The sequence below is a fragment of the Perognathus longimembris genome, chromosome 1, assembly GCF_023159225.1.
Source record: "Perognathus longimembris pacificus isolate PPM17 chromosome 1, ASM2315922v1, whole genome shotgun sequence".
NCBI classification, from domain to species: domain Eukaryota; kingdom Metazoa; phylum Chordata; class Mammalia; order Rodentia; family Heteromyidae; genus Perognathus; species Perognathus longimembris.
Window position 1 is genome coordinate 78,478,450 of NC_063161.1, and position 66,243 is coordinate 78,544,692.

Consider the following 66,243-nt stretch of genomic DNA (forward strand, 5'->3'; position numbering starts at 1 on the left):
AGAAAAAAATAAATAAGTAAAGCAAAATGAGGGGGGAGGAGTTCGGCTCCAGTGGTAAAGCACCTCCCTGGAGATTTCAAACTCCAGCACTACCAAAAAGAAAAGTTAATGTTCCCTGGGTAGAGGATTTATTCCCTTTCTGTATGGTCGTCTCCCTGCATCCTTCTTATAAATTGGATTTGGGTTTTAATAGTATTTATTCATTTCCCCGGGGAGCAATTGGAATTTCATCTAGATGATCCAAGGTTTTATGCTTGTAATACAATAGATGTGCTTTATTCTCTCCTGAAACTCTCTGTGGCAAATACCTTTCTTATATTCTGCCGCCTCCCTCAGCATGGAAAAAAATGTTTCTTCTATCCCCTCCTTCCCTCAGCACTAAAGGCAATCTTCGTCCTAGGGTGAGCTCTAATTAGAATGTTTTATGTCTGTCTGGGATGCTGTTTCCCCCCAGGGTCTTTGTGGATGCTGTGTGCACCCCTAACAGTAACCCCCCCCCCCGGGGTGGAACAGGGCCTGATGCTGCCCAGGCTGGGGGTGAAGACAGAGGCAGGGAGCTGCACTGATTTTGGGGGGCTGAGGACCACAGGGTTGTTGGCCTGCTGCTTGGCTGCCGCTTTAAGCCTGCCAGGCCCAGCCGCCTGTGTGCTCAAGGCTTCTGGGGAGCAGGGTGTGAGGACAGCGCCGGCCATGTCACCAGCTCTCATGGTTCTGCTTCTGCAAGCCTGGAGAAGTGGCGGGGCGGGGGGGGGGGGGAGGTAGCCAACCACCTGGGGGGGGGGGACAAAATGCCATTCAGTGTACTGTGTGTGCACCCGTTTTGAAACTAGGCTTCATGTCATTTTTAAAAATCATTAATTTTTTTTTGATGGGCAGTTGTGGCTCACACCTATAATCCTAGCTACTCAGGAGGCTGAGGGCTTGAGGTTCAAAACCAGCCCAGGTAGAAAAGTCCCCATGAGACTCTTATCTCCAATGAACCACTCGGAAAATCAGAAATGGAGCCGTGGCTCAAGTGATAGAGTGCTAGCCTTGAGCATGAAGAGCTCAGGGACAGTGCCCAGGCACTGTTCAAGCCCCACAAATGACAGATATAGCTATCTATCTATCTATATCAATTATTTATCATGCTGCCGTTTAAACTCAAGGCTTTATGCTTACTAGGCAGGTGAGCCATGCTTCTAGCCCTTTTTTTGTTCAATGTACTTTATTGTTGTTTTAGAGGTGATACACAGCGGGGTTACCTTTACATCCACCAGGGAGTAAGTACATTTCCTTTCTCACAGTGTCATCAGGTCCCTCATTCTCCCCCATTCCCTCCCTCCCATCTCAGCCCACAAGTTGCATAGTTCTCTATCATCAGTGTCCAGTGCCTAGTGCTGCACTTTTTCACCCTTTATCTCTGGTTCTGTGGCCTCCCCCCACCCTCCCACAGATGTGCACGTGAATATACCATATATAAAGTAAAAACAAATTAGGAAAAAAAAAGCCCTTTGTTCCCATATCTTTGGAGTTTGTTTCAGTATGTATATTATTTTATATACATATGAAGAGGTGCTTGTATATTGCACCTTTGTGATTCTCTCCTAAGACTATCCTCTTTGGGTCTCACTGTATGTGAGTATCTAGAATCCTGAGTAATTTGTCTTATCCCTGTGCATTTTAGATCTAATTTCTGCATACCTGGGAGAATGAACGCTGTTTGCCTCTCTGATCTTGGCTTATCTTACTTAATATGATTCGTTCTAGTTCCATCCATTTCCCTGAAAATAACGTTTTATTCTTTCTAATGTCTATGTAAGATTCCATTGTGTATAGGTATCACACTGAACATGGATGTGCAGGTGTCTTTATCATATCCTGGCTCATGGTGCTCAAGGTAGATGCCAAGGAATGGCATGGGTTGTAGGGAAGGTCTATGTTTAGTTTTTTGAGGAACCTCCAGAATGCTTTCCAGAGTGGTCGTACTAGTTTACATTCCCATCAGCAGTGCAGTAGGGTTCCTTTTTCCCCACATCTCTGCCAGCATGTGTCGTTAGAATTCAAAATGCTGGCCAATCTACCTGGGGTAAGATGATATCTCAGGGTTGTTTTGCTTTGTATTTCCTTTATGGCCAGAGATGATGAGCATTTCCTCATGTGTTTCTTTTCCATTCTTACCACTTCTTGAAGTCTCTTCTTAGCTCCCTTGCCAATTTAGTAATTGGTGTACTAAATTTGGCAGGGTTAGTTTCTTCAACTCCTTGCATATATTGGATATTAGGCCCTTGTCTGTTGCATTGCTAGTGAAGACCTTTTCCCAATTGGTTGGCTGTCTTTCTAGTTTACAAGCTATGTCCTGAGCTGTGCAGAAACTTTTTATTTTAATGTAGTCTCACCTTTTGAATCTCTCGCCTAACTGTTTGTGCTCCTGGGACTCTATTCAGGAAGTCCCTGCCTATACCTATACATTCTAATGTCTCTTCTGCTCTCTTGCAGTGGTTTCAGAGTTTCGGGTTTGACGTTGAGGTCTTTGATCCACTTTGAGATGTTGGTGCATGGTGGCAAGCAGGGGTCCACTCTTCGTTTTCTGTATATGGCTGCCCAGTTTCCTCAACACCAGCTGTTGAAGAGGTTATGTTTTCCCCCCCATTGTATGCCTTTGGCTCCTTTGTCAAATATCAGATGACTGTAAGTATGTGGTTTTATTTCTGGGTTGGTCTTCTAATCTGTTCCATTGACCTCCATTGACCTTGTGCCAACACCAAGCTGTTTTATCATTGCGGCTCTCTAGTAGCTTTCCTTCAGTCCTTTTTGCTTTCATTATTTTTTTTAGAAAACTCTCACATTTATTCAATTTATGTTATTGTTTTTGTTAATTTGTTTTAAAATAAAGTCTCACATTTATTCTCTGGCTAGCCTAGACAGTAATCCTATTCATGTTCCCCATGTAGCTGGAATATCAGGCGCCACTGAGCCAGGCTGTTGGCTCAGGGGGCGGTTTTGCTCACTCTTGACCATGATCTTCCCAATCTGAACCTCCCCAGGTAGCCGCCATGCCTGACAAATTATTTTTTTCAGACCACAGTTGGCCCCCAAAACTGTCAAGAAACCCACCAATAACTAAGGAAATTCTAGCCGGGAGTTTCACCAGGAATACTGAGCATGAAAATCAGCCAAGGTGAGCCGACTCCACCATTGCAGAATGGAGACAAGACATAGAGCCCAGAGCCCAGACCCATGGAGAGAAAGCCCTTGAGTCTCCAGGTGCCTTCACCTGAGTGAGCATTTTTTTTATCCTGCAACTTGGTAAGATGAGTTGGCATGGCTTTGAATATGTGTCTGCATTGACATTTGAAAGAACGCTAGTGGCTGGTTTTCCTTCTCTTGTTCCCAAATATGTACCATATATTTCTTTTTTCTTTCCTTCGTGTGCGTGTGTGTGTGTGTGTGTGTGTGTGTGTGTGTGTGTATGTGTGTGTGTTGATCCTGGGGCTTGAACTCAGGACTTGGGCACTGTCCCTGAGCTTTTTTTCTCAAAGCTAGCACTCTACCACTTGAGCCACTTCTCGTCTTTTGATGGTTAATTCAAGACAAGTCTCGCAGAGCTGGTGCTGGTGGCTCACACTTGTCATCCTAGCTACTCAGGAGGCTGAGATCTGACGATCGCAGCTCCAAGCCAACTGGGCTGAAAAGTGCCCATGAGATTCTTATCTCCAATTGGCCACTCAAAAATTGGAAGTGGCGGGGCTGGGGATATGGCCTAGTGGCAAGAGTGCCTGCCTCATATACATGAGGCCCTGGGTTCGATTCTCCAGCACCACATATACAGAAAATGGCCAGAAGTGGCGCTGTGGCTCAAGTGGAAGAGTGCTAGCCTTGAGCAAAAAGAAGCCAGGGACAGTGCTCAGGCCCTGAGTTCACGGCCTAGGACTGGCCAAAAAAAAAAAAAAAAAAAATTGGAAGTGGCGCTGTGGCTCAGAGTGGGGGAGCACTAGCCTTGAGCAAAAAGAGCTTAGGGACATGCCTGGGCCCTCAGTTCAAACCCCACAACTACCACCAACAACAAAAAGTATCTCATAGACTTTCCTGCCCAGGCTGGCTTCTTGAGTAGCTAGGATTACAGGCATGAGCCGCAGGTGCCCAGCCCATCATCTAAATATAGAAAGCTAGTTCTATCTCTCTGAGGCCTGACTCACAGATGTGTTGTCTTCTTCTGCTAGCTGCCCCCTGGTGAAACACTAGGACAGCTAGGTATGGTCGTACATGTCTGTACTCTCAGCACTCAGCAGATAGAGGCAAGAGGATCAGGCGATCTAGGCCAACTTGGGATAAAGAGAGAGACTTTATCATTTTTTTTTTCACAAAATGGAGAAAGTCAGTAATAAGGAGGGAGAAAGGGGGACTGAAAGAAATCAGAACTATGACCATTTATGCGAATGAGAATGCCTCCCACAAAAACAGAGGGAAGGACCTGTTTGCGCTCAAGACAGTCGAGGCCTTTGAGGGCCTGGTGGTCACCTCCCAGAGACAGTGTCTGCTGGCCTGAAAGGATCCAGCCAGCAAACAGCACTTCCAGTGAAGGTCCCTCCAATTTTCCCGGGCATAATGTTCCTCATCTGGTATAGAACAGTAGGATTTCATTCATTTAAAGATAAATAAAAGGCTGGGGATGTGGCTTGGTGGTAGAGTGCTAACCTAGCATGCATGAAGCCCGGGTTTGATTCCTCAGTATCACATACACAGAAAAAAGCTGGGAGTGGCACTATGGCTCAAGTGGTAGAAAACTAGCCGTGAGCAAAAAGAAGCTCAGGGACAGCAACCAGGCCCTGAGTTCAAGCCCAAGGACTAGAAAAAAAAAAAGATGAGTAAAACCAGGAGCTGGTGCATTATACCTGTAATCCTAGCTACTCAGGAGGCTGAGATCTGAGGGTGGCAGAGAAATCCACAGGGCTCTTAGCTCCAATTAATCAGTAGAAAGCCAAAAGTGGAACTGGAGCTTAAGTAGTAGAACACTTGGCTTGGAGCAAAAACAAAAACCAAGACAACTCAGGGACTGCACCCAGACCCTGGGTTCAAGCCCCAGTACCCACACTAAATAAATAAATGAACAAGCAAATAAATAAGAAGTTTCCTATCTAGACCAGCACCACCTCAGCCTAGGACAACCTTTGGTCTCTCTTCTCCTTCATTCTTGCTTTTTATCATAGATCTACACCCTTAAACAACCAGACTACAGGCCCTTGCATATTTGTTTAGCAGCATCAAAATGTTGTCTGCCTTGTTCTCCAACATCCCTTCTGTAAAGGTTGACATTCACTCCGAGGTTTTTGTTTGGCTGGAAGTCAGATTTTCTCTTTGTCTTGAGCAAAGAACTCAGTAATAGGGGAATAAAAACCAGAACCCCTTCTGAAGATTTCAAGAGGCAAAGCAACAAGCTGGCAATTTACTCTTGGGGTGTGTGGGTGGCTGTGGGTTTAAATTTAGAAAGGACAAACAGGCTTTGCTGAGAAATTGATAGCTTCTTACTTCTTGAGTATTTGTACCCGATTCCCTTTGTGTGCCAAATGCAAAGATTCTCAAAGCCAAATTCCCTCTTGGTTTATCTAATGCAACCATGCTTTGTATGATCAAAAGATCAGAAATCACTGGGTGCTAGCACTCCTATAATCCTAGCTATTCAGGAGACTGGGGTCTGAGGATCCTAGTTTAAAGTCAGCAAGGCAGGAAAGTTCATGGGACACTTTGTCTCCAATTAACCACCAAAGAGCTGGAAATGGAGCTGTGGCTCAAGTGGTTAAGCTCCAGCCCTGAGTGAAAAAGCTAAGGGACAGGGCTCATGCCGTAAGTTCAAATCCCAGTACTGGCACAAAAACAAAAATCAGAAATCATTTTGAAAGGAACATTCTCCGCTTGACTTTTCTGGGACCAGGTGAGCACTGGGGGTTTCCCAGGGGCATCATGGTGGTTGAGTCGGCTTATCAGGATTCAGACAAGTGAACAGAGGGGCTGGAGTTGGTCCTGCAGGGACGCCAATGCCTGGGGAGGGCTCTCAAGGCTCCACTGCCTTCCTCGAGCACCCAGGAGTCTCTCATTGCTTTAACTAGGACCCTGTGCTCTCCTTAGGGCACTCCAACGGCTTGGGCCTCAGCTGGGCTTGGGAGGGTGGACTCAGGACTTGTCCTGCAGGCCTTCCTGCCACCATCTGGGTCAGGGGTTAGGCCCAGGTCCCTGCACTTAAAAGCACCAGTCTGCAAAACAAGACCCTAGCATTTCTGCAGACCGGGGCTGTGGTTGCACACACTCGACCCTGGCTCGATCCTGGCCCACTCCAACAGGAGAAAAGATGTCCAACATCGCTGGCCGGGAGCTCAGGCCGCTCCACAGGCTCCCCTGCGGCATCCCGGAACCCGAGACGCTCGGGTAATGGGAGCCACACGGACCCAACTCCAGAGAACCGGAACCGGAAGTTCCAGGCCCGGAGGGTGGGCCCTACGGCGGGGCACGCGCAGAAGCGGCTTCCGGCTCGGCGGGGCGTGGGTGGCACGGGCTTGGTGGTCTCGGGTCCTGTGGCCCTGGGTCCGGCGGACGCGGGCTCGGTGAGTGTCCTGTTCAAGTTCCCGCGGGCCTTTTGCGCACTGGGGACCCTTTTGCCTCTGGCGCATACGGCTCCCCCAAACTGAGGATCCAGAACTGAGGGGCGCCGGTGCGGGACTAGGTGCAAGGGGCGTCAGGCCGCTGGCAGGCCGGATGCCCAACCTTCTGGAAGGTTCCAGGCCCAGTCGGTGTGGGCGTGCACACATGTGGCCCAGACTGACTGGCCTGGAACTCTAGATCCTCCTGCCTCTGCCTCTCCGTATCGGGATCATAAGCGTGCGCTCTCACAGCCGCCGGACAACTTGCTTGTGAATGGACCTGGGTGGTGTTTCTGATTTAGAGCCCCCAAGTTTTATCTGACATTGCTTGACTTAACTGGTCTTCATCTACAAACCAAGCCACCACTGAGGAGCCAGACCATGGAAAGCCAACCTCTGGTGGTGTCCAAACAGAAGACAGAAGTGGTGTGCGGGGTCTCCACGCAGGTGGTCTGCACCGCGTTCAGCAGCCACATCCTGGTACTGGTGACTCAGTTCGGGAAGATGGGGACCTTGGTCTCCCTGGAGCCCAGCAGCGTGGCCAGCGATATCAGCAAGCCGCTGCTCACCACCAAAGTCCTCCTCGGGCCCGACGAGGTAAAGAGGTGGGGAAGGGATATGGGAGGCAGGGAGGCCTCCCTTCTGTGGTCATGACTCTCACATGAGAGCTGATGGGCACGGAGGACACACAGGAAGGCATCAGGGGCCTGAACGCAACATGCTCATACTCCCTGTGTTTATGCCTGCAGCGGGGGATGCCTGGCTGAGCTCTGCCCCATACCCACCCAGTGGTTTAATGGCAGTGTGGGAAGCCAGCTGGGTCCCTGGAAAGCCTCAAGCATTAGGGCCAGGGTTGTGGAAGCATCAGGGCCTTGATGGAAGGGGCACAGCCCAAGGGATGGATCACCTGTCGGGTGAGGGGGAGGCCATGAGTTCAAACCCCAGTCCCCCTGGAAAGAGAAAATGGAGTGTCAAAGCAGCATCTCCGCCCCCATTGTTCCTTCAGCCCCTCATTCACGTCTTCGCCAAGAACCTGGTAGCATTTGTGTCTCAAGAAGCAGGAAACAAAGCCGTCCTCCTGGCCATGGCCGTGAAAGACAAGAGCATGGAGGGGCTGAAGGCCTTGAAGGAGGTGATCCGGGAGTGCCAGGTGTGGTGACCAGAGTGGAGCCAGGGGGGACAGCTCACTGCTCTACACGTCATGGAGACTCCCTCCTGCGGGCGCTGGCACAGTCTGAAGCAGGAGCAGCCTTTGGCCCTTGGAGCAAGAAGAAACAGTGCTGCCTGGGCAGGTGTTGGCTGCACGGTACCTGTCCGGTGGGTGGCAGTGATGGCTGCACCCAGGGTGTTGGACACAAGCACAGAGCAGTGGCTTTCACAGCTGCATGTACTCCGTGGAAAGCTAAAGTCCACTCGTGACTCATGGCTCTGTGTGCAGTAGCACTTGGGAATTTTTTTTAATATAAAATAAATACAGTTTCTAAAATCCTTCCCTGACCTTAGTAACCCTGAGAAGTGGCCATGGGGGGGGGGGGGGGATGGCTGCAAAACCAAAGTCCAGCCGCCGGGACAGGATGAGTCCCAGCATAGGTCTTGCCTGCCGCCTGTGTGGGTGAGTCCCAGCATGGGTTCTGCCTGTGGCACTGGAACTGTCACTGCTATCTCCTGTGCAGGGACACTGGTCAGGCCTCGGGAGCCATGTTCTGTGGAGGGGAGGCTGCATGCACAGAAGGAGCAGCGTGCAGAAGATTGGGCTCGGCGTAAGCAGCACCACAGGGGCCTTGCTGAGGCACGACTGGATGTGAGTCCGTGCCGAGGGGCAGGTGGCAGAGGGCTTTCATGTTGAGACTGGTGGTCTATCCTGAGCTTGGCAGGGAGCTGGAAAGGTTCTGAGTCAAGTTAAGTCTGCCATTTTTGTTGTACTAGAATTTGAACTCAGGGCCTTGTCTTTGACACTCTACCACTTGAGTCACACTGCAGCCCCCCCCCCCTTTTTTTGGCCAGTCCTGGAGCTTGGACTCAGGGCCTGAGCACTGTTCTTGGCTTCTTTTTGCTCAAGGCTAGCACTCTACCACTTGAGGCACAGCACCACTTGTGGAGTTGAGCCCAGGGCTTCGTGCATGCTAGACAAGCTCCCTACCACTAAGTCACATTCCCAGCCTGGTTCTTTTTTCAATAGGGTCTCACAGTTATACTTAGGCTGCCTCAGGCCATGATTTCCCTCTGGGTCTCCCACATAGCTGAGTTGGTAGACATGCACTACCTGTTTTGTTGACTAAAATGAGGTCTTGCTAAGAGTTTTGCCCTGGCTGGCCTCAAACCTCAGTCCTGATCTCCGCTGCCCCCAGAGCTGGAATTACAGGTGTGCATAACTGAACCTGACGTGAACCTGCAGTTTAGAAATACTCCCCATCATTGTCAGCAAGGTCTGGCTGGAGCCAGGATCAGATGTGTCTCCTCAGCCCATGGGGGGAACCAGGCCCCCAGAGCAGCAGCCTGGCCCTCCCACCTGCCTCATCCAGTGACACTCCCCCTTCCCTATAGAACCCCCAGGGTTCACCTGCCACAGGACTCGGACCCCAGGAGGAGCAGGGTGCATAGCTCTCCCAGAGGAGGTGGTGGTGAGGATGGCCCTGGGACTGGAGGCCACCACCAGGGACGGCTCAGATGAATGCCTTACGGAGAGACTGGGCGAGCCCTGTCTGTCCCCTGTCAGCCTGTAATTATCCACCATCATCTGACGATCAGGATTTTGTCTGCGAAGCCACAGCTCCCCTGCCTTACCAGATGAGGAAGCTGAGTCTGGACTAGAGTCCAAGCCCCAGCTCAGGTGTTGAGCGTCGGTTTTCCAGTGTGGTTCTGCATGGATGCTGTGACTCAGCCAGCTCCCACGCACACTAGTGACCTGCTTGGCCTTCACCACTGCCACTCTTCACATCTGGGTTTTCACATGGGGAAGCTGAGACTCCCAGAGGTCACACAGACCTGGGATTGGGGCTCAGTCAGCAGCCTATCTCCACTGGTCCTGTGCCTGGGCCCTCCCTGCCTTTCACTGCCTTCTTCAAGCCAGGGCCAACTACAGCAAGCTTGCAGGTCCCACTGGTGACACACTCAGTTCAGGCCCTGGTTCCGGTCCAACCCTTCCTTTGGGGACTTCTAAGCCAGATCTGGCAGGCCTGGGCCACCTCCCTGGGTCCCCGGTAAAAGGCAGGTTGCTGCAGTTAAGGCCCAGGGAAATGGAGGTGTGGCCCACAGATGCCCCAAGGCAAGTGGTAGCCCAGGACAGCATGGGCAGCTTTGCCCTGTGTTATTGGCCCCAAAGCCCTGAGGCCGCCAACCTGCAAGGTGGCACTGAAACTGACCTGCGATTGAACCCAGGCTCTCACTAATTTACATCTACCCAAAGCTGTAAAATAAAATAATAGCTGTAAAAATAAAATGAGACTGCCCGGGTGCTGGGGCTCACACCTGTAATCCCAGCTACTCAGGAGGCTGAGATCTGATTATTGCAGTTCAAAGCCAGCCCAGGCAGGAAAGTTTTTTTCTTTTCTTTTTTTGTTGGAGGGGCTTAAACTCAGGACCTGGGCACTGTCCCTGAGCTCTTTTGCTCAAGGCTAGTGCTCTACCACTTTGAGCCACAGTACCACGTGTGGTTTTCTGGTAGTTAATTGGAGGTAAGTCTCATGAACTCACCTGCCTGGGCTGGCTTTGAACCCTGCATGATTCTCAGATCTCAGCACCCTGAATAGCTAGGATTATAGATGTGAGCCACCAGCACCTGGCTGTGAGACTCATCTCCAGTTAACCAGCAAAAAGCCCGAAGTAGAGCTGTGACTCAAGTGGTAGAACTCTAGCCTTGAGCAACAAAGTTCCAAGACAGCATCCAGACCCTGAGTGGAAGCCCTAGGACCAACACACACACACACACACACACACACACCACACACACACACACACACACACACACACACACCCTGAGACTGAAGCCAGGTAGCAGTGCTCACACATCTAGTTCTAGCCCCTCAAGAGATCAAGAGGATTGAAATTCAAGGCCAGCCTAGGAAGAAATGTCTTATGAGAGTCTTATCTCCAATGAACCAGCAAGATGCTGGGCTGGAGATGTGGGTTCAAGTAGAACACCAGCCAAGTAAGTGAGCAAGGCCCTGAGTTCAAAGCCTGGTGCCAACCCCAGCATGCTGCTGTCTGGGAAGGGGCTGTGGGAAAGATAGGGCAGCCAGGACAAAGGGGGGGAGCACTTTACAGACCCTGCCCTACCATCTGCCCACCTTTGCCCTCCCCCAGCACTCCACAGCTACTGAGAAAACTGAGGCACTGGGTATTACACCTGGGGTACTTGCCACAGGCCCGCCCCTCCACCTGCTTCCTGAGCGACACCCTGCCGTGGCACCCCACAGCCCCAAGGCCTGGTGCCTGAGCACCAGAGACATTGGCACAGTCACAGATGCCCTGCGGCCAGAGCTGGGCAGTGACCCTGCCCTAAGTCTCCCCCAGGGAGGAAGCAGGCAAAGAAGGAAGAGGAGCCTCGTGGACAGAGGCAAGGCTGGAGGACCCCTCCAGTGCATGTGTGATTGGGTCCAGGGCCGGATGCTGAACCCCTCACCCTGGACTACAATCCATCCTGACCTATGTCACTCTCAGGCAGGAGCCAGAGGGGCTGGAAGGTGGCTTAGCCGTAGAGTGCTTGCCTAGCATGCATGAAGCCCTGGTTTCTATTCCTCCATACCACATAAATGAAGAGCCATAAATGGCGCTGTGGCTCACATGGTGGAGCAGTAGCCTTGAGCAAAGAAGCTCGGGGACAGTGCCCAGGCCCCGAGTTCAAGCCCAAGGACTGGCAAAATAAAGAAAAGAAAAAAAAAGACAGGAGCCAGAGGCCCTGGGGGCCGGGCAGGGGCCTTGGTGGGAGGGGCTCCTGGCTGAGCTGGGGCGTGGCTTGGGGCTTGGTGGGAGGAGTTCCTGGCTGAGCCGGGCGAGGCCAGCACTCTGATGCCAGCATTCTGCAGCAAGTGTCTGAGGGACCCAGGCTGTCCCTAGTTGTGTTGAAGAGGGCCGTGAGGGCTTAGGGCAAACCGTGGTGGCCCCTCTCACAGGCCCAAAGGCTGCAGGACATGTCCTGTCTGGAAAACCAAGCTGCCCACCTGCCCAGCAAGTCCTGCCAGTAGCCTGGAGCCCCTAGGGAGGTGAGCTGGGGTACGGGGGTGTCTGTGGGGGTTTACCTGGGAGCCGTGTCCAGGCTGGGGCCCTGAGACTCCAGTAGGGGGAGAGGTCCAGGATTTTAAAAAAAATTGAAAATCTGAGTATCTAGCCCCTCAGCCCCCAGCTCTCCCCAGAGGGCTTTAGGGTGCCACTGGTCCCCACTGAAGGGCCCAAGCCGAGGCCCGGTGGCACCCATGTCCTAGTAGAAAGTCCCCAGGCCCACACCCAAGGCTGGCAGCATGCTGTGGGCAGAGACAGGCAGAGGCAGGTCCTGGCAGGCTCTCTGTGGAGTTGGAGGGAGGGCCCTCCGGCTGGAAACCAAAGAACACCGTGGTCCCACGTCACCATGAGGACCCCTTGGGCCTGGGGTCACTGGGTACAAACAGCCATCAGCCCAAGGGCTGGAAGCCAGGAGAGACCACCCATACCTCCCCAGGCTATGAGACACCAGGCAGCTGGGCTCTGGTCACAGGGGTCCCTGCTGTCCTGGCACCTGTACAGCAGGTGTCAAGGAGTCCACCCTGTCTCTGCCTTAAATGCACTGATCTTCGCAGCTGCACACGGAGGCTTAGACTGCCTGGGGAAACTGAGGCATGGGTTGGTGTCAAGGGTGTCAAGTCCTGTCCCTGGTGAGGAGTAGGGTCTTGGCCTTGGGATGCCATGCTTCCTGTGGCTATCGCCTCACCTCCCCTAAGAGCAGGGGTTTGGGACCCGAGGCTGGAGCTGGAAGGAGGCCCACAGGGAGGGGGCCAGTGGGTCCTGGGCCTCAAGCACAGAGGCTGGACTCCTCACCTGCACATTCATAATCTGCGCAGCTGTGGGAAGAATGGTGGCTGTAATCCCAGCTATTCAGATTATTATTCAGGCCCTGGGGATCTCAGTTCAGAACCAGTCTGGGCAGGAAAATCTATGTGACTCTTATCTCCACTTAAACACCAAAAAGCCAAAAGTGGAGCTTAGGAACAGTACCTAAGTCATGAGTTCAAGACCCAGGACTGGTACACACACACACACACACACACACACACACACACACACACACACATTCTGAAGGGGGACAAGGCAGCCCACACTTCCTCTCCCAGCTGCCCCACCCTTGTGCCTGTGCTTCTGGCCTGACTCTTTGGCCTTGACCAGCAGGGCGCCCTTGTTGTCTCCTGTCCTGCCACGCCCGGGGTGTGGGCAGTGGCTAGGTCAGGGCTATGGAGTTGTCTGAAGCATAAACCTTATCACCAGTGCTTCTGGCCACTGTGTTGGTCCCTATTTGGGGACAGGGAGCCACTGGGCCTGGTAGCCAGCCAGAATGTCAGGGTGCCAGGCAGGGGCTGTCTGGTCCCCTCTGGGCACAGACAGGACTTGCAGCTTGGCTGAGGAGAGGCAGCTCTTTGGGCTTGGAGCTCCTCTTGGGACCTGGGTGCACTGCAGATGAGGAGGGAGATGGCCAGCTGGGGGAGGTACTGTCAGCCGGCCTGCTGCCAGCAGCAGCCCTGCCCAGGAGCCTCGGGCGTGAGGGGAGCTGCAGGTGGCCCTCTGGGGCTTACTGGGACTCTGATCTCCTGGCCACAGTAAACAGTGGTCAGAGGCCTCGCGCAGGGATGGATCTGGGCAGGCAGGTCTGTCCTGTGGGCCAGATCAAGGTCCCTGCCAGGGAAATCAGGTCCAGCTTGCCCAGTAGCCTCTCCTGAGTGGGTGTGGACTGTAGCACCTGCCTCTGGGAGAGGCCACAAGAGCAGGTGGGGAGAGCCAGCCTCCTCCCTGCCCTCCCTGGGGACGCTCTTGAACCCCTTATCTCCCTGATGGTGCCTGTGTGGCTCAGCCTGGCTCCCGCCCACTCCTGGCTCCAGGGCCTGTACTGGGAGAGCCGGGCAGAGGATCCCCATCTACACCGAGTCCCCATCCCGCTCCCATGGCTCTAGTTTTGATGGGCCACGGTGGGCTGGGGGGAGAAGGGAGGCCAGCCAACCTGGCCATGGGGCTAGAGCAGGGGCTCTCTGCAGAGTCTCAGAAATGACCCCATCAGCTAGAAGGCAGTAGGGCCAAGCCCCGGCTGGGAAAGGGCCCTAGCCTGCACGAGACCTAGCACTGCAAACACAAGCAAACAAACCAAGCACTTGGCTTTAAATGAACAACCAACCTGTCTCTGCCAAAGTAGGCAGCTGCTTGGCCACCTGGTGCCCACAGGTGGGAGCACCTGGGAGCCAGCTGCCAGTCCACAGACAGCAGGGAGGGATAGAGTGTCCCCGGGGAGGGGCCAGCCTGGCTCCACCCCCACCCTCCCTCCACCCCTTGGGAGCTTAGGCGGCCCCTGGCCAGGTGAGGCCTTGGCCGCTCTGCCGGGCCTGGTACAGCCCTCCAGATAACGGCTTTGCTCCACCCCCACACTGGCTGCCAGTGGAGGCCACGTGGCCACGGGAATGACCAGCCAGGCCTTCCCAGAGGCCAGGCCTCCCCAGGCTGAAGTTAGGAGCTTCCTGCCCACAGAGGTAGGCACTGGGCCCTCTGACTGCCAGCTAGAGCCGTGAGAGGACGGACAGGGCATGGGGGAGATAAAGGACGGGCTGGGGGTCAGGGTCAGGGGAGAGGCAGGGAGTGGCCAGGGATGTAGGGCAAGGTGGTGCTGGGCTGGAACGGTGGGTGGGCTGAGCCCCCCTCCTGTCTATTAGAAGTAGAACTGCCTGGCTTCTCTCCCGACCCCTGGCTAGGCAGGCTGGACAGGAGGCCCCCAGCCCTTGCCCAGGGTGGATCCTCTTTGGAAGGTTGTTTTCTTTCAGGGGGCAAGGGAAGGATGGACGAAGGGGTCCCTAGGACCCAAGGACCTGAGGTCTGAGTTGAGGAAGCTGAGCCCCTCTGGGCTGAGGCTGCCTGGGGTCAGGGCAGTGTATGGGGGGGATAGTCAGACCCCAATTTCCCCAGGAGCACAGGTGCCCACCATGAGGGGACGCTCTGCTTAGAGAACTCCAGTGCCTGGGGGCTACCAGGGAAACCTGGCCACCACATCAGGGCAGAGGCTTGGCAGAGGACACAGCCCAGCAGAGTCGGCTCCTAGTGCCCCCACGCAGCTCAGCCCCCACGCGCTCCCACTCCCGCAGTGCATGGGCCCGGCCCTGCCCAGCCCTGCTCTGCCCCTTGGCCTTCCACCCCTCCCCGCTCTGCCCTCCTGTCCTCTCCAGATGAGTAATGCCTCCGGGCTTCTGGGAACAGCTGGAGTGCCCCCGGCATCCTCCACCTGGCCGCAGCCCAGCGCCCCCACAGCCATGCCCACAGTGCCAGCCGGGCCCCAGATGGCCCGCGTGGAGAACGGCTCCCAAGGAGCCCCCCGGCTCTTCCTCACCACCGCGCTGGCCAGAGGCGTCTCGGGAGTCTTCGTGTGGACAGCCCTGGTGCTCACCTGCCACCAGGTAAGTCCCAGCCTGAGCCTCTAGAGGCCCAGTGTCCTGGCTGGGATTGTTGGCTGGCAAATGCCCTCCCTCAGGACCAGGCACCCAGGCCTGGCTGGAGCAGAGGAGAGGCACCCAGGGCCTCAGCAGTGGCCACTGCCTGGGGCCGGGGAGACGGGGCCTGTGGGAGCCCGGCCTGCAGGAGGCAGGGTACCAGCTGAGCACCCCTGGGCATGAGGTCAGCGATGGGGACCCATTTCACAGACAAGATCACTGAGGCCAGAGAGACCACCCCCCCCCCACCCCCAGTTCTTTCTCAGGCTCATGTGGAAGGGCTTCTCCCCCCATGCGTGCAGCCTGCCAAAAAAAGGTTGGGAAGGACTTGGACTTTGATCTTTGGGGAGCTTCAAGCTGGAAACAGAAGGAGTTAGGGGGAGCAGGGAGCTGGGGGGGGGGCTGGAGGGCAGGGAGCTGGGCAGCGGGGTTGGCAAGTGGGCACAGTGCCTCCAAGGGGGCTGCCCTTCCTCATCTCCTCACATGGGAACCGGGACATCCTGAGCACCCTAGCCACACAAGGCCCCCCAGACTGAGCAGTCAACAGCTGGGGGAACGGGACAGAGCCCCAGGCCAGGAAGGGCCAGTATAGGGGTGGGCTAGCCTGGGTGACTGAGCTCAGAAGCTGGGCTTGGAGGCTGGGGCCCTGAGCTTTTTCCGGGATACACAGAGGCACTTACAGGTGTTCCCAGCAGGCTGTGGTGGGCGTGGCTCTCACACAGGGCTTGAAGGTCAAGGATGAAGACAGGGCTGGCCGTGGGAGGGGGGGATGGGAGCAAGGGAGGGGGTCTGTGTGTGGTGGGTGTGGCCCTTGTACAGGCCTAGGGGGGGTGGCGGGGCAGAAGGGAAAGAGTGCTGGGAGCAGGGGGTCTGTGGTTCCTCTGGTATGGCCCTGGAACCGGAGCAGGTGTGGATGGACTGATGGGCCCAGGGCAGGAGCCACTGGGGACGACCAGGCAAGTGTCCGGGACAGGCAGCCAGAGCAGTCAACCCCCTGTGAGCCATGCATGTCTAGATAGGACTTCAACAGGCAGGATGCAAGGGGGACCCAGACAGCCCACATCCTGGGGCCCATAGAGCAAGTAGAGCTATAGACAGAGGCAGCATGAGGCCAGCCTTTCTCCCCAAGCAGTGGAGTGTGTGTGTGTGTGTGTGTGTGTGTGTGTGTGTGTGTGTGTGTGTGTGTGTCTGGCATTGTGGGGGTCTTGAGACCTCCTATGCCCAAGCTAAGGCCCCACCTAGTATGAGGAGACCCTCAGACCAGCCACCCCTTGAGAGCCTGACCTCTGAGAAAGGGGGTTTGACACCTAGCTTTTCTTCTTCTCCTCCTCCTCCTCCTCCTCCTCCTCCTCCTCCTCCTCCTCCTCCTCCTTCCCCTCTTCCCCCTCCTCCTCCTCCCCCTCTTCCCCCTCCTCCCCCTCCCCCTCCTCTTCCTCCCCTTCCTCCTCCCCTCCCCCTCTTCCTCCCCCTCCCCCTCCTCCTCCTCCTTCTCCTCCTCTTCTTTTTTTCTAGTCCAGGGGCTTGGGCTCAAGTCCTGAGCACTGTCCCTGCCTTCTTTTTACTCAAGGCTAGCACTCTACCACTTGAGCCACAGCCCCACTTCCAGCTTTTTCTGTGTATGTGGTACTGAGGAATCGAACACAGGGCTTCATGCATGCTAGGGAAGCACTCTGCCACTAAGCTACATTCCCAGCCCCTTGCTTTAGTATTGAGAAAGTGGAGGCTGGAGGAGGCAGCAGCTTGGCAAGGTCATCCACCAGGTAGTGCCAGCCCCAGAGAGGTCTCCCATAGCACCAGCAGGAGAGGGTGTGCCTGATAAGAGCCTGGCACTGAAGCCAGTGGGCCCAGTCCCCCCCCCCCCCCCCCGTGCCTGGCCACACACACCTATGCCTGCCCTCCACTGCCTCCCCCAGGCCATGCCCCCTCCAGGAAGCCCTGCCCCTGCACCTTGGACCCAGGACCATGCATCCTGCTTGCTCCTGCCCCTGTTCCTGTTCTGCCATGTTCTTGTAGAAAATTTGGAAAATCTGGGAAGGTTTAAAGCTTATAATCACAGTATTTCACAAATCACTTTTACTAGGCATTTGAAATGCATTGAGTACCCTGCTTAGTTTATCATCCTGATTGTTGTTGTTGATTGTGGGATTTGAACTCAGGGCCTGAGCGGTGTCCCTGAGCTCTTGTGTTCGAGGCTAGCACTCTACCACTTTGAGCCACAGCTCCACTCCTGGTTTTCTGGTGGGTAATTGGAGATAAGAGTCTCATGGACTTTCCTACCCAGGCTGGCTTTGAACCACGATCCTCAGATCTCAGGCCCTGAGTAGCTGGGATGATAGGCCACTAGTGCCTGGCTCTATCCTGGTTCTCAGGTATCATTCTTAAGAACATGTGTCATGGGGGGTGAATTTTTATTTGGGTCAGTTGTGGGGCTTGAACTCAAGGCCTGGGTGCTGTCCCTGAGCCTCTTTGTGCTCAAGGCTAGCACTCTACCACTTGAGCCACAGCGCCACTTCCAGTTTTTGAGTGGTTAATTGGAGATAAGAGTCTTACAGGGACTTTTCTGCATGGGCTGGCTTAGAACCTTGATCCTTGGATCTCAGCCTCCTGATTAGCTAGGATTACAGGCGTGAGCCATGGTCGCTGAGCTTAGGGGTGAGATTTTTTTTTTTTTTTGGCCAGTCCTGGGCCTTGGACTCAGGGCCTGAGCACTGTCCCTGGCTTCTTCCTGCTCAAGGCTAGCACTCTGCCACTTGAGCCACAGCGCCACTTCTGGCCGTTTTCTGTATATGTGGTGCTGGGGAATCGAACCTAGGGCCTCGTGTATCCGAGGCAGGCACTCTTGCCACTAGGCTATATCCCCAGCCCAGGGTGAGATTTTTTAAGTATCCTTTCACTGTCCACAGTGTAACAGGCAGTCCCAGGTCGAGGTCCTAGCAGTCATTTCCTATGCATTGCTATGATGAAGGTCTTTTTTTTTTTTAATTTCTGATTATCTAGTTCCTAGGAGTGAGTAAGAGTTTCTGAAGCCTTTCTCTGTTGACAGCCAGATTTCTCTTCGTGGATCTGCATGGACAAGGGCTGGGACACGCCCCTGCCTTGTCCCCAGTGTGACACTTAGCAGGACTCAGGAGTCTGGTGGAATGAATGACTGAGTGTATTCACTGCAGAAGTGCTGGCCAAGAACACTGTCTCAGGCCCAAGGGAACTTTGCAAGTTACAATGTGTTATATGCCTGAAAGTTACTGAAAGAATAGATCTTAGACAGGGCACTGGTGGCTCAAGCCTAACCCCAGCTACTCACAGCTACTTCAAAGGCGGAGATCAGGAGGGTCATGTTTGGTGGCCAAGCCTGGCAAAAAAGCTATGGAGACCCCATCTCAATCAGCAGCTTGGTACCACTGGCTATGCACCTGTCATCTCAGTGATGGTGGAAAACGGAACTCGGAAGAGTGTCAGGCAGCCCAGCCCAGTGCAAAAACTTTTAGATCCAAAACAAAAAATAATTAGAAAAGATTAGGGGCTGGGTACTGGTGGCTCATGCCTGTCATCCTAGCTACTCAGGAGGCTGAGATCTGAGAACCATGGTTCAAAGTCACCACCAGAAAACTGGAAGTGGCACTGTAGTTCCAAGTGGAAGAGCGCAGCATTGAGCAAAAGAGGCTCAGGATGGGCTGGGGATATGGCCTAGTGGTAAAGTGCTCACCTCATATACAAAAGAGGCTCAGGCACAGTACCAAGGCCCTGAGTTCAAGCCTTAGGACTGGAGCGTGCGCGCGCGCACACACACACACACGCGCTTAGAGTCATGTCTCAAGTAGTAGAACCCCTTTCCTGTTCAAGAAAAAATAAATTTTAGAGCTGGGAACCTGTGGCTCACATCTGTAATTCTGGCTACTCAGGAAGTCTAAGCTGAAGTCTAAGCATTAAGGTTCAAAACCAGCCAGGACAGACAGATAGATTGGAGAGACTCTGATCTCCAATAAACCAACAAAAAGCTGGAAGTGGAGCTGTGGAGCAAGTGGTAGAGCACCAGCTCTTGTATGAAAAGGCCAAATGAGAGTTCGAGGTCCTGAGTCCAATCCCTAATGCTAGCAAACACACACACACACACACACACACACACACACACACACATTTTAAACCAGGTACAGTGGTTCCTGTCTATAAACCCAGCACTCAAGAGATTGAGGCAGGAGGCTCAAGAGTTCAAGGGTAGCTTGGCTGCATAGTGAGACTCTGTCTCAAAACAGCAGCTACAAAACATACAATTTAAGTTTATCACAAAAGCTGGCAAGCATTTTTGGCACTGTAATTTCACTTGAGTTAGCCCTCTGCATATGTCTACAAAACATTGGATGGGGGCTGGGAATATGGCCTAGTGGCAAGAGTGCTTGCCTCGTATACATAAAGCCCTGGGTTCGATTCCCCAGCACCATATATATAGAAAATAGCCAGAAGTGGTGCTGTGGCTCAAGTGGCAGAGAGCTAGCCTTGAGCAAAAAGAAGCCAGGGACAATGCTCAGGCCCTGAGTCCAAAGCCCAGGACTGGCAAAAAAAATAAAAATAAATAATAATAATAACACACATTAGGTTGAACTTTATAACTGTATAACATGAGTGGTTATTTAGGAGTAAGTTTTTCTTTTTCTTTGTGTTTTTTTTTTTCTTGTTGTTGTTGTTGTGGGTGGTGGTGGTGGTGGTCTTGGGGCTTGAACTCTGGGCCTGTGCACTGTCCCTGAGCTCTTCAGCTCAAGGCTAGCGTTCTACCACTTAAGCTATAGAACCACTTCCAGTTTTCTGGTTAATTAGAGATAAGAGTCTCAGGACTTTCCTGCTCTGGCCGGCTTGGGACTTTGATCCTCAGAACTCAGCCTCCTGAGTAGCTAGGATGAGAGACGTGAGCCACAGCACCAGGCTACTGTGGTTATTTTTTATATAGGGCCTTGATTTTTGTCCAGGTCAGCTTGGGCTACAGTTTTCCTATTTACACTTTCTACTATAGCTGGTATGACAGGCATGTGTCCCCACAGCCAATGGTTGAGATGGAGTCTCACCAGCTTTTTGCCCAGGCTGGGCCTCAAATCACAATCCACCCAATCGCCATCTCTAGAATAGCCAGACTTACATGTGTAAACTGCAGCGCCAGACTACAAATGTGCTTATATAAGTTAAGTGTATATGTAACTTTATGTATATGTTCATCTATATGATTGCAACAGAAAAATATTTATTTTTGTCATTGTAGTGAGCGTGTTCACTGCAGAAAACTAAGAGATAGCTGGGCATGGTGTCACACACCTGTAATCCCAGCCTTCAGGAGACTGAGGCAGAACGATGGAGAATTTGCAGCCAGCTGGGGCTATATGTTTAGACCCTGTCAAGGAAAGATAGAAGGAAAGGAGGGAGGGAGGAAAGGAGGGAGGGAGGGAGGGAGGGAGTAAGGAAAAGAGGGAGGGAAGAGGAAGGGAAGGAGGAAGGAAGGAAGGAAGGAGCAGAGGGAGGGAGGGAGAGAGAGAGGAAGCAGAGAACTAGGAAATATAGGAGAATCTGAAGCCATGGTAGAGGCCAGAAGTGCCACTCACTGCCACTTTCTTCCTGGCACCTGGGCTGGCAAAAGGTAGCAGGGGTGGTGGGCCAGTGGCTCCACCCAAACCTTCTGTGCTGGTTGCCTAGATCTACCTGCACCTGCGCTCCTACACTGTGCCCCATGAGCAGCGCTATATCATCCGCCTGCTACTCATCGTGCCCATCTATGCCTTCGACTCCTGGCTCAGCCTCCTCCTCCTGGGAGACCACCAGTACTATGTCTACTTTGACTCCGTGCGAGACTGCTATGAAGGTGCTGCCTCGCGTCTGGGCTAGGCTGGACTAGGAGAGTAGAGGGGCAGGGTAGGGGGTCCTGGAGGCTGCACACCTAGGCCTGCTCCCCTGGCTGGCCCCAGGGCACCTGGCCCTGCCAGCCCTGCAGGGGGTGGGGGCTTCCCAGAGGGAACCAGGGTGAGCTAGGAGGCTTGAGGGTCTCTGAGCTATAGCTGTGAGCTGGCCCCTCCTGGGCCTCAGCTTGAACCCCCATGACAGACATGGGCACCCCGGGTGCTGGCACGCGGCTCATGCCAGCCTCTCTGCTGCCCTGCAGCCTTTGTGATTTACAGCTTCCTCAGCCTCTGCTTCCAGTACCTAGGGGGCGAGAGTGCCATCATGGCTGAGATCCGTGGCAAGTCTATCAAGTAAGCCCCGCCCCTGACTCCGCCTCACCGCGCCACGCCCACTGAGGCCCCGCCCCCTCCGGGCCCCTCAGCCACTCCCTCCCCCAGGTCCAGCTGCTTCTATGGGACCTGCTGCCTCCGGGGCCTGTCCTACTCCATTGGCTTCCTGCGCTTCTGCAAGCAGGTGAGGGGCCTTGCCCACCTGTGTGCCCGCCGCTCCGGCATGGCCAGGCTGGTTGCCAGCCCTGCCCACTGCTTCCCCACCGTTCCCCGCTGTCCCCAGGCGACGCTGCAGTTCTGCATCGTGAAACCTATCATGGCTATGACCACCATCATCCTCCAGGCATTTGGCAAATACCACGATGGCGACTTCAAGTAAGGCGAGGGGGGGCAGGGGGAGCAGGCCATTGCAGACAGGGTTCAGCATGGCCTTGTCCTCCTGGGGGCCAGGAAGGGCAGGTTGTGGATGGCTTCCTGACAGAGGGAGGCCGGCAGTGCTGGTGAGAGAGAGACCATGCACAGTGTCTGGAAGCCCCCCAGGACCTGCTTCCTCAGTGTGTCCCAGGCCCTGAGTAGAGGACTGACCCACCCAGAGGGGACAGAGCAGGCTGGTGACATGCCTTTGGGGGGGGACAAGGACCACTCTGACCAACAGTTCCTCTGGCCCAGTGTCCACAGCGGCTACCTGTATGTGACTCTGGTCTACAACACTTCCGTCAGCCTGGCCCTCTATGCCCTGTTCCTTTTCTACTTCGCCACCAAGGAGCTCCTGCAGCCCTTTGAGCCGGTCCTCAAGTTTCTCACCATCAAAGCGGTCATCTTTCTCTCCTTCTGGCAGGGTGTGTGGTCCTCGTGGGGATGGGACCTGGGTTCTAATTGTGCCTCAGTTTCCCCAGTGGCAGGGCCTAGCCACAGGGGCACAGGGAGGCCTGTCGACAGGTAGAGGGATGGGGGGGGCAGGGGCAGTGGAGGACATGCAGCAGCTGCGGGAGCCCTGGTCCCTGCGAGGCTTGGAGCCGGAATGGCAGGGTAGACTGGTGGTACCTGGCCTTTGCTCCTCCCAGCCTCAGTCCTGGGAGAAAATGCTGGCCATGGTGAGAGCTGTGGTCTGTGCCTGAGTGGTTTTTGCCCATTCCCAGGGCTGCTGCTGGCCATCCTGGAGAGGTGTGGGGTCATCCCCGAGGTCCAAGCCATCGACGGCACAAGGGTGGGGGCGGGCACGCTGGCCGCGGGCTACCAGAACTTCCTCATCTGCATTGAGATGGTCTTTGCCTCCATTGCCCTGCGCTATGCCTTCACCTGCCAGGTGTACTCCGAGAAGAAAGAGCACTCGCCAGGTAAGCCAGGCCTGCCAGCCAGGCCACCCAGATGCACCCTGGAGTGGGCATCTAAGCCAGGGGCAGGCAGGGGTCTCCAACTGTGAAGGGCTCTGTGGCTGGATGGAGATGATGCCTGGGGGGTGAGGAGGGGCAGAGCTGGCATCCTTAATCCCACCCCGACCCCCAGCTCTCTAACCTCTCCCCCTGCCCCAGCCAACTATCCCAGAGCCAGACATGCATCACCCCAGGAAAGAAGCCAGGTGCCAGTGGCTCATGCCTGTAATCCTAGCCACCCAGGAGGATCAGGGTTCAAAGCCAGCCTGGGCAGAAAAACCCATGAGATTCTCATCTCTAATTAACCAGCAAAAAGCTGGAAATGTGTGGCTCAAGTGGTAGAGCACAACCTTGAGTGAAAAAGCCAAGTGAGAGTGCAACGCCCTGAGTTCAAGTCCTAGTACCAGCACACAAAAGAGGAGAGAGAGAGAGAGAGAGAGAGAGAGAGAGAGAGATTTGCAAGAGGCCCTGGTGAGAGCTGAAGGCCAGGGCTATGTTTGAGGAGCTGGGCTGGGGGTTCAGAGACCAACCCTGCTAGCCAGGATCATGGTGTATAGATATCTGAGGACCCCAGCCCTGGCCAAGGTGGACTTTGGAGACAAAGTGTGTGGTCTGGGGCTGGCTGGGGTCCCCAGATGGAGCTGCCTGGGGTTCCTGGATGGAGCATGCGCGCTGGGGCTGGCCGGGGTACTCAGAGCCCCTGCCCACTGCTGCTCCATCCCCAGGCCCCCCGGCACCCATGCAGAGCATCTCCAGTGGCCTCAAGGAGACAATCAGCCCACAGGACATTGTGCAGGACGCCATCCACAACTTCTCCCCGGCCTACCAGCAGTACACACAGCAGGCCACACAAGAGGCCCCAGCGCCCAGCCACCCCTCACCTGGCACCCTCCCTGGTCTGGCCAGTGGCTCTGGAGGGGGCAGGAAAAGTCGAAATGTGGAGAAACGCATGCTAATCCCCTCAGAGGACCTGTAGCGTGTCTCAGGGTCTCTGTGCCTGGCTGGGGGCTTAGTCTGCCTGAGCCTCTGGGCAGGACAGGGTCCCCTACCCACAACTCTTACTGGAGGTCCAGCCTGCAAGGCCATAGGCACCTTTTCATGCTGTGTCCAGCCAGGGGTCAGGGTGCCTGTGGGCCACCGCACGGGAGGAGTCACCTGACTACCCTGGACAAGCCTTAGGACCCACTTGGGACCTGGCCGCAGACCTCAGGAGGTCACTGAAAGGCTGAACATGAATGTGGCCACGGGGTCACACACACGGCACAGTAGAGGATGGCCAGGTCTCAGGTTTGGGACTTCCAGGAGAAATGGGAACCCAGCCTGGCGACAGAGGGACCCTGTGCCGTGTACTGGGGGTGTGCTGAGCCTGGCTGAGGACATCCTGGATGCATAGAGAAGGCTCCCCTGTCCCCCCCATTCCAGCCACAGGAGGCCTGGCAAGGTCCCAGCCACGTCCATCTGCACAGAACCACTGTGGGATGGCCTTCCAAGCGCACGAACACCCCCTGTGAGCTCTCCTTATTTATAGATAAACACCTTGAATTTTCTCCTTCCTTTTTTTTTTTTGTCCTTTGTGGGGCTTGAACTCAGGACCTAGGCACTGTCCCTGAGCTATTCTGCTAAAGGCCAGCAATCTAACACTTTGAGCTGCTGACCCACTTCCAATTTTCTGGTGGCTAATTGGAGATCAGTATGTCATGGACTTTCCTTCCTGGGCTGGCTTCTAACAGATCTCAACCTCCTGAGTAGCTAGGATTACAGGCGTGAGCCACTGGCACTTGGCTACCCCTTGGGTTTTCTGTTTGTTTGTGTTTTGTTGGTCACGGGGCTTGAACTCTCTGGGCCTGGACCCTGTCCCTGAGTGGTAGGCTAGTGCTCTGCCATTTTTGAGCCACAGCTCCACTTCCCCCTTGGCTTTTCTAGTGTTTGTTGAGCCTCTCTTCCTGCAGGGCCAGGATGGGAGAGGACAACAAGGCCCAATATGTCGGGGAGGGTCCCAGGACCCTCTGCCTGGGGCAGCCCCCTCCAGTGTTGCTCAAGTCAGGTAGGGAAAACTAAAATTCACCATCAGATGCCACTGGATGCCGTCTGATGTCCAGCTCTGAGACCCCAGGGAGGCCGAAGTAGCTGCTTCTCTCTGGACTCCATCAGCCTGCAGCGGGCAGGTGGGGCACAGTCTAGAATGGCCAGGAGACTGCTTTGCCCTCTTCTTCCCCCTCCTCCTCTTCCTTGTTCCCCTCTTCCTCCTCTGTGCTAAGTGGATACAGACCTGCATCCATGGATTAGAGGAGCTGGGTAGCCTTAGGAACTGGTGCCCTTTGAGAACCTTCTAGCAAAGACCTAGCACTGAGCAGTGTCTCCTTATAGGGGTATCCCAGGCAGAGGGGGCATGTAGGGAAAAGGCCTGGGTCCCACAGCACAGGCAGCAAGAGGCTAGGGTGTGGGGAGCAGGAGCCTGCTGCCCAGTTGGGCACAGTAGATGGGAAGGCCCGCAGGCACCCACCAGTCAGGGAGTCTCAGCTGGGTGGCAGCTGTCCGGCCCCAGGAGCTACCCTGCAGGTGCTGCTCCTCTGCCATCTCTGTCTGGGAGGGACCGGAACAGGGACACAAAGCCAGTGGCTTCTCTGGGGTTCAGCTGTGCAGCTAGATAAGATAGGTCAGGCTCCTCCCTGTGTCCCTCCCCGCCCCTGCCTTACTGTTGCCATCTGTGTGGCAGGCCCGCCCACTGGTCAACAGGGCTGGGAGGGAGACTGGAAAGGAGGCTCTGGGATGTGCTCTGCCCAGGCCTCACTGTAACCACCTGTGAACTCGCCCAGGAGGTCTGTGGCCTCCATACACTGCCTCTACTCAGGGCCAGGATTCTCTTGGTATTTTTGTGCTGATACTGGGGCTTGAACTCAGGGCCTGGGCACACTGTTCCTTAACGTTTTCACCCAAGGCTAGTAGTGCCTTGTCACTTGAGCCACAGCTCCACTTCCAGCTTTCTGGTAGGTAACTGGAGTTGAGTCTCATGGTCTTTTCTGCTTGAGCTGGCTTCAAATTGCAATCCTCAGGTCTCGGCCTCCTGAGTAGCTAGGATGACAGGCCTGAGGCACCAATGCCCACCTTGGCCACTCTGAAACACCCACCTCCCCAGAGATACCACTGGGCTTGGCTGCAGAGAAGCCTGGACTAACTGGGGTCTCCAGCACCTCCATTCCTGGTGACACAAGCTTTTGTGATGGTCCTGGCAGGTCTGACCCACCGTACCAGGGCCATGGTATCCTCCCCAGTCAGCACAGGCTGAGACAAGGCTGGCAGGTTTAGAACCCTCAGAGGCAGATCTGCAATCTTGACCCTCCCTTCTTCCTACCTCTGAGGTTGGCAAGAGGCGTGGCTCGCCACAGAAGGCCAAGCTCAGCCAGCCACTTGGCTGGCCACCGGGTCTGGCTGGGTCCTTGGCTTCCTGGAGTGGCCTCAGGTCACCGTCCAAGGGCTTCATCCTCTGCCCCACACAGACCTGTGCTCCTCTCGAGAGCCAGCAGGCTCAGGCTCAGGCTCATCGCAGCCAACTAAGCTAGGCAAGGGGGCGGGGGGGGGGGGGGCAGGGCCCGCCACCTGTGCTACCGGGGCCTCCACCAGGATAGGTGCGCTGTCTGCACAGGACAGGTGTTCATGTCCCCCCGCAGCGGCTCCACATTCCCAGGGGGCAGGCCTGAGATCTTTTTTTTTTTTTTTGGCATGTTTGTACTTTGGGCTTGAACTCAGGGCATCACATGCAGCTTATTCTGCTCAAGGCTGGCACTCTACCACTTGAACCAAACTACTGGGTTTCTGCTGGTGAACTGCCCTGACTGGCTTTGAATCATGATCCTCACATCTCAGCCTCCGAGTAGCTAGGATTACAAGGATAAGCACTGGTGCCAGCCAAGACCTGAGATCTTGACCCAGCCACTACAGACTGGGCCACAGGGGGAAAATGGGGTTATGAGAGGGAATGCTGGGTGCACCCCACAACCTAGGACGCAGGGCTCCTCACCCAGAGCACCAGCCATGCACAAGCAGCATCTGAAACAGGAAACTCTTTATTGCAAGGGTATAAAAAGTAGTCACAGCGCAACATGTACAGCAATAAATTAGGTGGGGGGGTGGGGGGGAAGCACAGCATATGATCTCAATAATTTATATCGTGGGAAAAAGCAGCACAAAAAAATAATAAATATTGAAATGAAACTACCAAGGCAGAAGCCAGGGAAGCCAGGGCCATCACGGACCGGCCTCCGACACCTCAGAAGCAAAGCTTGACTTCTTTGGGGAGTGGAGGCACCAGACAGAAAAGAAACCCATGCCACAGAGAGGTTCTTGTTTTGTTTTTTGTTTTGTTTTCTTAAATTAAAAAATAAATCCATATATTAAATCGTGACAACAAAATGTCAGTGATCTGAAGTTAAAGCAGAGGGCACCTGTTGGGTGGCCTGGGAGGGGCTGGGCGGGTCGCCCCAGAGGCAGAGGGTAAGGAACCCCATCTTTAGCAAAGCACCAGAGGCTGAGAGCAGTCACCTGCCTGCCGCAGTCCCGTGAGGTGGGGTGCTAAGACCCCAAGACTGGAGAGATCTTCCACCCCAGCAGGCCCACCCGCGGAGCAGGGTCCACAAAGAGCGGCCAGTCTGTGGAAGTCGGGGGGAAGGGGTCCTGTGCCCTACCCCACCCACCGTCTGGCCAACTCCATGCTAGTAGAGAACTACAGTATCAAACTGGAAAACTGTTCTGAAAAATCTATATGATAAAATGTGTATATAATTAGATAGATTCTCTCTTTCTAAATACTTCCCACGGTCCTATTGATATCCAATATGGATTACCTACCATGGCTATGGCACGATGGCATTTCCTAAGCGCCCGTAGGCCCCTGCAAGGGGCTGGGCTGCGGCTTGGCCTGGCCTCCTGCAATCCCCAGGGCCTAGGAGGTGATGAGCCACACAGGGCTGTGCCACAGAGGACTCCAGCGTCATCTCGGACACAAGAGCACATGGCCGCCCCTGGGGGTGTGGGTCCCATGCCCTCATCCTGATGTGGCCAGTCCCTGCCCAGCAGTTTAGCAATCTGTGTGTGGGGGGGGGGGACTCATACTGCTGGTGTGAGGGGACAGGCCTAAGGGGACTGGCCTCTGCCTGCCACACATGCTTTCTGGTTGGCAGCATGAGGGAGGCTCCGTGGGCTGCCACCACCCCTCTATGTCCCAGGACAGCGCAGATGCAAACACCAGCTGACAATCAGAACAAAGGACCTGGGTGACTGCATCCCAGGAGGCAAGTCCTTGAGGCTCTCCTGCCTGTGCCCCCTGACCCTCCCCAATGTACCCCTCTGGCCTCCTCCACAGCCCGGGGCCCTGGACCCCACCTGCCTGCCCTCCTCCTTGCCCATCTCCCCCAGCTGCAGGAACCAAAGTCCTGAACTCGCACGTCCACCTCTAGCACGATTCCCCGGCCTCCTGCGGCTGCTCACCTTCTCCTCCCTCAGAGCAGGGCGAGCAGCTGCCCACTCCACAGCTGTCCCTGCTGAGATGCAGGAGGGCTGGCCGGCTCCTGCACCCCACCAGAGGCCTCGCTGGGTCACAGAACACTGCGAGAATTCACAACATCCACGAAACTCTCTGCACACATACTGGATGCCTCCCCCACCCCCACCCCCCAGCGGCAGGCAGGCTGGTCCTCCGGCACCCCGGTGCTGATGCAGAAGGGCTGTGACTGCAGGCGTGCACTGACACAGGGAGGCACCCCAGGCCCACCTTCCCCTCACCCCCTCTGGAGGCACAGGCCGGGTGCAAGGGGCTAAAGCAGGCCATAGCAACATTGACAGGGAAAGCTGGAAGACCAGAGCTGCCCACAGGCCCCCTGTCCTGTCCCCAGGCAGAGGTGTGTGGTGAGGTGCATGCACCCCAGCCAACCCCGCTGACCCCATCCCCCGCCCCCTGCCGGGCACAGCGGAACAGGGCTGATGGCTGCTGCTTGTGGAAGGACTGGAAGGCTGAGTCCCCGCTCAAGGCCACAGGGGCCTAGCACTAGGGCTGCTCTTCCTGGAAGACCCCATGGGGAAAGGCAGAACCCACCGGGGTGACCACACTTCCTGGAAACACACATTTAGGGGGGAAAGTACGGGTGTGAGAGTGTGTGCACGTGTGTGTATGCGTGCGTGGGGGGGGGGCAGCATGTGGCACCCAGCTCACAAGAGCCTACTTTTCATCCTGCGTCTGCTGTCCCTGTCCTGGGCCCCCGCAGGGTGTGCCATGGCTGGAAGGTCAGAGTCTGTGCCAGGGACATTAGGGCAGGCAGGAGAGCCATGCCGCTGCCCCCACCCGGCCCCCCAGCAGGCACTAGGACGCGGCCGAGAAGGGCACAGAGGCGGAGGAGATCTCGGCCGACTTGACGATGGTAATGACGCTGGTGGTGGCCACCTTGGTGGGCGTGACAGGCCCTCGGGCCACGGTGCGCGCGAAGGTCTGCAGGGCCTCGTACTTGGAGCGCAGGGCGTCCAGCTCCAGGCGCATGCTGCTGTTCTCTCGGGCCAGCTTCTCCACCTCTTGCTGCAGCTCCACCCGCTGGCGCTCCAGCTCCTCCTTCTGTGTCACCCGCTTGATGCGGCAGCTGGCAGCGTAGCCTCGGTTCTTCAGGGTGCGGCGCCGCTGCTTCAGGCGCGTCACCTCCTCCTTGGTGAGTCCCCGCAGGTGCTGGTTCAGCTCCCGCACCGACATGGACACCAGCTCATCGTCACTGAGCACTGGGGCATTCTCACCCGCCTCCTTCTTGACCTGCAGGGGCCGCAGCAGGGCGAGACAAGGAGGGAACCCAGGATCAGCCAGCCACATGGCAGCTTGGGGAAGGAAGGCAGAAAGACCCAGCAGTGCCCCCCACCTGCCCCTGCCCAGGGCTGACTCTAGCTGCTCTGGGTCTCCAAACCTTATTCTGGTAGTACTATGGATTAACCTTCGGAGACCTCCACAGTCTGGAAAGAAAAGCCTCCCTGACTTTTTTATTTTGGTGCCACTACCAGGGCTTGAACAGAGAAGCCTGGTGCTGTCTGTCGCTGAGCATTTATGCTCAAGGCTAATGCTCTATCACTTAAGCCACAGCTCCACCTCTAGTTTTTTGCTGGTTAATCAGAGAAAAGAGTCTTGGATACTTTTCCGGCCCAAGCTGGCTTCAAACTGTGATCCTTAGATCTCAGCCTCATGAGTAGCTGGGATTACAAGTGCGAGCCAGAGCCACCAGTGCCCGGCTGGTCTGTATCACTTAAGCCACATCCGCCCCAGCCCTTTAGTTTTTATTTTGCTTTTGAGCCAGGGTCTCACAATCACTTTATCTAGGCTGGCCTTGAGATCAATTTCTTCTTGCTGTCCACCTCCTGAGTAGCTGGGATTATAGGCGTGAACCACCACACCCAGTGGCTGTGACCTTCTTTGAACAGTTCCCGTAAGGAGAGCAGTGGTTGTGTCACTGCTAGTCATCACTGTGGAGGTCACAGGCCATAGTGCAGGAGCCTCCAGAGCCCCAGGCCTGGCACAGCCTTTCCAGGCAAACCATGGGAATGCATAGCACCCCCACCCCCACCTACCACCTGGGGGCAAAGCTAGGGTGCCTCCCAGGAGCTGATGGGAGAGCTGGCTCACGGTCACCCCTTGACCATGGGGGGGCTGAGGGCACCTAGGAAGGAGAAGGGGCCTGGCCAACCCCAGAGCAGGATCACCCTGCTGTCACAGGGCCATCGTGTGCACCTCTGGCTCTGCAGGAGCAGGGTCTGCAGCTGCCCGCCCTCCCACCCAGTGTCACATGGCCTAGGTCTTCCAGGCCACCATCCCTTGTCTGTTTTCCCCTTCTCCTGCTGGACGTCCCCCCATTCGATGGCCCTCCACCCATTCCTGCGGACAAGCCCTTCTATTCCCCAGGGGAGAAAAGGGCCTCCTGGATTAAGCAGGATCTCTCCGCCAGCCTGAGGCGGGACACCGCCCCCACCCCCCAGCCTCTCCCCACGGTACCTTCAATGCCTTGTTTGGCTTGGGATTAGTCGTCATAACCCGGGCACAGTCACCAGGACAGAAGCACTTGGAAATGGCAGCTGGAGAGAGAGAGGAACACGGGAGAGGCAGGGGTCAGACCCAGGCAGGCTCCGCATAGCACCCTGCCTGTCTGTGGGGTGCTCCAAGGGCCACGAGTGTTCAAACAGCAGGGTCCCAGAGCCCCCAACATGGTAGAGGACGGTCCTCAAGTCCAGCCTCAGCCCTCAGAGCAGCCAACACCAGCCCCCCATCCTCAGCAGCTGCCTCCAGCCACCACCCCAGAGTGTGCGGGCCTCTCTGGCACTGGGGATGAACTTGAGCTGTTAGCAATGCTGGCTTCCTGTCTTCACTCTTCACTCCCCTCCTGAACCCAGACAAGACTTTTGCACCCGAGAGGCCCCAGGTGCTGAGTGTCCTGGAGACCAAAGTGACCACAAAGCTTTCTCCCCTTTCAAGACCAAAGGCGTGTAACCAGCCACTGGATGGCGTCCCAGACTCAGCCTGGCTCCCTGGGGAGACCGGAAGTCCCTGTCCTTGCCCCCAAGGTGGGCTGGGGCAGAGGACCGGCCACCCCACCTGGCAGCTTAAGGGTCACCTACCTCAGTGAAGGAGGCTGCAGCTGTGGCATGACCACCCACCCAGGCTGCCCCAGAGCTTCGGGTGGACGGCAAGTTCAAAGGCTGTGGCCCAGAGGTGGGGAGGTGGGAGGCTGCTCCCAGACCTAATCAGCAGACTGGCTGGAGCTGTCCTGTTCCTGTCCCCGCCAGCCAGCCCCCTAGCCCGCCCGCCCTTCTCGGTTTCCAGTCTGCATTGTGTCACACATTCTAATCATTCATGAAAAACCCAGCCAAAGCATCCCAAGCATGATTCCCCTCTGATAGTTGCCATGGCGACCTTGGGAAGTAGCCAACCCCGGGTGGTCGCCATGGAAACGGAGAAGCCCAAAAGCAATCATGACTTCAGGTCAGGCTTGTGCGGAAGACATCACCCATCACGAGGTTGTCAGTAAACAAACTCATTCACTTGCCTGAGGAAGGGGTGGGGGCAGGAAGTGCGCTGAAGGCCTCTGAGAGGGCACCTCTCCACTCCCACACCCCGAACCCCAGACCCTGATTAGGTGAGCAGTGCAGAGGAGCCTCAGAGAAAACAGGGCAAGGAAACAAGGGCACCGAGGGCATATTTAGCAAATGGCAGGCAGCCTCCCCCACCTGGGCCCTTGGGCCTGAATCCATCCCCCCTGTAGGCTTGCCCCTTATGGGGACCAATCTCCTTGGCCCCCCTCCACCCTCTACTGCCAGAAAGCCAATGCGAGGCAGGGTCTCAACTGCTTCCAGGGGTGCTGACAGTAGTCAGGGCCAGAAGGCTGTGGGGCTAGCTAGGGCTTGGGGTGGTGAGGCCCTGTGGAGGGCTCCTCCTATATCCTCACCAACCACCAGGGGGGGCCCCCATCACGTGGAGGCCCCAGCTGGGTTACAGGGACATGGCACAAGCCACCTTGTGAGCGAGTGACCCACAGGAGCCAGGCGCCTGGGAGCCATGAGAAAGTTTTCCGAGTGAGGGAGGAGGGGCCGGGGCCTTCGCTCAGCCTCGGCGTCAGTGGCATAGCTATGGGGTGAGTCACGCAGGCTGTTTACAGAGCCGGCACATTCCCACACAGGGGCACCCCTCCCGCGCATGGGCTTGGCGGAAAAGGGAGGAGCTGGGGAAGGGGCCTCTGGCCAGGCCTGAGGTGCAGGGATGTGCTGAGCTGGTTGCGCTGGGGGTATAGGGGTGGCCAGGATGGGTACACAACACCCAGGTGACCCCAAGAGGGTCAGTATGGGCCAGCACAAGGTCACCGTGGGCAGTATGCAAGCCCCTCCCCCAGCTCAGACCTGCCACACCCACTGCACAGTGGGCTTCCCGGCACAGGGGCACCAGAAGAGCAGCCACAGGCTCCCTGCCGGGGGATCATGGTGGGGGACCTCAGCTGGGAGATCCTTCCTCAGTCCTCCAGCCCATCCCAGGATGAGGTGAGGACTCTGCGGATGTGGACAGCGGCCACCCTCCCTAAGTGGCCTGTGACACCCCTGACAACACTCTGAGATGAGTGAGGGAAGCCTCCACCTCTAGAGGTCATGCCCTCAGGAAAAAAAGGGGTTCAGTGAGAAAGCCCCAGGGACATGCCAGCTCCCAAAAGTCCCAGAGCACAGGGAGCCTGCCAGGTGAAAGACCAGCTTGCCCCCTACCACCACCCGTGCCTCCTCCAGCACAGCCTGTAGAACCACCGGCCAAGCCCCACAACCCACAGCACTGTATCTACACCTTCCACTTGGGGGCAGAAGCCCGGCTCTGTGGGGGAAGACTGGACCCTTCTTCGGGGTAACCTGACAGGCCTGGCTAGGGCCTGGGCAGTCTGCCAGAGAGGCAGGGGAGACCTAGATGGACTGCAGGTAATGGGCTGAGGGCGCACAAAATCCATCCACACCAGGCTGGCGTAAGTTGCTTTACACATCAAAGACAAGGAGAGGGACAGCTAGCTTTGGGGAGAGGTCCAGAGGAGAGTTTTGGGGTTATTCTGCTTAGCTTGCTTACTCACAGCTTGTGCTTTACAAATTGCCTGTCCAGTATTTTCTGAATTGGAAGTCACAACGACTTTTCTGCTTGGGCTGGCTTTGAATCTCAAACCTCTAGACCTCATCTCCCAAGGAACTAGGATTACAGTCAAGAGCCACTGGTGCCTAGCCACAGGAGAATGTTGTAGGTATGAGAGAGTTTGTAGCCAAGGGCTGGTGGTGTGCGCCTGTAATCCTAGCTACTCAGGAGATTGAGATCTGAAGACCAACGTTTGAAGCCAGCTGGGGCAGGAAAGTCTGTGCGACTCTTATCTCCAGTGTACCACCAAAAAGCCCACAGTGGAGTAGTGACGCGTGTGTCAGTCTTGGGTAAAAGGGCTGAGGGACAGGACTGGGAATATGACTAGCGGTAGAATATTTGCCTTACATACATGAAGCCCTGGGTTCGATTCCTTAGCACCGCATGTACAGAAAAAGCCGGAAGTGGTGCTGTGGGTCAAGTGATAGAGTGCTAGCCTTGAGCAAAAGCAGCTCAGGGACAGTGGCCAGGCCCTGATTTCAAGGCCCAGAACCGGCAAAAATAATAATAATAAAAGCTAAGGCCCTGAGTTTGAGCCCCCAGGACTGGTACAATTAAAAGAAAGGAAAAAGAGTTTGTAAAACGAGAGGCTGTTGGAAGGGAGGGTCCTGGAAGCTACAGGCACAGCTGGAAGGACCCTTTCCTGAGTCCGGTACAGGGGTGGGAGGCCACATGGGCAGCAGGTGGATAAGCACTACACCACAGGAAGTCCCAGGGAAGTCCAAGCACATCCTAGAGAGGCAACTGGCCACAAGGCGGCACCTTGCGTGGAAACGCTTTCTTTTTTTTTTCTTTTTTTTGTGCTTGTCCTAGGGCTTGGGCTCAGGACCTGGGCACTGTCCCTGGGCCTCTTCAGCTCTAAGGCTAGCACTCTACCACTCTGAGCCATAGTGTAACTTCTGGGTTTCTGGTGGTTCACTAGAGTCTCACAGACTTTCCTGCCTGGGCTGGCTTTGAACTGCGACACTCAATCTCAGCCTCCTGAGTAGGTGGGATGACAGGTGTGCGCCACTGCACCCGGCCCGTGGACATACTTCTTGGTGACTACTGTACCTGAAATGGTTAGAAAGTTGGAAATGCCGGGCTGGGGATATGGCCTAGTGGCAAGAGTGCTTGACTCGTATACATGAAGCCCTGGGTTCAATTCCCCAGCACCACATATATAGAAAATGGCCAGAAGTGGCACTGTGGCTCAAGTGGCAGAGTGCTAGCCTTGAGCAAAGAGAAGCCAGGGACAGTGCTCAGGCCCTGAGTCCAAGGCCCAGGACTGGCAAAAAAAGAAAAGTTGGAAATGCCATGGCCAGGTGGCAATCTGAACAGAAGGCACTGGCAGGGTTGGTCTACCTCACCTCCTCTGCAGGAAAGAGAGGCAGCCACAGCTTCAGGTGACACCCATGCCACAGCACCAGAGCTGGGGTGGCCAGCCTGTTAACCCCAGTAAGAACCAAGGCAGAGGGCCCTGGTTCCATCAAAGGCAGGGAGGTTTGCTATAGAGGATGGGGAATCAGCTGGGGGTGGAACAGCAAGTAGCCCACCCACAGCCCAGAAACAAGCCTTTCAGGGTACAGGCAAGACAGGACCACTGTCTCCTATCCCAAGGGTTCATGGCCTGCCGGCTGCCCTCACCACCCTCTCCCCCAGCAGCCCTCTCCCCTCAAAGCTCTGGCTCAGGAAGAGGAGGGCCCATACCAACCAGAGAGGGTATTCTCCAAAAAGAAAGCAGAGTGGCCAACAGCCGCAGGCCCAGCAGTCCTAGGGTGGACCTCTTAGGAGGAAAGGAGGCCACACGGAGGTCCAATGCTCAGTGGCATGGAGACTAGCCTGGACCACCGTCCTCATCCTCTGCCAAGCCCGGCTGCTGAGCTGGGGACAGGGAGGGTCTCCAGAATGCCTTCATTCTTCAGGGGTGACCGTGGCTGCAGCCTCATGTCCCTGCCTCCCTACAGCCCCCAGCCCTTCTAACAAACCTAACGTGGGGTACGCCCTTCTAGTTCTGTTCTCCACAGGTCTCCAGATGTGGTAGAAAGATGGAGGAGCAGGATGAAGACAGGAAGAGTAGACATGTTCTCTCTGAGAGGAGCAGGTTCAAGGGAGGCAGTGAGATAAGCCTGTAATCCCAGCTACTTAGTAGAGGGCAGAAAAAGGAGGATTGAGATCTGAGGCTAGCTGGGACAAAAATGTGAGACCCTGTTTGAAAAATAACTAACACAGAAGGGGCTGGGGTATAGCTCAAATGGTAGAGCACCTGAGTTCAAAAACCCCAGTACCAGAGAAACAAAGAAGGAGAAAGAGATGAGAGAAAGACACACACAGAGACAGAGACAGAGAGAAAGAAGCAGGTAGGCGGGCAGGCAGGCAGCAATGCATACACTTTGATGGGGAGAGACTTGAAGCTTGGGTAGAGACATGGCTACCTGCACTTGTCAACTAACTGCAGCCTTGGATGGGCAGTAACACACACAGATGGGCAAATGACAGTTCCTCCCACTAAGACCCAGGAAGGTCTCCGCCACCCTCCCACCTGGGATAGGACAAGGCCCCTCAGTATGCAATATGTGTCCCAGCCTACAGCCTGGCCCTGGCTGGCAGCCCTCTACAACCGTCTGCCTCGCCTGGAGGACGTCTGGTCACCTTGCATTTGCAGCCCGAGGAAGTTGTGTCATCCCAGCGACATCCCGAGGTGACTGACTCAGTCAGGACGGTGCACAGAACACCTGCGTGGCAGCTGTGCCCCCCTGCCCCCCTCCAGCTTGCTGATGGCCCACCAGCTCCTGGCCAGGGCTCTGTTCTGTCTCCAGGTGTCCTGGGGCCTCAGCTGCTCTCAATCTCTGGGTATACTTGAGAGCCCAGACCCGTCAGTCCCTTCTCTGCTCTGCTTCTCCATCATGGAGAACAGCCACCCCCACCCATAATCACTTAGCCCTCGTCTCTCCTCCTAGCCCACGACATGACCCCACGTGCGTCTGCCCTCCCGCCAGTCCCCACAGCCTGGCACCAGCTCAGGCCCAGCTTCTGTCCACATTATGGCTTTGACTCAACAGGATCCCAGTTCTGGCCCCACAGGCAGGCAGAGGTCTTGGGGGTCCCTCCTGAATCCCCCATTCCCTAGTCCAATCACCACCTCAGGCTGCTTCCTCTGGACCTTTATGCCCTCCAGCTGCATTGAGCACAGGGTCCCCACCCCTTCAACTCCCCCCTAGCTGCCCTGTTTGGGGTAGCCAATTACCTTGGACCAAAACTTAGTTTTAGAACTTTCTATCAGAGCTCCCGGTAAGCAATGGAGGATGTTCTACCTAAGATTCAAGGTATAGAGAAAGGCCTGCTGTGAAAGAGCTGGGCTTGGGCACAGAAGGAGCACTAGAGAGAGGGTGGCCACCCCCCAACTTGTCCCTCCTTCCCACAAACAAACAAAAAACCTGCCAGATGGCCACATGGAAGAACAGTCAGGTGCCCAACCAGGCACTAACCCTAAACCTGACCTCAGAGCAGGCAGGCTGTACCCCTGGCCATCCCAGTGCCTTCAGAACACTGGATGGTGCTGTGGGCATTGCTTCTACCTGCTTAGAAATGCTACAACTTCCAGATAATACTTTCAGTTTCCTGAAACTGTACGAAAGAGGAAATACACAGAGCCTGTGACTTATAAAAGCAAAAGTAAATTCTGGAGCAATGCATCTTCCATTAGCAAAGGGGAGGGGAGGAGAAGGGAGGAGAGGGAAGGGGAGGGGAAAGGAGTGTGAGTCACTGTTTACTGCTCAGATCCGCCACACACAATTCTCCCAGCTGGCAGCATTTCCATTTCCCGTGTGGACTGGACCTGAAATCCAGAATTTCCACTCCAGAAACCTTTAGACTTAGATACAGCCAGGGCAGAAACAGGCATAACTTCTTCTGGGTCTAGACAGCAAGCAGCTTCACCCGAGACTGTAAACAAACCCTCCTCTGGCCCTCTCAGAGTGAAAGCCACTTGGGTGGACAAAGAATAATCCAGAAAACTGTTGCTCAACGGCAGTCTTGGCAAGAGCTGGAGAAAAACCCCAACCCTGGAAAAGACTGTCCTCCTGAGCACCCACTGTCCAACCCTCGTGTTTAGCAGTCACCTGGAAAGCACAAAGCCCTGAGCCCGCAACCTGTCTCTCCAAGGCCCGGCTCAGTTCAAGTAAAAAAGGCAAATGGGATCCAGAGAAGATGGTCGTGTTTCTTGCTTTAATATATACGGGCTGATTTTGGAACAAGGAGAGGTGTAGTTTTAAAGGGAGAGTCCCATTACCAAGGTCAGACTCAGACATTCCGGCACCGATAGCTAAGGGGCAAAGTTCTCATAGTTGGTGTTAGCTGGGCACAGTGCAACAGGCCCCACCCACTTGCACAGCCCACCCACGCCTTTCCTGACCCCACCCACTTGCTTCCACACGCACACCTTTTTAAAAAGATCAGGCCTGTAATCCTAGCTATTCAGGAGACTGAGATCTAAGGGCAGTGGTTCAAAGCCAGCCCCAGAAGAAACATCTGTAAGACTCTTATCACCAATGAACCAGCAAAAACAAGAAAGCCCAAAGTGGAGCTGTGGCTCAAGTGATAAGAGTGCCAGCCTTAAGTGAAAAAAGCTAAGGAACAGTGCTTAGGCCTAGAATTTAAGCCCTACTACCAGCACAAAAATAAATAAAAATAAGCAAATAAATGGTTAGGTTTGGCAAGGCCAGGCCATGTTACTAAGCCAACTTTCACTGTGAGTATGTCCTGAGACCTCATAAGGACAATGAAAGGGGTCCTAAAGCCCAAGCCGGTGAATAAAGGGGAAGTATGGAGCTCATGCTGTGGCATAAAGTGGGTTTGGGGGTCTGAGTGCTTTCTGAAGCCAAGCACCTGGCAAAATGAAGGGCGAGTCCTTTATTGGTCAAATGGTGAGTAAATTGTCAGGGACCTGGTTCCAAGAGCCTGTGAAAGGTAGTCACAGCCTAAACTGAACTCAGGATCCAAAAGCAAAGGGCTGCCAAACGCGGGCTGTTCCGTGAACCAGGCAAGTTCTGCCTGGCCAGCGGGACTGCCCATCTCCGGGCACCGGTGAGGATGGGGGTGGGGGTGGGGGGACAACTAGCTCTTCCTGAAGGAGACCTAAGCCAGGTTTGGACAACCTGTAGTTTACCAGATTACTTTCAGGTCCCTCCCACCTACTCACCCACCCCCAGGTCCGCAGAAGGTGTGCAGAACCACAGCCCAACACACCTGTTTGCTAACCCAACAGGAGCACCTGAGAACCGGGCACATAAAGAACTGAAAGAGAGCACAGCTAGTGTCCACCCTAAGGAGAGTGACGGGGAAGACGACGGGCTCTCGGGACTGTCCCCCCACGGGCTTCTACGCCACGGCCTTCCTTCAAGCACCCCCGGCAAGGCAGCCGACTGGAAAGTGACACGGGTCACAGAGGCCTCCGGGAGCCCGGGCTGAACGGTCTCCCGGGCGGCGCGGCACGGTGGCTCCGGCTTCACCCTGCGCGGAGCGGAAGCGCGGCTAGGTGATCGCGGCCGGCGCTTCTGCACGTGGCGGGCCGCGCGGAGGCCTGGGCCGGGCCTCGGCTCTGGGGTCCCGCGATCGCCCCGGTGGCACGTGCGCGAGGGTCAGGCCGCGTCCGCGAGGGGGACCTGGAGGCCGTCGGGGCGGGCCGTCCGGAAGGTATGCGATCGCGAGTGTCGGCCGGGTCCCCGGAGGCCGTGACTCAGCGGCCAGGCTGCCCGCTCCGCCCCGTGCCCGCGACCCGGTCCCGGTCCCAGTCCCGGCCTCGTCCCGTTCCCCGCGGCCCGGCCGCCGCCCCTCCTCACCTGGCGGGCGTCGCGCGGGGCCGGGGCGCGACGGCTCCTCGCGGGCTCCCGCTTTCCTCGCGCGCTCCTCCTCGGGTGCTTCCCCTCGGCCGCCGCCTCCGCCTCGAGCTCCGGTTCGACTTCACCAAGAACAACAAGTCCCCGCCGCCCGCCGCCCGCCTGCCGCCGGCTCCTCAACACTGACACCGCTTCCGGGATCGCGCGTCGGTGCGCGTCACCGCCCCGCCCGCCGCGTAGGCACCGCCCCGACAAGGCCCCGCCCCTCTCCGGGGCCCCGCCCCCTTGGCGGGCCCACAGTGTCGCTCGCTCAAACCACTCCCACCTAAACCGGTCCCGCCCTGGGTCCCGCCCCTAAACGGAGCCACGCCCTCGGCGAACCCCTCGTGGGGCTCGTCGACCAAGATGCCCCGCCCACCCATTAAGGCCACGCCCCGTAGACCACGCCCCCTCCGTACTGGCTTCCTTCCGCCAGGTCTGAGTAGGTGTCCTCAGGGCCCGCAAGAGGGGACTGCACGCCGCCCTGGCTGGGGGCGGGGTGGCAGGCCGGAGCACGGGGCTTCCGGGAATACTGCAAACGCCGTCTAGACTCCAGGTCCTTTTCTGTGCTTCCGGGACCCTCTGCCGGTCCTGCGGGTGCGTCCGCGGAGCCGATCCCGGGGACTTGGCCGTGAGTGCAAACTTGCACCAGGCCATGCTCGGACGTTAGCTCTGTGTTACAGCGAGTCAAGGGGCGCGGGGGGGGGGGGGGGGCGGGGGAGGGGAGGCCTGGGCTCTGCGAGCCGGCGAACCCCCCAAGAGAAGGAAGGGATGCTTAGCATCCTCTGTTGACCTCACCTGCCGTTCGAATTCCCATTTTCGACCAAGTAACAGGTCGAGAACTATTTCTCACTCTCTTTCTCCTTCGTGAGGAGCCAGGGGTAGCCCAGATGCAACCCCAGAGATGGCCAGCCCAGGACAGGGCCAGGGGGTCTGGGCCCAGAAGGCCCGTGACCCATCCCCTTCCCCAGGTGGGGACCCATCTCTGGTGGCCTTATCTTCCTGCCACAGAGAAAGGGCAGAACCCGAGCCTCCCCTCTGAACCCTCACAGGCAAGCCCCAGACGTATTTTAGGGTTCTCCCTCTGAGAATGATGGGCTAAGAGCTTGAAGAAGAGATGGAGGCACACCTGGTCTCTAGTGACACACACTGAGGCCCCAGCGCCTCCTCTGCTCTCCCCAGTGAATGTGTTTTCGAGTTCACATGCTAAGAAACAGGACCAAGTGCTGAGAAGCAGGCTCAGATGTTGGGTGACAAGCTCAGCAGCACAGTTCAGTATACAGGAAACTCTGTGGCTCCTTCCTGCTCTCACTCCAAAGGACTTCTTACTGGTGGCATGCATCTCCCTGGGACTACCAATGACCTGGTGACACGCCTGTCCTCCCACACAGGACTAGATCTGCCCAGTGGCCTATGGGCAGCTGTTGTCAGGACTCTTTCCCAGATGTCAGGTAGTATTTGGGTTTCTCAACAGACCACTTCTGACTTGATCTCAGATGTGTGTGTGTGTGTGTGTGTGTGTGTGTGTGTGTGTGTGTGTGTGTGTGTACCAGTACTGAGGCTTCCACTCAAGATCTGGGCACTATCCTTCAGCTTTTCCACTTAATGCTGTCCTCTACCACTTGAGCCTCTCCTTCACTTTGGCTTTTTCCTGGTTAATTAGAGATAAGCCTCTCATAGACCTTCCTGTCCCAACTGGCTTTGAACTGTGATCTTCAGATCTCAGCTTCTTGAGTGAGCCACCTATGCCCAGTGGATCACAGACATATTTTTTGTTACAACAACACTTGTCTCATTCTGATTTATTCCTTAGGAGCGGGAAATCTACCAGTAGTAGCTCATGCCTGTAGTCAGTCACAGCTACTCTGGAACTGGAGGTCAGGAGGTTTGAAGTTCCAGGTCAATCTGCATTAAAGAGTTAGCAAGGATTGGGAATGTGGCTTAGCGGTAGAGTGCTTGTCTAGCTTGCATGGAGCCCTGGGTTCCATTCCTCAGCACCACATACACAGAAAAAGCCAGGAGTGGTGCTGTGGCTTAAGAAGTAGAGCACTAGCCTTGAGCAAAAAGAAGCTCAGGGACAGGGCCTAGCCCCAGGACTGGCAAAAAAGAAAAGAAAAGTTAACAAGACCCCCACCTCAACCAATGAACTGAGTGTGGTAGTGGTTGTGTAGGGCAGCAATCTAGGTGAAGCCAGAAGAGGTGGAACAGGAGGCTCAGAACCTGGCATTCTCCTGCCTCTGCCTCATGAGTGCTGGGTCCTAGTGCCTGGTCACCCAGGTTCCACTCCTGAATGGCTGCAGACCTCCCCCTCTCCCCACCATGGTGCCTGGCTGGCTGTGATAAATGCCCCCCTTATTATAGCTTTAGGGCAGTAGCCAGGCTGGTTCCGCCCTGATAAACTGTCCCTGGAAAAGGTCCTGTGACCCACAGGGCCTGAATGCCAGGCAGGATCTGCCCGTCACCATATCTAGTCCTTGGGGGAGGGAAGACACACTGCACCAGGAGGCTGGGCATCCCAGGAGAGGCAGGGTCCCTCCAGCCCGCCCTTCTATCAGAGGAGGGCCCAGGGGCAGACTCAGGTGGTCCTGGCCATGCAGGGGAATGAGAGGCACTTGAGATCAGACACCAGTACTGGGATGCTTGGGGACAGGCAGCAGAGGGCTGGATCTGAACCTGAGGAGAGAGAGGAGAGAGGAGAGGATGAGGAGCAAGGGGAGAGGAAGGAGGCAGGCAGAAGTGAGCTAGCTCTAGCCCTGGAGGAGCCCAGCACTTCTGCCCATTAGAATCTCTTGGAGAGATGGGCACTGAGCTTATGCCTGTCATCCTAACTACTCAGGAGGCTGAGGTCTGAGGATCGAAGTTCAAAGCCAGCTCAGGTAGGAAAGGCCGTGAAACTCTTATCTCCAATTAACCCCCAAACACCGGAAATGGGGCTGTGACTCAAAGTGCTAGAGTGTTAGCCTGGGGCAAAAGGAGTCAGGGACTTCACCCAAGCCTGAGTTCAAGCCCCTCAACTGACAAAAATAAATAAATAAATAAATCTGGAAATTGGGACACTAGCAAAATGAAGCTGGGCTTGAGGGCAACTGGGGATGGACAGGGCCCAGGACTGCCGTTTGCTGTCTGAACATGCATAACTCAGGCTTGGTGCAGGGCTGCAGCGCCTGGTGAGGGCCTGCCCTTGTCCAGCAGGCAGCATGTGGACCGTGCAGGGCCAGGGCGGGGACTGCCTGCTTGCCTGCAGGAGGGGGTTAGAGACTTGCCAGATGGACAACCAGATGGACAGAGGCTTAGGAGACACCATGCAAAGGAATCCAGCATCCAGCTGCTGGCCAGGGCTGTGCCCTCGGGGAAGCGTCCTGGGCCTTGGCTCCTTTCAGGAGTGCAGGTCCGTTGGGTCCCCTGAGCAGGTCCTGCAAGAGTTACAGTGGGAGCCTGTCCAGGCAGGGGTAGAGCTTCTGTGCCTCATCGTGATGGCTTCTGGGTAAAAGAGGGGTCAGGGGTAGGCTCCTGGAGGAGCCAGGACCTCTCACAGCAGAGGGAACAGGGGATCCCCGAAGAGGGAGGAGGTGGGCTTCAGTTTCCACATGCTCACATGACCTTGGATGGCACAGCTTCCATCTCTGAAAACGGGCACAGCATTGGTTTAAAAAGTACCAGGGGGGCTGGGGATATGGCCTAGTGGCGAGAGAGCTTGCCTCGTATACATGAGGCCCTGGGTTCGATTCCCCAGCACCACATACACAGAAAATGGCCAGAAGTGGCACTGTGGCTCAAGTGGCAGAGTGCTAGCCTTGAGCAAGAAGAAGCCAGGGACAGCGCTCAGGCCCTGAGTCCAAGGCCCCAGGACTGGCCAAAAAAAAAAAAAAAAAGTACCAGGGGTTGGGAGTGGGAAAGGGAGCAGGCAGCTGTGGCCCATATCTGTAATCTTAGCTACTCTTAGGAGGCTGAAATCTGGAGAGTTGAGATTCAAAGTCAACTTAGGCAGAAAAGTCCGAAACTTTCTCTCCAATTAGCAAGCAAAAAGTGGGGTTGGAGGCATGGCTCAAGAGATAGGGTGCCAGCCCAGCAAGAGTTTGAAGCACTAGGTTCAAATCCCAGCATTGGTACATAACACCAAAAATAAATAAATAAATAAATTTAATTAAGTAGGAAGAAAGGAAGAGGAGAGACTGATCAAGACGAAGAAGAAGAGCTGGGAATGTAGCCTAGTGGCAAGAGAGCTCGCCTCGTATACATGAAGCCCTGGGTTCGATTCCCCAGCACCACATATATAGAAAACAGCCAGAAGTGGCGCTGTGGCTCAGGTGGCAGAGTGCTAGCCTTGAGCAAAAAGAAGCCAGAGACAGTGCTCAGGCCCTGAGTCCAAGGCCCAGAACTGGCCAAAAGAAAAAAAAAAGGCGAAGAAGAAGAAAAGCACATAGGGACCATGTTTTTAAAATGTGCAGCATTGTGGCCCAGAGAGCTGTCATCATTAGGTCATCATTAGCTGTCATCTTTATTTGTGATTAAGCAACACAGTCACTTCCCATCCAGAGTTTGAGAGCAGTTCCATCAAGATCCTTGCCCAAGCAGGCCATGGTCCTTCATGCCTGCAACCCTAGTTACTCAAGAGGTAGAGATCAGATGGATCGTGGTTTGAGGTCAGCTTAGGCCAAAAAGTTCTCAAGACCTCATCTCAACCAATCAAAAGCTGGGCAGTGTGGCCCACACCTTTCATCCTGTGCTAGCAGCTTAGGAAGCTGTCAGTCCAGATATACTCCAGGACAAAAAAATGAGACACCTCCCCCCACATCTCAAAATAGCAAATGCAAAAAAGGGCTGGAGGTGTGGCTCAATGATAGAGCACCTGCCTAGAAAGTGGAAGGCCCTGAGTCCAAATCTCAATTCCTCAAAGATTTTTAAAAAATGATAATAAAACAAAGATCCTTGAGGAAGCCAGGCTCACTCCTGAGATCTGAGGATCACAGGTGAAAGACTGGGTCGGGACAGGGTGATCCATGAAACTCTTGTCTCCAGTGAACTACTAAAAAGCCAGAAACAGAGCTGTGATATAAGTGGTAAAGCACCAGCTTTGAATGAAAAAGCAAAAGGACAGTGCCCAGACCCAGAATTCAAGTTCCAGTACCAGCACACACACACACACACACACACACACACACACACACACACACACACAATGGTAATGGCACAGTTTTTTGTGCCTCAGTGGCTGGGCTGGGAGAACTTGGATTCATTACTTCAGGGGCTGTGGCCTGATCCTTGTGACAGAATAGGTGGGCCAGTGGTGAGCCCAGCCCCAGAGGCCTGGACACCAGCCAGGTGAGTCCTCTGGGACAGGCTCCTGTGGGCCACATTCCTATAGGACATGAGAAGTCATGGTGTGTTTATGAGAAGCTTTATAGCAGAGGGGTTGGTTCAGGGGTGCCCTGGGATGGCCCTGTACCCATTCCTGGTGCGAGCAGGTGGGAGACTCTCCTGATTCTTTTTTTTTTTTTTTTTTTTTTGCCCAGTCCTGGGCCTTGGACTCAGGGCCTGAGCACTGTCCCTGGCTTCTTTTTGCTCAAGGCTAGCACTCTGCCACTTGAACCACAGCGCCTCTTCTGGCCTTTTCTATATATGTGGTGCTGGGGAATCAAACCCAGGGCTTCATGTATATGAGGCAAGCACTCTACCACTAGTCCCTATTCCCAGCCCACTCTTCAGGTTCTGGCACTCTGCACTCAGCCCTGAAGTTCAGCTTCAGCGTGTTTCCATTTCAGAAAAAATCCTGCTGACCCAGTGCAGCCAGAACCCCAGCTCTGTACCCGACCCGGCTCTTCTCCTTGACTGCCTGGGGTGGCCTCAGTCATGCTGTCCTGACTCCCCACCGGGTCTTCGTGAAAGTTATTAGGGATGACTAGCCTACGTGTGTGCATGTGTGCATGTTTGTGTGCATACACCAGTACTGGGGCTCCAAGTTTGAACTCAGGGTATTACATTCTCACTCAGATTTCTTTTTATTTTTGCCAGTCCTGGGGCTTGAACTCAGGGCCTGAGCAGTGTCCCTGAGCTTCTTTTGCTAGAAGTTAATACTTTACCTCTTGAGCCACAGCTCTACTTCTGGCTTTTTCTGGGTATGTGGTACTGAGGAATTGAACCCAGGGCTTCATGCATGCTAAGCAAGCACTCTACCACTAAGCCACATTCCCAGCCCCTCAGATCCATTCATTCATTCATTCCCCCCCCCCACCGCCTCCTTCTTTCCTTTTTTGTTAGACCTGGGGCTTGAACTCAGGACCTGGGTACTGTCCCTGAACGTTTTTGGTTGTTTGTTTTTTTTTCAGGTAGAAAAGAGTTTATAGGGGGGTGAGCAAACTGCAATGTGTACAAGATGGAGGTGTGCCAAGACAGAGGGGAAGGAAGAAGAGAAAATGAGAGAAAGGGAGAAAGAAAAGAGATGTCCCTGAACCTTTGTGCACAAGGCTACGGTCCTACCATTTTGAACCACAGTTCCACTTCCATTTTTCAGGTGGTTAATTGGAGATAAGTCTCACATCTGGGCCACCGGTGGCTCATGCCTGTAATCCTAGCTGCTCAGGAAGCTGAGATCTGAAGATTGCAGTTCAAAGCCAACCTGAGCAGGAAAGTCCCTGGGACTCTTATCTCCAATGAACCACAAGAAAACTGGAAATGGAGCTGTGGCTCAAAGTGGTAGAGCGCTAGCCTTGAGTTGAAGAGCTCAGGGACAGCACCCAGGCCCAGAGTTCAAGCCCCAGGACCAACGAGAGAGAGAGAGAGAGAGAGAGAGAGAGAGAGAGAGAGAGAGAGAGAGAGAGAGAGAGAGAGAGCAAGAGAGTGAGAGAGAGAGAGAGAGAGAAAGAGAGTGAGCACAAGAGCACTCACAGACTTTCCTGCCTGGGCTGACTTTGAACCATGATCCTCAGATCTCAGCCTTCTGAGTAGCCAGGGTTACAGCTATGAGCAGCCAGGCCTGGCTTGGCTTTTTATTTTTTTAATTTTTAATTTTTACCTTTTTTTATGGCCACCCCACTCAGTTCCTCTCTGGCCCTCCCAGCCTGGGGTGAAGAAGCTGAAGCCCCTGGTGGGGAGGCAGTGTTCCTCACCTCACCTTCTGTCTCCCAGGTGCTGGGGTCTCTTGGGGTCATTGGAATCGGAAGGCCTCAGACCCCCCTTCCCCCCCCCGCAAGGAGCCTCTCTGTCACCGCTGTCCCTCGTGACGGGGACATGGGGACGTGGTGACGGGACTCATTTCCTTGTGAGCCACCCGTGCTATTTTCAGATAATTGTTGGAAAGCGAGTCCCAGCCTCCAGCCAGCACTGCCTCCCCGGCTTCCGCTCGCTGCCCGGGGCTTGGCTGGGGCCGGAGGCTGGCTGCCCAGAGGGAGTCGAGTGTCAGCCGCCCAGTCCGATTTCGCTGGGCATCGGCTGATGGGGACAGGGCAGCCTCCCTCTCCAGCTGACTACGGGGTTTCTGCATGGCAGGCTGTTGGTTCCGGCTTCTACTCCAGTGTTCAGGAATGTTCTTTTTCCTCCTCCTCCTCCTCCTCCTCCTCCTCCTCCTCCTCCTCCTCCTCCTCCTCCTCCTCCTCCTCCTCCTCCTCCCCCTCCTCCCCCTCCTCCTCCCCCTCCTCCTCCTCCTCCCCCCCCCAGGACTGTCCGTGGCTGCTTTTTGCTCAAGGTTAGCACTCTGCCACTTGAGCCACAGCGCCACTTTCAGCTTCTTTCCGTTTATGTGGAACTGTGGAATCGAACCCAGGCCTTCTTGCATGCTAGGCAAGCACTCTACTGCTACGCCACATTCCCAGCCCCGCAGGAATGTTCTTGAGCAGAGAAAACTTCTCACACTGTCCCTGGTGTGCAGGTGGGTGCCTAGCACCCCTGTAGGAACACAGACACGAGTCCCCAAATGGCTGTGACACCCAGGGGGTTTGCACCTGGGGGTGAAGCCCCTTGGGCTGAGGATGCCATTTCTTTTCTTTCTAAATTTAATTTCATGTCTTTGTTTTGTGCCAATCTTGGGACTTGAACTCAGCCTGGGTGCTGTTTCTGAGCTTTTGTGTTTGTGGCTGGTACTCTACCATTTGAGCCACAACTCCACTTCCAGCTTTTTGTGGTTCTTTGGAAATCAGAGTCTCTTAGACTTTCCTGCCTGGGCTGGCTTTGAACAGTGATCCTCAGATCTCAGTCTCCTGAGTAGCTAGGATGACAGGCTGGAGCCACCAGTGCCCAGCTGGGGTCATGATTTATTAGGATTTTTTCTTTCTTTTTTTGCCAGTCCTGGGGCTTGGACTCAGGGCCTGAGCACTGTCCCTGGCTTCTTTTTGCTCAAGGCTAGCACTCTACCACTTGAGCCACAGGGTGGCTTTGGGCTTTTTCTGTTTATGTGGTGCTGAGGAATTGAACCCAGGGCTTTGTGCATGCAAGGCAAGGACTCTTGCCACTAGGCCACCTTCCCAGCCCTGATTTATTAGGTTTCTAAATTTTACAAGCAGAGACTGGGTGGCTCAGGGTCCCGCTCCAGCCCCTATCCACCATCCCCCGTTTCATACCCAGCACAGTAGCTGTCCTCCACAGGCAATAAGTGACAATCCAGGGCTGGGAATATGGCCTAGTGGCAAGAGTGCTTGCCTCGTATACATGAAGCCCTGGGTTCAATTCCTCAGCACCACATATATAGAAAATGGCCGAAGTGGTGCTGTGGCTCAAGTGGCAGAGTGCTAGCCTTGAGCAAAAAGGAGCCAGGGACAGTGCTTAGGCCCTGAGTTCATGGCCCAAGACTGGCAAAAAAAAAATAAAAAATAAATAAAATAAATAAATAAGTGACAATCCAGCGCTCAACTCCGGCCGTCTCTGGGCCTTGTCTGGCACACTGCACTGGGCCCTGAGGGTACCAGACACGGAGCCGGTCAGGTCATGGGGACCAGATGGGCCCGGAGGAGGCCAGGAGGGTGGGCAGGGGCTGTTTCTCTGCAATTAGACTCCATCCCTGGCCCCCTCATCCCTCCCATCTGGTCCCTGGTAGAAGTAATAAAATCCCTAGTTTCTGGGCTGCTTGTTACACAGCAGATGTTGAGGTTGAGTTATAGAAGCCAGAGGTGCATAGCTGTGTGGCTGGGTGAGGTCAGGACAAAGAGAGCCAGAGGATCCATCACATCATTTCAGGATATGCAAAAGGATCAAGCCAGGCATGGTAGCACTCACCAGTCATCCCAACTGGGGATCAGGAAGCATAAAGGGGGAGGAACACGGTCTGCCCCAGGCATAAATTCAAGGCCCTATCTGAAATTTAATGATAGTGAAAAGGGCTGGAGGTGTGGCAGCCCTGCTGACAATGGATGAAGAAAAGGTGGTCTACCTATGTAACGGAGTACTGTTCAGCCATGAAGAAGGAACTGATATCCTTTGAGGAACAGAAGATCATCATGGGGGCTGGGGATATGGCCTAGTGGCAAGAGTGCCTGCCTCATATACATGAGGCCCTGGGTTCGATTCCCCAGCACCACATATACAGAAAACGGCCAGAAGTGGTGCTGTGGCTCAAGCAGCAGAGTGCTAGCCTTGAGCAAAAAGAAGCCAGGGACAGTGCTCAGGCCCTGAGTCCAAGCCCCAGGACTGGCCCAAAAGAAAAAAAAGAAGATCATCATGTAAAATGAAAGAATCGGTCCAACGACCATCACCTTTTCCTTGTAGAAGTTACAAGAAAAGAAAACCAACAAACTCTTGAAAGGAAAAGGGGAGTGAAGTGGGGGCAGAGAAAGAAGCTGGGGAAGGAGGGCCAAGAACTCGATTAAGTCTGGAAATGTCATGAGGGACTCTGCCCGAATAATTTACGCTAGCAAAAATAACTGTTCATCTAAAAAGCGAAACTGAGCAGGGTGCCAGTGGCTCATGCCTATTATATTAGCTACTCAGGAGACTGAGATCTGGGGATAGAGGTTCAAAGCCAGCCTGAGCAGGAAAGTCCATAAGACTCTTGTCTCCAATGAACCACCGGAAAACTGGAAATAGAGCTGTGGCTCAAAGTGGTAGAGCGCTAGCCTTAAGTGAAAGAGCTCAGGGACAGTGCCCAGGCCCCTGAGTTCAAGCCCCAGTTCTCTCCCTGCCCACCCCGAAATCCAAGCAAGAGGGCAAATCCCCGAGTTCAAGCCCCAGTGCCAGCAGCACCAAAACAAACAAGCAATACATAAACAACAAAATGGGATCTGCAGCTAGGACACTGGGACAAGGGATGGAAGCGAGCCCCATCACCCACCCTTTTCCGATGGGCCATGCCCTTTGCCAGCTCTGTCCCTCCTAGAAGAGGCCAGGTGGGTGGCAGGGTGATGCTGGCACAGCGCGGTAGACATAAGGGAGGGCCGGGCCTCTAGAGCAGAGGGTCCCCAAATGGCCCTGTGAGAGGTGGCAGGCATGCTCACTACGCTCCGCCTTCCCCTCCCCCTCCCCCTAGCAGCCCCTGGGCTGGCAGGAGATGGCAGCTGCTTCCTGGCATCAGGCAGTTAGACCACAGCAGCCCCAGGTGCACCCAGCCCCTCTCCCCTCGCCTCTGGACCCTGGAAGGTTCTGGGGGCCCCCTGGGACTGCCTTTCTTGGGCACAGCCTCAGTGGGACCATAGGAGCCCTAGACCAGGGCCTGAGGGGAGAGAGTGGTGTTTGGCCATGCTGGCAGCCCTGGAAGGGGGTCCTGGATGGTGGGCAGCGTGGTTGAACTCAGGGCCTCCTGTTTACTAGGCAGGCGCTCTACTGCTGAGCCATGCCTCCAGCCCCGGCTTCATTTTTGCCAGTCCTACGGCTTGAAATCTGGGTTTGGGTGCTGTTCCTGAGCTCCTTTTGCTTAAGGCTAGTGCTCTACCACTTGAGCCACAGCACCACTTCTGGCTTTATATTTTCTGTGATTAATTGGAGATAAGTCTCATGGACTTCCCTGCCCAGGATAGTTTTGAACTGCGATCCTCATATCTCAACCTCCTGATAGCTGGGATTACAGGAGTGAGCCACTGTGCCAGGCCTCAGCCCTGTTCTTTTTTGCTGGTTATTTTGAGACAATCTCAGTTTCTACCTAGGCACATGTCAGGTCCAGCTCTCGGATGCAATGTATGTGGTGTGTGTGTGTGTGTGTGTGTGTGTGTGTGTGTGTGTGCTGGTTCTGGGGTTTGTCTTAGGGCTTGGGTGCCCTCTCTTAGGTTTTTCACTCAAGGCTGGAGCTCTCTAATTGAACCCCAGCTCCACTTTCAGATTATTCTGGTGGTGACTGAAGATAAGAGTCTCCTGGATTTGGTTCTCAAGGCTAGCTTTGCACTGCAATCTGCAGATCTCAGCCTCTTAAGTAGCTAGAATTCCAGGGGAGGGCCCTAGCCCGAGGTGCAGACCCCCTGAGGGGATGGCAGTAGTGAGCCTGGGTGATGCAGGTGGGGGGGGAAGGGGGTGTGTATGTGTGGGGAGAGTGCAGAGGCGGCAGGTGAGGGATGGGGTGGGAGGTTCATTCAAGACAGGCTGGGAGCAGCCTGTCAGGACATCCTTTCCTGCCTGAGTTCGGTTCCTCTAAGAGTTCAGAAACAAGGGCAGAGGGCAGCCAGCTGCTCAGCTCCATTGGGAGTCGCAGAACGCTCACCCCCCGCATGTGTGCAGGAGCGCAGGCCTTGGGGTCACTCACGAGGAGCTCCAGGTTGGTCCCCACAACAGTGACCACAACAGATTCTAACAGGGCAGCCTGGTAGCTGCGCACACCACCTGCTAGGTCACATTTCACTGCCACAGGTGCCACATCTACATGCCCAGGCCACAGGGGATGCCTTCTGTTTGGCACCAAGGACCATGGCGATGGCAGAACTCGAATCTGGAGCCTGACTGCAGATAGAATGGGAAGATGTGTGGTTGAACGAGAAAAGTCTGGTGAGGATCGGTGAGGACTGGGGGCTACCTGCAGGGCAAAGAGACCCCTGACGTCGCTGGGGCATAAGCCCTGTGTTTGCAGCATGCCAAGAGGGGTTCTGGAGAGAAGGAAGCGACTGCCCCAGGAAAGAAGCCCCAGATGGGGCAAAGGCAGAGACAGTGGAATCTTTTTACTTTCTTACTCCTGTTGATGCTTTGTCTATTAAAGTAGATACACAAGGACTGGGATGTGGCTCAGCGGCAAGGTGCTCACCTAGCAAGTACATCTTGGGTTGGATCCCTAGCACCAAAAAAGGAAAGACAAAGGATTAGGGGTGTGGCTTAGCGGTAGAGTGCTTGCCTAGCATGCATGAAGCCCTGGGTTCCATTCCTCAGCACCACATACACAGAAAAGGCCAGAAGTGGCACTGTGGCTCAAGTGGTAGAGTTCTAGCCTTGTGCAAAAAGCAGCCAGGGACAGGGATTAGGCCCTGAGTTCAAGCCCCAGGACTAGCACAAGAAGAATAAAAAAGAAAAGAAAAATACAGTTAAATAAAATAGCCAGGCACCAGTGACTCACACCTGTAATCCCAGCTACTCAAGAAGCTGAGATCTCGGGCTGGGAATATGGCCTAGTGGCAAGAGTGCCTGCCTCATATACATGAAGCCCTGGGTTCAATTCCCCAGCACCACATATACAGAAAATGGCCAGAAGTGGCGCTGTGACTCAAGTGGCAGAGTGCTAGCCTTGAGCAAAAAGAAGCCAGGGACAGTGCTCAGGCCCTGAGTCCAAGCCCCAGGATTGGCAAAAAAAAAAAAAAAAAAAAAGAAGCTGAGATCTGAGGATCGTGGTTTGAAGTCAGACTGGACAAAAAAATTCCTGTGAGACTTATCTCCAGTTAGCCGCTCAAAAACTTGAAGTGGGGCTGTGGCTCAATGGGTAGAGGGCTAGCCTTGAGCACAAAGAGGCTCAGTGACAGTGCCCAGGTCCTGAGTTCAAGCCTCACAGCTGATAGATAAATAAATAAATAAATAAACAAACAAACAAATAAAATAGATAACCACATAGAGATCGTGTGTGTGTGTGTGTGTGTGTGTGTGTGTGTGTGTGTGTGTATTCAGGCAACTGTGGCTTACTCCTAGGCTGAGAACTGGAGGATCTCAATTCTAAACTTGCCCAGAAAGAATAATCTGGTAGACGCCATTGCTGAAATAATCAGCAACAAAAGCAAGGCTAGAGAAATGGCTTAAGTGGCAGAATGCCAGCCCGGCAACCAAGCAAGTTCAGTGAGCACATGCCTTTCAAATTCTGGAACTGGCAAAAATAAATAAATAAATGGTGGTAGGGTGGGGAGCAACCCAAGTCCCTCACTAGCCTAGGCTACAAAGTGAGTTCCAGGGGATCATGGTCTATTCATTAAGATCCTGTCTCAAATAAAATAGACAAAACAAGGTCCTATGCAAAGTAATCAAATACCTTTTCTTGCCCTGCCCAGGATTTGGACCCCAACACTGACGCCCTAGAAAAGATCTGCCCTTTCCTTCTCGTCCCAGCAGCGGGGCTCCCGGACTAGGCTCCTGGCAACAGGTGCACAGCCCTGTGGGTCCTGGGGCTGAGGCCCAGCTGGGCCGCAAGCACAGGGCTGGTGGCAGAGCCAGGTCCCTGCCCTGGTCTTGTCTAAACCAGCTGCTCGAACCAGGTGTCCATTGCCGGCCAGGCTGTCTAGTGGAGCTAGCACCTGCCACTGATGAGCAGTGGGACAGTAGGCAGGGCTCTGCCGTCCTTGTCACCCTTCCCGGATGCTCCCCGGGCAGTCACTTCGGTCCCAGCCGGGCTGAGCTCAGAGGCGGGGATGCAGGATGCAGTGGCGTCCACCGGGCCTCCGATCGACAGAGGGCGCTGCAGGCACTGCGCGGCACCGCTCCTCCCTCTTTGCCTTTCTTTCCCCGCCTCGCGCCTCGATGTTTTACTTCCGGTTATGACGGAAGTCATTTCTACAGGGAAAGGGGAGCCTAGCTTCCGCTTCCGGGACAGCTGTGGCGGCGGGGCTGTGGGAAGAGAGAGGAGAGAGAGAGAAGAGAGAGTGAGAGAGCTGGGCGGGCTGTGAGTGGCTGGGCCGGGGCACTGGATGTCTGTCTGGCCCCGGCTCGCTGCGTGACCCCGAGTCCGCACCCTCCGAGCTCCGCTCTGCGCGCCTGGCTCCTACCGAGGTGTGAACGAATGAATGAATGAGCGAGGGAGCGCTTTTCTGTCACTTCTTCCTCGGCGACGCGGCGGAGAGCGAGGGCCGTGGGCAACATGAACCGGGCCAAGCCCACCACCGTGCGGAGGCCCAGCGCCGTGGCCAAGCCTTCGGGTGCGTTTCTAACGCGGCGCCGGGGAGCGGTGGGGAGGGAGACAGACCTCCTGCAGGACAGGGGTCACCTGGGCCCTGGACACCGGGACCGAGACCTGCAGGACAAGGGGTAGGGATGGGAGGGGCGGGGGTCACTCCTCTCAGCCGATCATCCGGGAGGCTGCACGGTGTCAGGGCTAAGTGGTCTAGACTCCAGTCCTGGGGTGGCTTGCTGTGTGATATTGGTAACCTTGCCCAAATCTGTGTGTCTTCCTCCCCTATAAAGTCATCAAACTGTGTCAGGAACTTGGGGATTAAGCAGGGTAACCTGTAGATTAGAGTTGGCCTGCCTTGTAGTCAGCTGCTGTTAGCAGCCATCACTATCAATGACATGCCAGTCCTGCTGAGGGGACCTGCTGAGTGGCCTCTGGCCTCACTCTCACTTTCTCTGATCCCTTGCTCAGCCCCATCTAAGGTAAGAGGTTGGAAGCGAGCTCTTCCACTGCAGGCAGGCAGTGTCACACCATGCATATCTTCTGTCTCCTCTGCAGGGCACCCTCCACCGGGGGACTTCATTGCTCTGGGCTCAAAGGGCCAGGCTGGGGAATCGAAGACAGGGTCAGCCCTGCTGAAGCCAGCTGCCCCAGGCCTACCCTCGGAGCGCAAGCGGGAGGCTGGGGCCGCTTTGCCTGGGGCCTCTTCGCTGGGTGGCCTTGCCAAGCGCCCCAAACTGCCTGCTACTCCTCCACTGAGTGCCCTCGGGCGCCTGGCTGAGGCAGCCGTAGCAGAGAAGCGAGCCATCTCTCCCTCCATTAAAGAGCCATCCGTGGTGCCGATTGAAGGTACAGCTGGGCTACAAAGCAGCCCCTTTGTGGGAAAGCAAGATGTTGGGTGAGCAGACGGCTTCAGAGCATCTAAGGGTGCTGTGAGAGGTTGCCTGGGGCCTGGCACCCAGGCTTTGTTGTTTGGGGGACATTTCACATCCCTTGGAGGATGCTATTCACTAGATCCACCTGTAGGGGTTCCTATGGTGTGCCAGTGTCCCCATGGCTAACCAAGCTCTCCTGCCTCGGCCAGTCCTGCCCACAGTGCTGCTGGATGAGGTTGAGGCTGCGGAGCTGGAGGGCAATGACGACAGGATTGAGGGTGTGTTGTGTGGGGCAGTGAAGCAGCTGAAGGTCACCCGGGCCAAGCCTGACAGCACCCTCTACCTGAGCCTGATGTACCTGGCCAAGATCAAGCCCAACATCTTTGCCACAGAGGGCGTCATCGAGGTGAGGCTAGCCCCCAGTGCCACGGCCTCTTACCAGCCACTTCCTTCCCTGTGGCCTCTCAGACCCTCTGGCCACACCTGTGTGTTAGGGTGGCTGTGACAGGCCCATGACACAGGCCCTCCCTGGCAGGCTTTGTGCAGCCTCCTGCGGCGAGACGCCTCCATTAGCTTCAAGGCCAAGGGGAACAGCCTGGTATCTGTGCTGGCCTGCAACCTGCTCATGGCCGCCTACGAGGAGGATGAGAACTGGCCTGAGATCTTTGTCAAGGTGAGTCCCTCATTCTGGGGCTCAGCAGCATTGATGAAGGAAGCAGAGTGCTGTGGAGAGGAGGGAGGGAGGGAGCGAGGTTGGAGCATGAGAAGCAAATGGCTCTGTCTTTCCTGCACTGAGTGGTGATGGGGCCTCTGATGCCCGCCCCACCTGGCACCTGTCAGCTGAGGGGTGTGGGACCGGCCCTGGAACAGGCCTGAGGGTGTGGTTCCCCAGGTGTACATTGAAGACTCCCTGGGGGAGCGGATCTGGGTGGACAGCCAGCACTGCAGGACCTTCGTGGACAACATCCAGACAGCATTCAACACTAGGATGCCCCCCAAGAGCATGCTGCTGCAGGGGGAGGGCGCCCGCAGCGGGGGTGACCTGGGGGCTGGTAAGAGCGGCCTGGCTGGGAGCAAAATGGGGTCTGGCCCACAGAGAGGGAGGGTTGTGGGGTGAGGGCAAGATGGGAGATGGCACCTACAGGCTGTTTGTGGTCCGTGCAGGGAGCAGCCCCCACCCCTCCCTCACAGAGGAAGAGGACAGCCAGACTGAACTGCTGATTGCTGAGGAGAAGCTGAGCCCCGAGCAGGAAGGCCAGCTCATGCCCAGGTAAGTGGGCTGCACAGCCTGGTCTCTGGGTTGGCAGGCAGGGTGGGTGTCTGGAGGACAGCGTCCTCCCTTCTTTCCTTGCCCCCTCTGGCCTAGGTACGATGACCTCACAGAGAGTGTGGAGGAGTATGTGCTGGACATGCTGCGTGACCAGCTCAACCGGCGGCAGCCCATCGACAACGTGTCCCGGAACCTGCTGCGGCTGCTCACCTCCACCTGTGGCTACAAGGAAGTGCGGCTGCTGGCTGTGCAGCGGCTGGAGATGTGGCTGCAGAACCCAAAGGTGGGCCATGTGGGCAGTGGTGGGCTGGGGGCTTCCTGGGGGAGGGGTCCCACCCACCACGCTGTGTGCTCCACAAGTCTCCTTGGCCTCCTGCAGCTGACCAGGCCAGCGCAGGACCTGCTCATGTCTGTGTGCATGAACTGTAACACACACGGCCCGGAGGACATGGATGTCATCTCCCACCTGATCAAGATCCGCCTCAAGCCCAAGGTCCTCCTGAACCACTACATGCTGTGTGTCAGGTGCGGGGCACTACCAGGCTGAGGGCAGGGGCAATGGGAGGCTGGCTGGTGTGGCTCATGCCCCTCCCACATGCCCACCACTCTCACACTCAGGGAGCTGCTGAATGCACACAAGGACAACCTGGGTACCACCATCAAGTTTGTCATTTTCAACGAGCTTTCTAATGCCCGCAACCCCAACAACATGCAGATTCTCTACACCGTGCTGCAGCACAGCTCCGAGCTAGCGCCCAAGGTAGCCCCATGTCTGCTGCCCTGCCTGCCTCTGCCTTGGCCAGAGGGGCAACTGGGACGGCTTGTTACCATGTGTGGATGTACGGGGTGGGGGTGGGGGGGCTGCTGCTGTGTGGGAAAGTGTCTGAATCTCATTTGAGATGGGTTTCAAGTCTGTCCTTGAAGAGCCACCCAATGGCACTGTAATCCTAGCTAGTTAGAGGCTGAGGCTTGGAGGATCCCAATTTAAGGCCAGCCAAGGCCATCTCCAACACAGCCAGCATAAATCAAGGCGGCATTGAGGCTGAAGTGGTAGAGTACCAGCCAAGTAAACGTGAGGATAAGTTCAAACCTGGTTATTTCCTGAATAAAAGAGCTACCTAAGTTCCCCTGCAGTGATCCAGGATGCCTTCCTGGGCAGGAGCCCCCAAGATCCAGCTGGGGGCTCTGTAGCACTGGGCCCTGGCCTGGAGCCCAGAGCTGGCTGTGTGTTGGCCTCCTACTGGGCCTGGTGACCAGCCTCAGTCTCCCTTGTGGCCCAGCATGATGAGAAGAGCACTGGAGTTGGGCTTCGTGCTGCCTGCCGCCCTTTGACGCATGGTGGGGGCGCAGGTGGCTTGTTGCTTCCCAGAGTGTCCTTGTGGTGCCAGTGCCCTGCTCGGCTGAGCTGCTGTGAGGTGGCCATTCCTGTGGGGGCAGTGCGGGTGCTAGGGGCGCTCTCTGGGAACTCTTGTGGGGACAATTTTCTGTGGGGCTGAGCAAGGCCCTACCTAAGGATGTGGTGGCATGCCGGTCCTGGATAGCATCTGACTGATGTCTGTGGCCTCTTTCTGCCCCAGCTGCTGGCCATGGTGTTCCAGGACCTGCTGACTAACAAGGATGACTACCTGCGGGCATCGCGGGCCCTGCTGCGTGAGATCATCAAGCAGACGAAGCACGAGATCAACTTCCAGGCCTTCTGCCTCGGCCTCATGCAAGAGCGCAAGGAGCCTCAGTACCTGGACATGGAGTTCAAGGTGCCCCACTTCCCTGGCTCCCGAGCTGGGAGCACTGGGCTCCACATCCCAGCCCAGGCTGGGTGTGACCTGAGCTGTAGCCAGCAGGGCTTGTGAGCAGGGGAGGGAGCGGCTACTCCGGCTTGAGTTCAGAGTTGGGGTAGGGGAGAGAACGGGGAAGTGGTGGAAGTCTCTTAAGACCCCAAAGCTGCCAGCCTGCGTATAGTCTGCTGTTTGCCTGTCCAGGGCTGGCCATCTTGGCTGGGCCTCCTCAGCCAAGCTGGGGCCCCTGCTTCTTTCCAGTCCACCCTGTGGTGATGTCTGGGCTCAGTCAGGGCCCCGGTCCTTGCACGGCTTCTATGCACATGCGTGTAAGTCAGCGTGGGGTGGGGTGTGGTACGAACCCCACTGTGCTGCTTGCCTGCAGGAGCGGTTTGTGGTCCACGTGACGGACGTGCTGGCGGTGTCCATGATGCTGGGCATCACTGCCCAGGTGAAGGAGGCAGGCATCGCCTGGGACAAAGGAGAGAAAAGGAGTAAGGCTGGGGCTGGTGTGGCCCAATTAGCCAGGCCTGGTGACATCTGACCCCGAGGCTGTCCCTGGGGAGGACGGCAGAGGGGGGAGGAGAAGGCTCAGTCTCAGTGTGGCCACAAGAGGAGGCCAGGCATGCTGCAAGTGGCCATCTTCAGTGATCATCTGCCACTGGGGCTTGCGTGACCCAGCCCAGGTCTCTGCCTGCTACGATGTCTTTGGACAACTGAGGCCTGGGGCCTGCAGCCAGGCCGCCTCCATGGCTGGTGGGAGGAATGGTGGGGCCGTGCTGGGGTCACCCACTCTCCGGGGCTGTGGCCACAGGAGGCCACCGCTGCCACTGACCCTGTCAATCCTCATAGACCTCGAGGTGCTGCGTGCCTTCCAGAACCAGATTGCCGCTATCCAGCGGGATGCGGTCTGGTGGCTTCACACTGTCGTCCCCTCCATCAGCAAGCTGGCGCCCAAGGACTATGTGCACTGGTACAGCTGCCTTCTGCCCATGAGGGCCATGCTGGGGGGAGGGACGTGGTCCCCCAGGGTCAGAGGCCCTTGTGGGCCTTCTGGGGCAGGGGCTGTGGTACCCTCAGCTTTGCTGGCTGCCCCATCCCGTGTTGTCTGTGTTTATGCCTGAGGGCGCTGCCCCCAGCTGACTGCCTGCCCCATCTGTCCGCAGCCTGCACAAAGTGCTCTTCACAGAGCAGCCTGAGACCTACTACAAGTGGGACAACTGGCCACCGGAGAGCGACCGCAAGTGAGCACGCCACAGCCAGCCTGGGGCGCTTCCCATCCATCCTGTTCCCTGCGCCCTTCTGTGCTGGGGTCTGCAGTCACCCACACCAAGCAGCTGCCCAGCCCCTGTGCCCTGCCCACAGCCCCCATCTCCTGCCTCTTCTGTTTCCTGGTTGCTCGCCTCCCCATCCCCCTGCACATCCCAGGCTACCCTTCCCCCCCCCCCCCCAGTCTCACAGCCACATGCGCTGCCCCCTCAGCTACCACTGGAGTTTGAGGCTGCACCCTTCCCAATTCCTCCCTGGAACCCTTCCGCCCAGGCCTGCGGGCACCAAGTGCTGCTCATCCTCACTTGTCTTCTGGGGTGTGCTGGGCAGTCTACCCTGATGACCTCAGGGGTGGCAGGGCCTCACATGCAGGCTTGTGTGGCCTTCAAGCTTCCCTGTGCATTTGACTCTGGGAGCCCGGCCGGGGTGGGGTGGGAGCTGGGCCATGGCTCCTGGGTAGGTGGACCACAGCTTGTGCCACCCAGCTGCTCCTGTGCTTCCCACAGCTTCTTCCTGCGCCTGTGCTCAGAGGTCCCCATCCTAGAGGACACGCTCATGCGCGTTCTGGTCATCGGGCTGTCCCGCGAGCTCCCACTCGGCCCCGCAGACGCCATGGAGCTGGCTGACCACCTGGTGAAACGCGCTGCGGCTGTGCAGGCGGAAGGTAATGGCCCTGCCCCTCAGCAATGCCCTGAAGCAAGGACCGGGACTCTGCCCCCGGATAGCAGCACCCACCCGGGCCTTTGGGGCTTATACTGTGTGCGGAGGCCAGGCCTGGAGTTGATGCAGGAGCCCCAGAGTGTTGACAGCTTGCCGTTTCCACCATGTAGAGAGGCTGGTGCTCTACATTAGACGCACACCTCCATTTGGGGCTTTTTGCTGGTTGTAGATGAATCTCTCAAAGTCTCTCAGATTTGTCTGTTCCAGGCTGGCTACAAATTGTGATCCTTAGATCTCAGCCTCCAGAGTAGCTCTGATTACAGGCATGAGCCATCAGTGCCCAGCTCCAGTACAGTGATCTTAAACTTGGTGTACTTGCTGCCGGTAGGCAGAGGGTTGATGCCCAGAGTGTGGCCGGTTGGCCTGCTGTGGCCCTCTGGCTTTTCCTCTGGCTGCTGTCCAGGGAGGCTCCACTGCCCTTCTCCTGACTGAGTTCCTGGCCTGCACATAGCCCTGTGCAGTGGGCAGGCTCTGGAGCTGTGGCTTTGGCTTTCAGACGTGGAAGTCCTGAAGGTGGAGAGGGTCCAGCTGATTGACGCTGTTCTGAACCTGTGCACCTACCACCACCCTGAGAACATCCAGCTACCACCTGGGTAAGTAGGTGTGCGGCTGTCCTGGGCTCAGCACACGGCCCCAGGTGCAACCTGCCTTCCTGCTGGCACGTCAGTGCTACTTGCTTTCTGCTTTACATAAGAAGATGTTTATGGGGGCTGGGAATATGGCCTAGTGGCAAGAGTGCTTGCCTCCTACACATGAAGCTCTCAGTTCGATTCCCCAGCACCACATATATGGAAAACGGCCAGAAGGGGCGCTGTGGCTCAGGTGGCAGAGTGCTAGCCTTGAGCGGGAAGAAGCCAGGGACAGTGCTCAGGCCCTGAGTCCAAGGCCCAGGACTGGCCAAAAAAAAAAAAAAAAAAGAAGAAGAAGAAGTGGGGCTGGGGATATGGCCTAGTGGCAAGAGTGCTTGCCTCCCATACATGAAGCCCTAGGTTCGATTCCCCAGCACCACATATACAGAAAATGGCCAGAAGTGGTGCTGTGGCTCAAGTGGCAGAGTGCTAGCCTTGAGCAAAAAGAAGCCAGGGACAGTGCTCAGGCCCTGAGTCCAAGGCCCAGGACCGGCCACAAAAAAAAAAAAAGAAGAAGAAGAAGAAGATGTTTATGCTGGTGTTCGCATTATAAATTTAGGTGTTAAATTTCTTTTTAGCCAGTCCTGGGGCTTGAACTCTGGGTCTGGGCTCTGTCTCTGAGCTTGCAGCTTGCTTCTAGGCTAGCACTCTACCACTTGAGCCACAGTGCTACTTCTGGCTTTTAGTTTAAGCTAGGAGTCTTGTGGACTTTCTTGCCAGGCTGGATTCAAACCGTAGTCCTCAGATTTCGGCCTCTTGAGTAGCTAGGATTATAGGTGTGAGCCATGGGTGCCCTGCCTTAATTTCGTTTATTGAGATTAACTACATATATCGCACAGTACACATTTTAACCTTCACAATGAGGAAAATCATTATTGTAACCTAAAAAGCTTATGAGCTCTAAGAACTTTAACAATAAAGCCATTTCTTCTAGCTTGGGTGGCATGTACATTTCTTTCTTGTTGTTTAGTCTCATCTGTTCCCTCTTTCTCTCTCATTCCCTCCTTCCCATCACCACTCTTGAGTTGCTTAGTTCACTTTCATCTGTGTCCAGTGTAGCTGATGCCGGCCTTCGTTTCTTTGTTAGCTTTCTGGCCTGTGCTCTCCTCTCTGTAACTCAGTGTATTTCACTGAAGGCTGTTGGTGCATTACAAGTTTTATCTCCGATCTTCATTCCTCCTAGCAGTTAGACTCTGTCCTCTCTAAGGACTGTCCTTGAATGTGATCCTGACATGTTACAGTTGGGCGCTGATGGGCTCTGGGGTTTCTGGTCTCCTGGCATCCATTGAATTCTCATGGATCACCCATGCTTGCACCCCTTTCATAGATGGGGCAGCTGGGCTGGGCAGGGCAGCGGTGGCCAGGCCGCAGTGCTGCTGGGGAGCCGCGGCCTTGCTCCTCGGGGCCCAGGAGTGCTTCTGCTCATTGCTGCTTGGCTACGGGTCACTAGGAGGGGACATTCCGAGGTGCCACCACCACAGGGCAGAGCGGTGGCTGAGCTGGCCAGCCAGGGGCCTCTGCCCGCACTATGGATGCCCCATCTGTCTTGTAGGTACCAGCCCCCCAGCCTCGCCATCTCCACCCTCTACTGGAAGGCCTGGCCTCTGCTGCTGGTGGTCGCCGCCTTTAACCCTGAGAACATTGGTGAGCCTCCTGCTGCGGTGGGCCTGGCAGTGGAGGAGCACCCACCCATGGGCAGGACCCATCTCTGCTCTCCTTCCCCTAGGCCTGGCCGCCTGGGAGGAGTACCCCACGCTCAAGATGCTCATGGAGATGGTGATGACCAAGTATGTCGGCCTGTTCTGCTGGTACCCGAGGGCATTTGACACAGGGCAGGGGCCCCGAGGCATAGAGCTGAATGCCACCAGAGCTGCCACTGCCTGCCTGGCTGCATCCCTGGGATGTCTGGGCTTGGGGATACATTTCAGGTCCAGACCCATTGAGCTTCTGGCTCTTCTGGGGTTGGGAGAATCAGGGTGTCTGCAAGCAAGCCTGTGGGGAGCCCGTGTCGTTGCAGTGTCTGGGATTAGTGAAAGTCTGGCTGGCCAAGCTCAATGCCGGAGGAGGCGCAGCTGGGCTAGGCTTGCAGCCCTCAGCTGAGGCTGTGCACCGGGCGGTGGCGGCCTTGCGGGTGTTGACCCTGCTGGACTGCGAGCGTTCTCTGGCAGGCTATGCCAGCAGACAGGTCACAAGGTCCTGCCTGCTTGGTCTCCAGCAATTACTCGTACCCCCCGTGCACGCTGACGGATGAGGAGACACGGACAGAGATGATCAACCGGGAGCTGCAGATCTCCCAGCGGGAGAAGCAGGAGATACTGGCCTTCGAAGGCCACCTGGCTGCTGCATCCACCAAGCAGACCATCACCGAAAGCAGCAGCCTCCTGCTGTCACAGCTCACCAGCCTGGACCCCCAGTACGCCCACCCCACCCTTACCCAAGCCCAGGCCTGGGCAGGCCTGACCTGGAGCACCCTCAGTGCCCAGTTCCTGGCATGGCTCGCAGGCCTGAGGGTGCGGGGCTGGCGGCAGCAGCCCAGGGGCTCAGGACGGGAGTTGAGGGGCCGTTGCTGTTGCTCAGGGAGTATTGTGCTGTGACTTTCTGATACCTTGTCCCCTGTGACCTGCAGAGGCCCCCCCCGGAGGCCGCCTCCCCACATCCTGGATCAGGTGAAGGGCCTCAACCAGTCCCTGCGCCTCGGACACCTGCTATGTCGCAGCCGCAACCCCGACTTCCTGCTGAACATCATCCAGCGCCAGGTGTGTGTGGGGGGGGGCGGGATGGCTTGGGGCATTGCAGCCAGTGGGCAGCACCAACACGCAGCTGAGACACATCATGACCCAGGGCAGGGCTCTGAGAGCAGGGGCTCAGGCCTGCCAGCCTCAGCGGATCCTCTGCCTTTCCACCCAGGCCTCCTCGCAGTCCATGCCCTGGCTGGCCGACCTGGTGCAATCCAGCGAGGGATCCCTGGACGTGCTGCCCGTGCAGTGCCTGTGCGAGTTCCTGCTGCACGACGCTGCTGATGACACGGCTTCTGGGGAGGAAGAGGACGAGGGGGAGAGCCGGGAGCAGAAGGCCAAGAAGCGGCAGGTTGGTGCCAGACCGCCTCAGCCTGTCCACCAGCAGCAGGCTGCCCCACAGACTCCAAAAGCCCCTCCTACCCGCAGCCCCTCCCATCCCGGAGCTCCTCTCACCCCCAGAACACCTCTCATCCCCAGAGGCAGCAGAAGCAGCGGCAGCTGCTGGGACGCCTGCAGGACCTACTGCTGGGCCCGAAGGCCGACGAGCAGACCACATGTGAGGTGCTCGACTACTTCCTGCGGCGGCTGGGCTCCTCACAGGTGGCCTCCAGGGTGCTGGCCATGAAGGTGAGCTCTGCCTGGCCTGCGGGAGCCCCCGTGTGTCCCCGGCTCAGGCTCACCATGCTCAGTGGTACCTGGCTGCCCCAGGCTGTGTGCGCAGCCCAAACAACCAGGAACCCTTGTCACTTGTGTGGTGTGGCTTCTGGGGTGTTGGTGTGAGATTTTTGGGGAGTGACCAAGACTGTGTTCTGGCTATCTGGAAAGGCTCCGTGGTGCAAGTGCTAAACATGCTGAGGCCTCAGGCTCTCTCCCATCCCCCGCGCATGTGTGTGAACGTGTGGAAATAGTGCATGGAGACCCCGCAGTGACCAGGCCCTGGGCTGAGGGTGTGTGCTCGATGTGCCCACAGGGCTTGTCGCTGGTGCTGTCTGAGGGTGGCCTGCGGGACAAGGAGGAGAAGGACCCCCCCATGGAGGAGGATGTGGGGGAGCCAGATGCACTGCAGGGCTACCAGTGGCTGCTGCGGGACTTGCCCCGGCTGCCTCTGTTTGACAGCGTGAGGACCACAACTGCGCTGGCGCTACAACAGGTCTGGGGCTGGGGATGGCAGGGCTGGGGGAGGAGCTACGGGAGGAGTCCCGCCCTAAGAGCCAATTCAGCCGCCCTCCCTCCTCCCCAGGCCATCCACATGGAAACGGATCCCCAGACTATCAGTGCCTACCTGGTCTACCTGTCCCAGCACACGCCAGTGGAGGAGCAGGGGCCGCACAGCGACCTGGCCCTGGTGAGGGGGATGGAGATCACCCGGCAGTGTACTGTCTGGGGTTGCTGCACCTGGTGTGGAGGCTCCCTGTGCCCAGCCTGGTTGCTGTGGCCTTGTGCACAAGCCAGTGCTCAGGACCTCTGCTGTCCCTGGGGCTTGGCCATCTGTGTCCCCTCAGTACCTGCTGACTTCCGGGATATTTCCTGTGACCTAGTGGGGGCCTTAGTTGTGGGCAGGTAAAGCCCTGAGCTGCCTCCCTCAGGGCCTGGCAGGGTTTGGGACAGTGTTTGGGGACTGGGAAGCTGTGCTGCCAGCTGAGGGAGCTGAGAGCCTGTGGCCTTTGTTCTCCTGCACACCATCCTGCTTCTGAGGGCTCCACACACTGTGTGACTGGCCTTGGGTCATATAACTTCAAGGCTGGCCAGGACGTGGGTGGAGGCGGGGAGACACTAATGGCAGAGACCCCAGGAACCTCTAACAGCCTCCATCCTACCCAGGACGTGGCTCGGCTGGTCGTGGAACGCTCCACCATCATGGCGCACCTCTTTTCCAAGCTATCCTGCAGTGCCACCTCCGATGCCGTGCTGGGTGCCCTCCTGTCTGTCTTCTCTCGCTACGTGCGGCGCATGCGCAAGAGCAAGGAGGGCGAGGAGGTCTACAGCTGGGTGAGGACGAAGGCGCCCATTGCTGGGGGAGGGGGGCGTGAAGGGTAAGGACATTCATTTCTGGGTAAGGTGCCTTTGGTCACCGGCCCTCCTGAGCCACCTGGCCCCAACTTGCTCACCCCTTCCCCACAGTCAGAGTCTCAGGACCAAGTCTTCCTGCGCTGGAGCAGCGGGGAGACGGCCACCATGCACATCCTTGTGGTCCACGCCATGGTCATCCTGCTGACTCTTGGCCCACCCCGAGGTGAGTGGCAGCCAGCTGGCAGTTGCCTCTGCTCCTGGGCAGGGATCCTGTAGTACTTGCAGAGACCGTCATCCCAGTGTCTGCCCACTGTGTTGCCCTCAGGACGGGCAGTAGGAAAGGCTGGCCTCATGCTCCCCAGCCAGCACGGTCCCCTGTTCCTGGGATGTATGGAGCCAGAATTGAGGAGATGGCATGGCCAGGCAGCTCACACCCACACGTAGCACTCCTGTGGTCATATGGGGCCACTAGGGAAGATGCCACAGGCAGCAGCACCCGTGGAAGCCAGTGTAACTGGGCTGCCGCAGTCCCCAGCAGGGCGAATTGAGTAAACAAGTGTGCCCAGTGTCTGGCACCCTGGAGTCCTGTTCGCACTGACTCTTCCCTGGGCCCCAGAAACCTTGCTCCCAATCCCCCCTCTTAGAACACCCAGAAGTCTCAGGCGCCCAGGCTGAGGCTGCCACCTGTATCTTTTCCAAAGCTGGTGACAGCGAGTTCCAGGAGCTGCTGGACATCTGGTTTCCGGAGAAGAAGCCGCTGCCCACTGCCTTCCTGGTGGACACATCTGAGGAGGCGCTGCTGCTGCCAGACTGGCTGAAGCTGCGCATGATCCGCTCTGAGGTCCCTCGCCTGGTGGATGCGGGTACGGCAAGCCAGGCAATGGCCAACCTGGGCTTCTGGGGGACCTGCGTGCCCACGTCCAGCAGCTGACAGCTGGGGACCCGGCATGCCAGGCCAGCCTTGACCTTTTCCCTGGGGGCTAGAGATGAGTCCTGAGAGAGAAATGAAGATAAAAGGTGGGGGCTTGGCAAGAATGGCAGGTGTGTTTGGGGGGGTGGGTGTCTCTCACTTGGTCCTCAACTTGTGGGGTTTAGGCAGCCACAGTGGGAAGGAGGATACCAGCAGGCTGGACCAGGGTCAGGCCAGAGGGAGTCTATGGAGCCAGTGTCCTGGTTGCCCTGTGGCCCTGGTGAGGTCTCTGTGCCCCTGAACCCTGCCCGAGGCTAGAGCAGGGACGCTGGGGGATACTGGCAGCACTGCTGCTCTGAGCCCCAGCCAGCTGCCAGCTGACAGGGTGTCCACAGCCCTGCAGGACCTGGAGCCCCAGCAGCTGCTGCTCTTCGTCCAGTCCTTCGGCATCCCTGTGTCCAGCATGAGCAAGCTTCTCCAGTACC

General features: G+C 56.2%; 4 protein-coding genes across 8 annotated transcripts in view; 3 read left to right on the forward strand and 1 right to left on the reverse strand.

The window, feature by feature from the left end:
* The first annotated feature begins 6,506 nt into the window (after positions 1-6,506).
* Positions 6,507-8,100, forward strand: Psmg3 (proteasome assembly chaperone 3). Of its 2 annotated transcripts, none has more exons than XM_048330437.1 (3): positions 6,507-6,658; positions 6,975-7,211; positions 7,621-8,100. In XM_048330437.1, the coding sequence occupies exons 2-3, from the start codon at positions 6,996-6,998 to the stop codon at positions 7,771-7,773; spliced, it is 369 nt and encodes a 122-aa protein (XP_048186394.1). In that variant the 5' UTR covers positions 6,507-6,658; positions 6,975-6,995; the 3' UTR covers positions 7,774-8,100. The 2 variants fall into 2 exon arrangements, with proteins under 2 accessions (XP_048186394.1, XP_048186385.1); XM_048330428.1 differs by having other exon boundaries at positions 6,507-6,578.
* Positions 8,101-11,648: 3,548 nt separating this feature from the next.
* Positions 11,649-24,557, forward strand: Tmem184a (transmembrane protein 184A). Of its 2 annotated transcripts, none has more exons than XM_048330405.1 (9): positions 11,649-11,815; positions 15,002-15,229; positions 20,936-21,101; positions 21,399-21,489; positions 21,577-21,652; positions 21,752-21,843; positions 22,138-22,307; positions 22,608-22,805; positions 23,567-24,557. In XM_048330405.1, exons 2-9 carry the CDS (start codon positions 15,002-15,004, stop codon positions 23,815-23,817), a joined length of 1,272 nt encoding a protein of 423 aa, XP_048186362.1. In that variant the 5' UTR covers positions 11,649-11,815; the 3' UTR covers positions 23,818-24,557. The 2 variants fall into 2 exon arrangements, with proteins under 2 accessions (XP_048186362.1, XP_048186354.1); XM_048330397.1 differs by lacking the exon at positions 11,649-11,815 and adding an exon at positions 14,051-14,314.
* Positions 24,558-26,889: 2,332 nt separating this feature from the next.
* Positions 26,890-39,510, reverse strand: Mafk (MAF bZIP transcription factor K). Its single transcript, XM_048330415.1, has 3 exons — positions 39,327-39,510; positions 30,853-30,932; positions 26,890-29,628 (listed from the first exon to the last, which is right to left on the reverse strand). The coding sequence occupies exons 2-3, from the start codon at positions 30,886-30,888 to the stop codon at positions 29,194-29,196; spliced, it is 471 nt and encodes a 156-aa protein (XP_048186372.1). The 5' UTR covers positions 30,889-30,932; positions 39,327-39,510; the 3' UTR covers positions 26,890-29,193.
* Positions 39,511-53,275: 13,765 nt separating this feature from the next.
* Positions 53,276-66,243, forward strand: part of Ints1 (integrator complex subunit 1) — a 20,683-nt gene continuing 7,715 nt past the window's right edge. For 2 of the 3 annotated variants that reach the window (XM_048330447.1, XM_048330462.1), the window contains exons 1-27: positions 53,276-53,590; positions 54,121-54,411; positions 54,647-54,843; positions 54,973-55,110; positions 55,330-55,489; positions 55,602-55,707; positions 55,798-55,990; positions 56,087-56,232; positions 56,326-56,467; positions 57,285-57,461; positions 57,868-57,976; positions 58,335-58,455; positions 58,649-58,726; positions 59,258-59,415; positions 59,968-60,064; positions 61,653-61,744; positions 61,827-61,887; positions 62,316-62,513; positions 62,727-62,856; positions 63,008-63,187; positions 63,316-63,465; positions 63,809-63,988; positions 64,079-64,183; positions 64,660-64,827; positions 64,960-65,071; positions 65,550-65,711; positions 66,154-66,243. The exon at positions 66,154-66,243 is cut by the window's right edge and continues 57 nt beyond it. In XM_048330447.1, coding sequence (XP_048186404.1) covers positions 53,533-53,590; positions 54,121-54,411; positions 54,647-54,843; positions 54,973-55,110; positions 55,330-55,489; positions 55,602-55,707; positions 55,798-55,990; positions 56,087-56,232; positions 56,326-56,467; positions 57,285-57,461; positions 57,868-57,976; positions 58,335-58,455; positions 58,649-58,726; positions 59,258-59,415; positions 59,968-60,064; positions 61,653-61,744; positions 61,827-61,887; positions 62,316-62,513; positions 62,727-62,856; positions 63,008-63,187; positions 63,316-63,465; positions 63,809-63,988; positions 64,079-64,183; positions 64,660-64,827; positions 64,960-65,071; positions 65,550-65,711; positions 66,154-66,243 — 3,799 coding nt within the window. In that variant the 5' untranslated portion in view covers positions 53,276-53,532. The remainder of the gene's footprint in view (positions 53,591-54,120; positions 54,412-54,646; positions 54,844-54,972; positions 55,111-55,329; positions 55,490-55,601; positions 55,708-55,797; positions 55,991-56,086; positions 56,233-56,325; positions 56,468-57,284; positions 57,462-57,867; positions 57,977-58,334; positions 58,456-58,648; positions 58,727-59,257; positions 59,416-59,967; positions 60,065-61,652; positions 61,745-61,826; positions 61,888-62,315; positions 62,514-62,726; positions 62,857-63,007; positions 63,188-63,315; positions 63,466-63,808; positions 63,989-64,078; positions 64,184-64,659; positions 64,828-64,959; positions 65,072-65,549; positions 65,712-66,153) is intronic. The other variant, XM_048330453.1, reaches the window with a different exon arrangement.

Excerpts from the sequence above, each read along its gene's own strand:
- Psmg3 (XM_048330437.1), top strand. The coding sequence starts at position 6,996 with ATGGAAAGCCAACCTCTGGTGGTGTCCAAACAGAAGACAGAAGTGGTG. Across the intron at positions 7,212-7,620 it reads TCCTCCTCGGGCCCGACGAG|CCCCTCATTCACGTCTTCGC; the intron begins GTAAAGAGGTGG and ends TTGTTCCTTCAG.
- Tmem184a (XM_048330397.1), top strand. The coding sequence starts at position 14,246 with ATGACCAGCCAGGCCTTCCCAGAGGCCAGGCCTCCCCAGGCTGAAGTT. Across the intron at positions 21,844-22,137 it reads TACCACGATGGCGACTTCAA|TGTCCACAGCGGCTACCTGT; the intron begins GTAAGGCGAGGG and ends CCTCTGGCCCAG. Across the intron at positions 22,308-22,607 it reads CTTTCTCTCCTTCTGGCAGG|GGCTGCTGCTGGCCATCCTG; the intron begins GTGTGTGGTCCT and ends GCCCATTCCCAG.
- Mafk (XM_048330415.1), bottom strand. The coding sequence starts at position 30,888 with ATGACGACTAATCCCAAGCCAAACAAGGCATTGAAG. Across the intron at positions 29,629-30,852 it reads AGCCAAACAAGGCATTGAAG|GTCAAGAAGGAGGCGGGTGA; the intron begins GTACCGTGGGGA and ends CGGCCCCTGCAG.